Consider the following 60948-nt stretch of genomic DNA (forward strand, 5'->3'; position numbering starts at 1 on the left):
CTTTCTTTTCTTAGTTTCTTTCTTTTCCGTTAAAAGTCTCGGTTCTAAGTTAAGTGTTGCTGCAAAGTTTCGTTTTAACGTTTCAACTGCAAAACCAGCTTTCAACTTCAAAGACTTTCATTCATCCGCGCCAACACACCACGTGACTGGCTGTCCAAAGATCTATCCAGGCACACGAGAAGATCAGCCAACCAACGGACCGGGAAACCCCCTTTACGACAAAAAGGAGAATCCCCAAAGCAACGCAAAGGACAAGCAAGTAACGCCTCCAGACGTAACTGACCTGGTGCAATTTATATCAAATTGAATTACCCGCCTAAGAAACGATACAAGGGTGAAATTAATTGTTGATGGTTCGTTCAGGTCATGCATGTCTTTTAAGTGCATATAGAAACTTGGGATCTCACCATCTAACTCCTAAAACTCATTCTTCCTCGCTCTCTGTCTTTCTTCGACTTGTATGAATGCGTGTGCGTGTGTTTGTGTTAGATATTTGTTTTGTGTGTTAGTCATAGGCTTATAATCAATAAAGTATTGTTTGTATTTGAAAAGAGAAGCATTACTTGTGATATGTGCTTACCGATTTATTGTCTTGAACTTCGATCTAAGTTACCTATGCTTTGACCCTTGATTTATTTCTTAATTTAGCTGTTAGCTGGGAATTAGTCTTTCTTGGCCAAGAAGATATTATATTTCCTAGAATTAATAATTGTTTATGCTTTCCGTTCATTGGATGAACTGATAAACTGATCATACTATTGATTTTGCTACAGTAAATTCTGAAAATAATTCAATTATTAATTATTGATCATAATCCGTTATGAATAATAATTAATTATATTTATACGTGCGTACAATCGCTACACTACGGTTGCGCAGCTAAGGTGTCAGGTATCATGATGTAATGAGAGGTGTTCTCAGGTGTACTTGTTGGATGGGTAGTTACCATGTTTCCTATGGTAAGTGTAGCTAAGTTGTTAAGCTAGTTTCTGAAGTTAGTTTCTACCTGTGGGGAAAAACATATTTGTTGAATGTTTTGCACGGTAGAGGTGGTTAACTTCTGTATGTAAGTGGGTATGTTAGGGGTGTCGTGTAGTGCATGTATGTATGTATGTATGGTCAGATCTGTCTCAGTCTGTTTTGCTCCCCCCCTTTTGCTTGATGGCTTAGCTTTGATGAGCTTGTTGCATCTTTGCCTTGGAAAAGGGATCTTTTGTGACCTGCTGGGGGTCAATCCAGTAAGGCAGGAAGTTCTCTGGCAGACATTGGGAGGTAGTTTGGCACGGATGTGTGAAGATGTAGTGCGAAACTTTTCTCCGTTACTCCGGTCTCCGTTGTTGCATTCCTCCGATGGTGCCTTCTGGTTGTGACAGACTTTCTGACCTTCTGTGCTTACTGTTGTTGCTGTAGCACACACGTGGTTCTTGAGTTTGGAGCTCGTTTGGTGGTTTCTTTATGAGTGATGGGTAGCCAGGATGGTGTTTTCTGGTACCTCTGGATGTTTGTCAGTGGTTGACTGTGAGAGGCCACTTTGTTCTGTGTTGTTGTAGAGCACGTGGTCGTCAAGTTCGTTATGAAGGTGTATCAGATGAAACGGTGGTCTTCCGTTCCATCGCCATCCTGTTCGTCATCCATGTTTACCTCATTTCCGATGAAAACTTTCAGTTGCCTCATTAGTTGCTCCATGTCTTCTAAGGGGAAAACTGTCTGGTTCTTGGGCATACTCAGTGCTGTGTTTAACTTGGTGCCAAGGTTGGTTTCGTTGTTGAGTACCCACATGGAGTGCTTTTGGATGCCTTGGTTGATGGCCTTTGGATGTCCAGTTAGGTTTCCAGTGGTTTCCTTCTTGTGGGTTACTTGAGAAGCGTGGCTGGTCCCATGGCATTTCCATGCGGTTAGTGTGGTAGGTGTCATCGGCATGGGAGTCACGTTCTCTGTGCTCCTTACGAAGGACTGTGGTATTGTCATGCCACTGGGTGTCTTCCAGTGCAAGGCTTGTGTCTTGGCTGATGGAGTTTGAAACTGTGGATGTTTTCAAACCTTTCTTTGAGTTCATCTTTTGTTTGATGTAGGCCTTGTGTGTCAGGTCACGTAGCTGTTGAATTGTCATTGTGCCTGGGCAGGCCATGATGCCAAGATGATGACTCAATCCGGGGTGCAGGTTTCTCAGGAAGAGGGTTTTGAAGTTCACATCCTCTTCAAGTTCAGGTTTGTTATGTGCACCTAAGTAGGCTTGTCGAAAGCGGTGGTAGTAGGCTTGGGGAGTCTCTTGTCGACCTTGTTTGGTTTCCATAGCGATTAACACACCGTGTTCCGACTCTGGGCCTGTGAATTCTTTAATCAGTGTCTCACATAGCAGCTGGTAGTTTGACTTGACATGAGCAGGTTGTCTGTCTAGGAAGCTTCGTACCTCTGGACTGGATGTGGATCTGAGGAGGTAGAATCTGTCTCTGTCAGTCATATGTGGTCTCACCTCTAGGTGGAAGTTGATATCTCTGATGTAGGTCTGGATGTCGGGACCCTCTGTGGAGTTCGGGTTGAACTGAGTGATATTCTTCACCAGCTGGTTGAGATCTGTGCAGCTTTGGAGTCTGCCTGGGTGAGCTCTCTTCGTTTGTTAGCAGGGAAGAGTTCTGGGGTGAAGGCCTGTGACGTTTTTGGTTGTGGCCATTCACTTCTTTCACTGTATGCCAGTTCTTGGATGGAGGACTCTGTTCTGCTCAGCAGGGGTGATGCTGAGGGAGGTCTCTCCCTTCTTGGCTCTGGTTTCTGTTGGAAAATGTGCTGGAGTTCATCTCTGACCGCGTAGAGCTCGTCGTTGGCGTCATCTCGCTGTTGGGTCAGATGGTCCATTTCAGCACTGCACCTTTCCAGGTGGTCTTTCAGAGCATTAATTTCAGAGTTCTTATCTTTAATGTCAGCTTTGGCTTTCTCTAGCTGATGTTCAGCAGACTGGAGTTGGTTTACCAGGTGCTTTTGGACAGTCTTTAATTCTAGTTTGTCACGTTCAGTGACTGCAAGGGCTTCTTGGAGCTTATCAAGTTGTTTCTTTGTTTCTGGCTCCGCTTCGTCAGGCACTTTGAGTTTGTCTTGAGCTTTTGCTTTGAGCTGGTCTGTGCAGTGTTGAGTGTGCATCAGCTCTCTTAGGAACTCAGTGGTCTGACACTTGAAGTTGTCCTGGACTTTCACTTCCAGCTTGTCTATGCGGCTCTGTGCACATGTCAGCTCCTCTTGGAGGTGGGTGATGTGCTTGTCGCTTAGTTTCAGCTGGGCTGTGAAGGCATTGCTTAAGGAACAGGTTATTTTGGTTAGTTCCACGTGGTTGTGGTTCTGGCTTGAATCACTTGTCAGGAATCTTCTCAGAATTATGATTATTATTAAAAATAATAACAGTTCAATTGTCTTTGGTGTGAGGCAGTCTGTAATGCCTCTGAGCCAGGCGTCCACGTCGTCCCTTTGGGCACTGGGGTTCGTCGTCCACGACATGTTGGCACGCTGGGTGAAGAGACTGACACAGACCTGTGTGGAATGTAAGCCTATATGTGGTTGAACAGCTAAGTGTCGTTTCAGTGACGATACACTAATAGTGAAATGTTGTAATGTCTACGTGTTGGTCTCAGTGTAGACAGGTAGGCTAGTGATGGGGAAACTTCGTCACTCAACTGAGTGAGGGAAAGAGAGAGAAAAAGGTTAAAACAAATCTCAATTTGTAAAGGGTTTTTTTTTAAATGGGAGAAATATTTTTTATAAATATTTTCTATCAATGAAAAGCTGGTTTCAGCTCGTGATGTGAGGACTACGTCACTCAACTGAGTAAGGGAAAAGAGAGGAAGAGGTTAAAAACCAATTTAAAAAGAAAAACAAGAAAGAAAATTCTCAACTAGGAGAGATATTATTTTTCTCGTAAATGCTTCCTATTAAAGAGAATCTGTTTCCAGAAAGTTAAACAATATTATTGTTTACGTTTACAACGAAAAATAATACAATAATAATGCTGATACCTCTTTTCTGAGTTTGACAGGATTGACACCACACACCGTCAGTTGGGCCGCTTACAGCAGGGATGCTTTGAAGGCGACGGTTGCTCAACACTTGTCTCTGTTAATTGATCTTGGATGAGATGTCAAATTGTAAATTGCGTACACAGATGCAGGGAGAGTGAGGAGAACAGAGAGGGTTTGATTAAAAAAATCAAATACCTAATGATTTCTTTGGAAAGATTGTCTTTCTCTTTCTTTTGAATCGATTGATGGTTCTCTCAGGTGTGTTCCCTACAAGTGCGAAGAATGGGATGGAATAAAGCAGGACAGCACCGGAAAGATGTGAGAAGGGAAAGGAGGGAAGGAGATTGGATCCACAAATGGCTGGAGCCTTTGTCGAACTACGAGTATAGAATTGACAGTTGCCAAACAACTAAACATTCACAAATAAACTTTTGTAAGAGAGGGTTATCTCTGATTTATTTGAACTCGTAGTGAGATACCAATGTCTCCTTTTGAGGCTCAGGTGTGTCACTTCCAAGCAAAAAGGAAGAGGTAATGAAGATAAAAGAAAGTAATAATGATAGTGGACAAAATAAGAAAGGAAAATTAAATAAAGGGGTAAATGAATAAGTAGAATAGAATGGTTAAGTTTATAACCACAACTGAAATAAATGAGAAAAGGAGGATACAACGCACTAACAATAAGAAGCAAGTATGAGTCTAACAATATTTTGTAATAGGGAAAATGTTGGTGGAATAAGTTCTTAACTTTCAAAGTTTAAGACTTATTCGCCTGTGATTAGATCTAAAAGAGAAATTTAGAAATTATGAAATTAGATTTATTAAAAATAAATCGAGAAATCATTAGAAATTACCTGTTAAGAAAAATAGAATTTAAATTTTTTAATTCCCTAAAAAAAAAATCAAATTCGAATTTGACAATTAATAATCATAAACCAGTATTTTCTTTTGCAAGTAAAATGCAGGTAAAGGAATTAATAATTGCAAACGACTTCCTTTTCAAGGAAAATATGGGTTAAGTGAGATATGGGAAAGGTAAATAAGAAAGAAAAAAAAGACCAACAGGTGGAAAGTCAAGGTGTTTAAATGGTTAAATCACTTTAACGTTGTTCAAACAGACACTATTTAACCATTGAGGTTAATACTACTGATAACCGTAAATAATGCTAAGGGCGTTAGCATATAGGCCTCACTGTAAACAACTGCTTTGGTTAGCTTGGCAAAGGGCTAGCTAGCTTAGCCACCAAAAGGGTTTGTTTACACTGTGGCTCTGATCATGCGAGAGGTCAGAGTTCCCCCGGAAGCGTTGGTTAAGACTTCCGTGTCACGATCGTAACTATGGCAACGAAACGAACGCTAGTGGGTAAACATGTGAATTGCAACAGTTAGGAAACAGTTACGCATGTTACATGAAATGTCGGCGCATTTCAACAATGTTCATAGAATATGCATGTACAGTAACAGTCGATCATATTACGGGAAATGTCGGCGCATTTCAAACTGTACAAAAATACACCACTCGTAGCTTTAGCTGGTTTTACGACGTGGGGTTCACTCAGTTTGTTAAGAGTGATATTAACTTTAAGCAAGCGACAGCTTTGCGTTATAATAGATGGAACGATGGCGACCTCGGCGGATCGTCTCTGTGCAAGTTTATCTGAGCACACGAACAACAGGGTTCTTAACGTTAACTGTTGGTTAAGTTCCACGTCAAGCTTTACTTGAACACAATTTTAAAATGACTCTTATTCAATTACATTCGGACACACGCAGTGTTTACCCGAGAATTCATTGAACAGGCACAAACATACAAGCAAACATAGACAAACAGCTGTTTATTACTAGGATTGCAATGGAACACGCATTGACAATCAGATAAATATAATGCTTCTATTATGTTTATCACAGATCGCAGTGGAACACGCACTGTGAATCAGATAAATATAACGTTAGATGAGGAACACGCTCATCGCTCTGTGAGGAGAATATTCGTTCTTATATAGTTATTTTAATTACTGCAGTATAATTTTGTTAAGCTCTCTGGCTGATACACACACATGTATAGCTTTGACAGACGCTGGAACACGCAGACGTCAGTAAGCTATAGCCTAATCAAGGTATTTCAGAAATTGAGGAACACGCTCAATTCTCACCTTATTGTTGTGTGATATTTTATATCTTGGGTTATTTTACTGCAGTTGAAAAAATAACATATATGGAGGCAGAAAGACTAGATTAACAGCTTTCTCAGGGGTGCGTCTCTCAAGCAGCAGATTCATTCAAACAGGGCGCGCGCTGCGCGCTCTCCATCCGTCACACACAGACTTTCGCAGGTTCGGATCTCTCATCCGCACAATATGAAAAGATAAATTACTTGGTATATGCTTACAATTTAGGTTAAACTTCCCGCATTTTTCTCCACCATAAATAATGTAGCGATTATACGCACGTATAAATATAATTAATTATTATTCATAACGGATTATGATCAATAATTAATAATTGAATTATTTTCAGAATTTACTGTAGCAAAATCAATAGTATGATCAGTTTATCAGTTCATCCAATGAACGGAAAGCATAAACAATTATTAATTCTAGGAAATATAATATCTTCTTGGCCAAGAAAGACTAATTCCCAGCTAACAGCTAAATTAAGAAATAAATCAAGGGTCAAAGCATAGGTAACTTAGATCGAAGTTCAAGACAATAAATCGGTAAGCACATATCACAAGTAATGCTTCTCTTTTCAAATACAAACAATACTTTATTGATTATAAGCCTATGGCTAACACACAAAACAAATATCTAACACAAACACACGCACACGCATTCATACAAGTTGAAGAAAGACAGAGAGTGAGGAAGAATGAGTTTTAGGAGTTAGATGGTGAGATCCCAAGTTTCTATATGCACTTAAAAGACATGACCTGAACGAACCATCAATAATTAATTTCACCCTTTTATCGTTTCTTAGGCGGGTAATTCAATTTGATATTAAAATGCACCTGCAGTTTCAAGTCTGGAGGTACTTGCTTGTCCTTGCTTTGCTTTTGAGGATTCCCTTTTGTCGGTGTGAAGGCGTTCCCCGGTCCGTTGCTTGGCTGATCTTCTCGTGTGCCTGGATAGACTTTGGACAGCCAGTCACGTGGTGTGTTGGCGCGGATGAATGAAAGTCTTTGAAGTTGAAAGCTGGTTTTGCAGTTGAAACGTTAAAACGAAACTTTGCAGCAACACTTAACTTAGAACCGAGACTTTTAACGGAAAAGAAAGAAACTAAGAAAAGAAAGAAAAGTGAGACGAGATGGCTTCAATTAAATCTGTTTTAACCCATATCTTGATTTGGGTCATTTGTCTCTGCGTCTACATGGTTACTATAACCATCGTCGGGCATCACAAGAGAGAGTCACCAGAGAAAGATTCTGTGTTCGGGTCTAAGATTTTAAACTCAAAATGTTTGTCCCGCCTCCAGGAGGAATTTGGAGTTCGGACAATAAGATACTATATGGTTATTTGAAAAGGGGGTCTATTCTATCCCCCCCCCCCCCCTTCTCTCATCGTGAATCATGTGCTCTTTGTGGTCTGCTTACTCATCAGCTTGAACATAGGATTCAGTTTAGACATAATTTCCATTTTAAGAACATAAACATTTTTACACAGATTTCAATCAAGCCATCTTTTGAATTAAACACATACGAGCATAATGATAGGAAACACGACACTTTCATTCCAGTATCTCTAATATTTAAAACAATTACATGACTTAGATGTGATCTAAGCAGAATAGACACATACAGGGGTTGTAAACACAATATATAATTGTTATGTTACATGATTTTGATTCTGGGTCAGTCAAGAATTGTTCTGGGATGAGTTTTATTGGTATTGGAGAATTGGAGGAAAGTCCTTATGTGTGTGTGTGTGTGGGTATCCTTATGGTCAGCATTTGTGCATCCGTGGTGTGTACCACGTGAGGGTTTAGTTTCGCAAATGGCTGTCTTCAAGACAAAGGGTATTTTGTATGCAAGTCCACTTTTTCAGCCTTAAGGAGGTGTAATAATTGATGAGGGGAAAACTAGCTCGGGACGCTGAATGGTTCAGTCTGTTTAGTCGCAGGGGTCAGGTGACTCCTTGTTAGGGCCTCTTGTTTCACCATTTCTGAACAGATCTGTTCTTGCTAAATTATAAAACATTGACAACGTCCTTCCTTTAGTTAGGCAACAAAAGGTCTTCTTGGCTCATAGCCTCAGGGATAATTTGGAATATGCAGCCCCTTGTGTTTGATTATGTACGAACGCTTCCCTCGTGTGGGTTGCATTCTCGTTGTTGCTACAATATTTATACAATATAGATAGGTCTAAATATGAGTGATCACTTACATTAATGTTATACTGTATATCATCATATCGTCCAGCCCTAAAACTTGCATAGTTTTTTGTCAGTGTTTATTTAAAAATATCCAATTATGCAGAATATAGTCTGTTCTGTAGCTTTTTGCAGTCTGTAAAAATATACAGTACCTCAGATTTCTGGTCAAATCTAGTCTTTCCCGTTTTAGATGTATTTTGTGTGTTTTTCACGGCATTCACGCTGAAAACAAATGCTGCCGCTCAGTCTTTTTGCCACTTGTGGGCGTGACCGCATTCACTCCGGCCGACGGTGACGTCATGTGCATACCCTCTATTGCAGGAAGATCAACAATAGGCGTGGTGGCCGGTACACAAGTCTCTCCCTCCTCTCCTTCCTCTCTGCACGAAGTCCCTCAGCTTTTAAAGGGTGTCTCTCCGCCCACTCGTTACCTGATCACACCTGCACACAATAACAAATGGAAAAACATACTGCCAAGCAGCCAAACATTAGTAAAAGAAACAGGGGAACGTAACACACCCCCACACCAAAATGGTGACTCCAGTCTCCATAATCATAATATAAGTAACAAGACATAACATATAATGCCATACACAAACACCCCACCAATAGCGTATAGCAATTTCAAAACTAAAAAAAAAAACTGTCATTTAAATTACAAAACACACAAACAAACCATTTGAATTATGACAATACAGTTATCAGTAACTAAACATAGCAATACTAGACTAAGGTACTCTAGATAAGGCGTCTGCTAAGACGTTATCCGTACCACGGATATGCTTAACCTCAATGTTAAAAGGTTGTAAGATCAAACTCCACCGCATCAGACGCTGATTAGCATTTCTCATGCGGCTTAGGAACTTCAGAGGGTCATGATCACTATAAACGGTCGTTCTATCTGAAGCACCCAGATATACTTCAAAGTGTTGGACAGCAAGAACAAGGGCCAGAGTCTCCTTTTCGATGGTGGAATACCGCCGTTGATGATGATTAAACTTCTTGGAGAAGTAGCAAACGGGGTGATGGACATTCTCAAACCCATCTTGAAGGAGGACAGCGCCAGCACCTTGATCACTCGCGTCAACCATTAAGAAAAAAGGTGTCGCAAAGTCAGGTGCAGCCAACACAGGAGCTGAAATAAGTAATGCCTTTGCGTTCTCAAAAGCGCTCTGACACTGGTCAGACCACTGATATACCACTTTTGGACTGAGTAAATTAGTCAGTGGAACTACTACAGATGAAAAATTTCTGCAAAACCCACGGTAGTAGCCCACCATACCAAGGAATCTGCGTAATTCACGACGATCAGTAGGGGGAGGAAAACTACATATAGCAGACACTTTGGCATCCAAAGGACGCACCTGGCCACCTCCTACCACTCTACCCAAGTAAGTGACTGTTGCTTTGCCAATCTCACATTTAGCCAAATTGATGGTCAAATTGGCTGCAGACAGTCGACAAAATAGATCTCGGATCTGCTGAATATGTTCTGGCCATGACGCACTATAAAGGACCACATCGTCCAAATAGGCCTCACAGCCAGACATGCCAGACAACACTGTATTTATCAATCGCTGGAACGTGGCGGGAGCATTACGCATTCCAAAAGCCATAACGTGGTAATTCAGGAAGTCATCTGGGGTAACGAATGCAGATATTTCTCTTGCACGACTTGTGAGGGGAATCTGCCAATAGCCTTTCAGCAAGTCAAACTTACTAACAAAAATTGCAGAACCCACCTGATCAATACAATCATCCAACCTGGGCAACGGGTAACAGTCAGGTCTAGTAACTGCGTTAACACGCCGGTAATCAGTACAAAACCGAAACGTACCATCAGGTTTTGCCACCAAGAGACACGGAGAACTCCATGCACTCATACTAGGTTCCGCAATGTTATTTACAAGCATGTACTGTACTTCCTTCTTTAACACAGCACGTTTCAAAGGATTAACCCTGTATGGATGTTGTTTTATCGTTCCCTTTCAGTCGTTCACGTTCGACGTAGTCGACGTGTCGACTGATTGGGATCTCACTTAGAGAGCCTGACATCTTCGAGTACTATTAAAACGAGCCAATGAAATTGGCGTGCGTGAAGCATCACACACTCCGCCCCCACCCCGCGGGTATAAATACGGAAGTGGATCCACGCACTAGTGTCTTTCACTTCGGAGCCGATCGTCTTTGATGTCTCTGAAGAGTGCTGTTATTTACAACGAGCGAGTGTGTCGGTGTTCTTCTGGAAAACTCTCCCAGTGCTGGTGGTTTCTACAGCGCGAGTGCAGCGGTGATCGCGAGCTTTGATCTCTCAACTGCTGTCTTAACAGCAACACATTTCTAAAGGTTTGTGTGTGTTGACGGCTGGTTAGAGGGCAGAAAAGTGAGTGCTTCACTGTTTCAGTTCACTGTTCAGTGTTGCCGCGGTCATTCCCCTGTGTGCTCCGGCACTGGTGACGGGTCCTATTTCCTGAAAGAGCAACACGGGTGCGTTTGCGTCTTTTTCAAAAAAAAAAAAAAATTTTTTTTTTTTGGAAAGATGTCATTCCACCTGTGCGCTTCTGGATGCGGTCGTTCCCTTTTCCTCTCTGACGGTCACAATTGTTGCATCACGTGTTTGGGCTTACAGCACGCTGAAGCAGCTTTTGTGGGCGGTACATGTTCCCATTGCGGGAATATGACTGTCGCGGTGTTGAGATCGAGACTCGCCTTCGTCCGCGAAGCGCGAGTCCCCATTACCATGCCCCACCCCCGGGTGCCGTGTGGGATGGGTGAACGGAGAATAGTGATGGAGATCTCGCCCGGTAACCATTCCCTGTGGGCTCCTCACTCCTCCATCACACTGTAGCCGATGGAATTCCTGTTGAACGTGCTGGTCCCTCTGTAATGGACCGATCAGCCGTTTCAATTAGGGTTCCCTCAGAGGATAAGATGTCGATAGCAGCATCGGAGGGTGAGCTGGCCTCTGGAGATGACGACTCGACTGTGTTTTCTCCCTCTGGGAGTTTAACATTGCCCGAGCCAGATCCGGAATTGTCAGCTATGCTGAAACGGGCCGCCGAGGCTGTCAGGCTCGAGTGGAACCCTCCACCGTGTCCTGCTCAGTCTCGGTTGGATGATTGGTATCTCGGGGCGGACCGTGCTGGTTCTCAGCCCGTCGCCCCAGTACCCTTCTTTCCTGAAGTGCATGGAGAGCTTACTAGGTCGTGGACGGCACCTTTTACTGCTGAAAACTGCCTGAGTGGTTCTTCCCCCCCTCGCTACCCTTGACGGAGGAGCGGTGAAGGGTTATGAGGCTATCCCTCCAGTGGAGCGGTCTGTTGCGACACACCTGTGTCCAACGGCCGCTGCATCTTGGACGGGGGATCCTCGTCTCCCCTCGCAGGCCTGTGAGCTCGCGTCAGATTTGACGGTCAGAGCTCACAAAGCTGGCGGGCAAGCTGCTTCCTCTTTGCATGCCCTGGCGTTGTTGCAGGTCTACCAGACCAAGACACTCATGGACATGCACGAGGGTAGTCTAGATCGTGCGCTCATGAGTAAAAATGAGCTCCGCACTGCCACTGACCTCGCCCTCCGGGGCACGAGTGTCGCAGCGTGCGCGGTCGGTCTAGCGATGTCCACTTTAGTAGTCCAGGAGCGCCATCGTTGGCTCAGCCTGGTTGAGATGGCGGATGCGGACAAGGTTCGGTTCCTGGACTCCCCAATTTCCCAGGTTGGGCTGTTCGGCGACGCGGTGGAGAGCTGTACCCAACAGCTCTTCACAGCCCAAGAGCAGACGGAGGTTTTTCGACACACCCTGTCCTGGCGGCCTGCTGTTGCCTCCACCCCGCCGCCAGTGACAGTTCCTCCGCCTGCCCGTCGCCGAGGGCATCCCCCTGCCGCTGCCTCCGGTTCCACGGGGCCCCCGCAACAGCCTTCACTCAGGCCCCAGCGTAGAGCCAGCAGCAGGCAGGTCGCCCCGTCTGTCTCAGGCACTGCCCAGCCAGGGGGCGAGTGTCAGACGAAGCATCCCTGAGACAGGCCACCCAGGGTTGGGGGGACGAGCTCTTCAGATGGTTACTGTTCCACCACTGGCTCCCCGGAGTCCAGTGGTTCCCAAATTGTCAGAAGAGCGAATTCTTCCGTCCCTGGGTCCCAAGAGGGCGAGGTTGGCGGTGTGCGACCCTGTGGAACAGCCTTGCACCCCTCAGCCCCCTCTTGTTCGCCAGCCGGCAGCACGACGCGTTCGAGGACCCGGTCATCCGCCTTCTCACGCATCTCCTGCTGTCCCGTGGAGACAGGTAGGTGTTGCACTGCACACTCAGACCCCGCTTCGGGCCGCCCACGGGCCTTCCGAGCCGGGTCCCTGTCCTCCACCACGCTGCCGCACCTCGGGTACGTCTGTGGTCTCTGGGCCTTGGTATGGTGTGTGTAAGCCTGAAGTGCTTCCTACCGTTCCATTGGCCCTGAGTTACCAGCAGACTCGGCTTGCGATTCATTTTGCTTGGCTTCCGCCCTGGCTCAGTGATATTTTTCACACCTAGGTGTTGAGCTAATGCTCCTAGAATTAGTGATAAATTATCACACCTACGTGTTGAGCACTGCTCCTGGCCTGTGTGCGCACGTCACAGTCCTACTGGCGAAGGACGCGATGTAGCCTCTTCCTCAGCCGATATGAAGACCGGTTTCTTTAACCTGTTCTTTATTGTACCCTAGATATGTGGTGTGTCATGGCCACCTTGGACCTGTGTCAATTGAAACGGGCCCTTTTTTCGAAAGCCTCTGTTCAATTACTAACACAGAGATGCATTTTCAAATGCTCCGTCCCCAAGGATGGCCTGCGGCGTTCGACCTGAAGGACAGTACTTCAGATTTCTATCCTCCGCTCCACAGAACATTCTGTGTCTGGCGTCGAGGGTACGAAGTATCCGTACAAGTCCTACCCTTCGAGTGCTCCATAGCCAGTTGGGTCTTCAGGTCAACTGGGAGAGAGTAATCTCGCCCACGGGCTGAGTATCTCTTTTCAGTTCAGGAGAAGGACTCGGTCCAACACATGTCTTCAAAGAGTGTGTTAGGCTAGTGCTAGAAGTGAGAAAGGGTTCAACTGAAAGAATTTTCAGAGGCTCCTGGGGCATATGGCAGTCGCAGTCGCTTGGCTTCCTCCATATGAAGACCGCTTCAGCACTAGTTTTATGATCGAGTCCCGAGGTGACCGTGGCAGAGCGGCACGCCCTGTGTGATAAAAGATCACCCCGGCCTGCCGCCAAACTCTCAGCCCGTGTTCAGACCTTCAGGTTCACTAACACCGACTGAGGGGCCATGTACAAAGGGCATGCTTTAACGGAGGCCTGGGCGACCTCCGACTGCATTGGTATTTGTTACCTCGAGTTGGCAGTTCACCTCGCTTTGAGCAACCGCTGCTCAGCGAGCTGGTACTGGTCTGAAAGGATAACATCGCGACCGTTGCGCTAAGCTTCCCTCGCATGTCACAACTCGCCCGTCACCTCCTCCTTGGAGTCAGAAGCTTCTGAGGTCGCTTCATTCCACTATAAAATTCTTCCAGCCTGCTCAATCGTGCCGCCAACGAGCCTCACGACAGCTATGGCCAGGGAGAGTGGAGACTCCAATCCCCTGGCGGTCCAGCTGGGCAGGGACCACTTGCCAGCCCCTGAGCCACTGCAGGCAGGAGTTAAAAATTCTGTTTTTACAGTTCTCCTGCACGCATGGTCTCTTCTAGAGGGTAGGGACTTGCTCGCTTTCGGTCAACGACTTGTGCCTGGAATTCGGGCCGGCTAACTCTCACTAGCTGAGACCCCGGCCTGGATAGGTGCCCAAGGTTCCTACCTCTCCCTTAAAAGGACCAGGTGGTGAGCCTGCAAGCGCTGCCTGGAGGAGGCAGACCCAGCCCTGGCTTTCTCTGTCCGTCCGCTTCATTGCGGGGTTACGTGCACAGAACGCAAGCCATAGGACCTCAGATCAGCTCTTATCTGTTAAGGAAATCAGCAGAGAGGGAAGGCTGTTTCCAAGCGAGGTTGGCCCACGGATGTGGCTGCCTTCATCTTGGTAATCCCGAGATGCACATGTCCACTTAGGTGGTGAGCTCCTCTTAAATGAGTGTGTGCTCCCGCTTAGGCGTTGACACAGAGTGCTTCGCTGACAGATATTCTAGAGTTGAGGGCTGGGCGACACCTTAGTCGAACCGCTGCTTCCCGTGGGCTCCCTTCACTTGAAGCCAGTTTCACTGTAAGCCCGGTTCGTTGTGTCGGCTTGCTGCGCCATTCCCCTCCTATGGACTGGATACGTGCGCAATTCTTGCTCCAGTTGAGTTCCCCTTTTTAGCCGAACCCTGTTGAGTTCCTCCATACCCTTCGGCAACGGACATGGCGGAATGTCCGAAGCCAGGCCTATCACTCGTATGCACTGGTGGAACCTGTGTTAGGCTGGGTCCATATGCTGTGATCCCTACGGCGATCCCATATGTGTATTCTTCCACGGTACGGCTCCCTGCGGCTAGCCCGTGTCTTCCCTTGGCAGAGCCTGCTCTGCCGTCACTGTTCGGTTGAGTCTCCCCCTGTTAGGCTGGAGCCACCCCAGTGACATTCCATATGTTGTACTGCCCGGTCATCCGCCCAGTTCATATTTGTATTCTCCACATGTTACCTCCCTTCGGGCAGGATGTGGCTTCCGCAGCGTCCCTTCCTTCCATGTTCAGGGAACGCTTTCCCAGTGGTCCTGTAGGAACAGCAGTGACTTCCCTGGCCTAAGCCCTGTCCCTTCCCCGCCTATTGCGGGGGGATCTGGAGGCTTTTGTCTAGGCGCTGGAAGGTGGCAGCACTAGATGGCGTTTTTATTGGGATCCCAATCAGTCGACACGTCGACTACGTCGAACGTGAACGACTGAAAGGGAACGTCTCGGTTACGTATGTAACCCTCGTTACCTGAAGGAGGGAACGGAGACGTAGTCCCGTAGCCACTATTGCTGGACCACCGCTGACTCCGAGTTACGCTCGGCTCCTCAGTGAAAAACACTAGTGCGTGGATCCACTTCCGTATTTATACCCGCGGGGCGGGGGCGGAGTGTGTGATGCTTCACGCACGCCAATTTCATTGGCTCGTTTTAATAGTACTCGAAGATGTCAGGCTCTCTAAGTGAGATCCCAATCAGTCGACACGTCGACTACGTCTCCGTTCCCTCCTTCAGGGAACGAGGGTTACATACGTAACCGAGACGGTTTTGTTGTTCCAACATCAATATCGTGCTCGATGACATGAGTTTGTTTTGGGACATCACTAAACAACTCAGGAAATTGATGGACAACGTCCAAAATGTCAACCTTCTCAGAGTCTGTGAGGTGTGGGAGGTGGTCAGATAAAACTGAAAACATTTCAGTATTATTAAGACGACCCTCAATTAAAGCACGAGATGGATTATTTTCAGTTTCATCACTCTCTTCCACCACAACAGACAACAGCATAGATTTATCACTCGTCAACCTCGAATCCGACTCCAGCTCAGCTGGAAATGAACCTAGGCAAGTGGAAGGAGAAGCACGCTCAAAATAAGGCTTCAACATATTAATGTGACAAAGACGCTTCTGCTGCCGTCGGTCTGGAGTGGCGATTACATAATCGCGGTCGGAAACTTTATGCACTACCACATATGGGCCACTAAAACGGGCTTGTAGAGCAGATCCAGGGATGGGAAGTAACATAAGTACTTTATTACCCACTTCAAAGTGCCGATCTGTGGTTTTACGGTCATACCAATTTTTCATCTTGTCTTGTGCTCTCTCAAGATTTTCATGGGCTAACTCACGGGCTCTGTGTAAACGAGAACGAAAATTTGACACAAAACTCAAGATGTCTTTTGCAGGGAACTCACTGAAAAACTGATCTTTCAATACAGCCAATGGACCTCGTGGAGTGTGTGCAAAAACAAGATCAGCAGGACTAAACCCAAGTGACTCCTGTCTCACCTCTCTACAGGCGAACAGCAGCCAGGGAATTGCATCTGCCCAATCCTTACCAGTCTCAAGGCAATATGCACGCAACATGCCCTTCAGCGTTTGATGATAACGTTCCAGTGCTCCCTGACTTTCAGGATGATAAGCACTGGAAACGTTATGTTGTATGCTAAGCTGTTTCAAAACACGAGTGAACACACGAGACATGAAATTCGATCCCCGATCTGTCTGGATGATTTTAGGCAGACCAAACACAGAGAAAAATTTTAGCAACTCCTTTAACACCACTTTGGTAGAAATTCCTCGCAGAGGGATAGCCTCCGGAAAACGAGTAGCTGCACACATCATTGTTAGAAGATACTGATATCCACTCGTAGAGCGTACAAGTGGACCAACAATATCAACAATGACATGATCAAATGGCGGGGCCACCACAGGAATGGGATACAAAGGAGCAGGAGGAATTTTCTGGTTGGGTTTACCAACCAGCTGACAGACCTTACAGGTTTTACAGAAACTAACTACATCCCGCTTCAACCTTGGCCAGTAGAAGTGTTGACTAACACGGTTTAAGGTTTTAGCCACCCCCATATGACCAGCTACACAGTCATGTGCTACACTCAAAATGTTATCTCTGTATTCGACAGGCATCACAATCTGATGAACAAAGTGCAACAGAGTAAACTCAGTAACGCTTGTTGTCAGTCCGCGCGCGTCGTTCTCAGAATCTCTCGCTGGTCTCGATGGATTGTGGATTAAACACATAAATGGCCGCGAGTGTTATTAGATTTGGTAGGCATTGTGCTAAATTGACATCTGTAGACATGTTTTCTGAATCATAGATGAAATCAAATCCAGTGAGTGACAGGTTTAGGTGTGGACAGGTGTTCCTTTCGTTTTGCTCTTCTTCGTGTGTTTTACAGGAGGGTTTGGAACAGCTGAACAGTGTCACACCGACACCTACTGCACTGGAGCGGGATATTATACCACATATATCTCTAAATCCTGTTTAAAACCTCTTAAATACACATTTCAACTTGCATCTGCTATATTCCCTGTTTCTGGACTATTATCTAAGATGCTGGATATTGTAAATGACTGACATACTGAGGTTTGTATTTATTATACATTCAATCCTTTTGTTTTGTATTAGGACACAAATGATTCATGATTCAAAAATAGAGCTGGGCGATATGGCCAAAAATGTTAAGAAAAATATGGATTTTGAAAACAAAGAAAAATGTCATGAGGTTCTAAATTAAAAGTTTGTCATGTCTATTTTAAAGTCAGTCCAAAAAGAAATAGAAAAATGTGCAATACAAAAAAATAAATGTTTAATATCTTCAAATGATGCGTTACAAAAAGTGAATGACGTTTAAGACATTTTGATTTACATGGAGGATTGGATCCGACATTAAAGGAATTTCTTATACAATTGTTATTAAAACGTTTATCAAAAAAAATGAGAGACCATTTACAAAAAGTTGAGAATTTGGTAAGGTTGTATTATTAATATTTATTTACATTTGAGAATTTGGTTAAGATTATTACTTTGTTAAATTCTGTTTCATTTACAAGAAAAAAATATATACATATTTTAAAATAAAATTAGTGTAGGCTGTGTGTATAATTGCCCATTCTTGTCAACAGATTTACAATTAAAATGTGCCAAACCCATTCTCCATGTACAATGACATCTTATTATGAATGATATTACCATTGTTGCATATAAAACCCCTGCGGAGAAGTTGAGTTTTGAAGTTGTTTATGTTTTAGGAATTAATCTATTATCCGCTGGACTTCTCCAAAAACTGGATCAATACAATAATTGTGTTTGTTTCTCTAAATTGTAATTTAGACACAATGAGCTTCATGTTCGCTGTGATTTCCAGATCTTCACCATATCCAACTTCCTGAAGCAGCTTCTCAAGGAAAGTGAGAAGACGGCCGTTCTCACGGTCTTCCATCAGAAATATCCTGTGATAATGTTCTGACAGTGTCATAAATCCAGCATGATCATCTCACATCAGCTGTGTACCAATGTGAAGGCTGTGTCCTTCGAAGGACGCTCCGAGTCTAGCCTTCGTAGGGTTTGTAATTGTGCCACCAGGTGTTCCCCATTATGCTGTCGCCTAGCAACGCTGTGGCCGGAGAGCTGCCGTCCCACACGGCATTACTTGGAGCAAGTAATAAAATGGAGCAAGAACTTTTTATCTTTTCTGTTTTATTGGAGGAGATGGGGATGTTTCATGTGATGTATCTCCGGCTTGGTCTAGACCGTGGCCAGGTAAGCTCATCTGGTTTGCTGCATCCCAATTCAGAAGTTGCGTCCTTAATTGCTGCAGTTCACTTTAAAATGTACATAAGTATTGGGTGTACTTGAGTAATGTAATGATACTTATGAAAATACAAAATACACATAAAGCTGTTCAAATGTTCATTTATAGCCTACCTTACGAAGATGCGATTTTTATGGAGTTTTATTCTCTTGATCATGGTGATCTTATTTAGGCATGTTTCCAGCGTGTTTTGTTTTAACCCAGTTGAAGCATTAAAACACAAAACAATAAATAAATAAAGTGAAATATACCTATTTTTTCTAAACAATCCTGCAACGGTACTCCAGCTCGCCTTCGGATGCAGCCTTTGATATGGGACGCATCTGTAGTTCGCAACAATTCCTTAATATTGTGAAAATAAATCATTTTAAAGATAAGCTGTGGTTGACTGTAAGTACATTCGTTAAGTATTCACGTACAAATGTGAAGTAATGAGGGTTTTTTCTCTCACACAGGACAGCAACACTACAAAAACATCGTCTTTTACAATATGATGCATTGTTGTATAGTAAACTACTCAACAGTAAAGTACTTTAAATATAACACCCTTCAACATATTCAGAATTAAAATGCAACACACACATAGAGCAGCAGTAATATTAATGCATCAACATCATATCTAAAAACCCTGACAAGGAGGGTTTTTTATGCAGAATACATACATTTACTCTTGATATCTTAAGTACATTAAGATAACACTTGTACATAAGTAAGGTTTTAAATATAACTAGTAATATTTCCCCAATGTGCCATTAATAGCCTACTTACTAAAAGTAGTTTCCTCAAACTCTTTTGTTAGTTTCCCTAAACCCGCCCAGACCCCAGTCCTGCAGGATAAAGCTGAGCGTGCCCGTGCTGGACAGGTTTAATGACTGTGACACACGGCCTGATTTTCGGCTGAGCAGGGAGGCCCTGAGAGCGCTGCTGGACCTGTTGAGGACTGAACGCCAACACGGATGGGCTTCCACAATAGAGACCCTGGTATTTCTTTTCTGGCTGGCGTGTGGTCCATCATACAGGGTCGTCTCCGGAGTGTTTGACGTGCCTCGTTCCACAGTCCACCGCATTGTCCACGAGTCGCTGAGGAGGTGTTGGCCATTCGCCACCAAGTCATTCGATTCCCCAAAACCCCAGAAGACCTGGAGGCAGTTTGCCGTGGGGTTGCAGGGCTGGCCAGACACAGGGCTTTCTTGAAAGCTGCAGGAGCAATCGACGTCTGCCATGTCTGCATCAAGCCTCCAAGCGGCCCTGATGGTCAGCGCTACAGGAACAGGGAACTGTTCCCGTCCATCATCCTGCAGGCTGTTTGTGCCCATCATGGCCGCTTCATTGACACCTACGTGGGCTGGCCCTCGTCAGTGCATGATGCACGAGTGCTGCGGTACAGCCCACTGTACAGGAGGTCAGTGTCCCCTCCTCCAGAGCACTTCATCCTCACAGACGGAGGGTACCCATGTCTCCAACACCCACTCCCCCTCATCACTCCCTACAAGAGGCCAGGACGAGGTGTGGGAGCCCAGCGCTTTAATCTTCATCATTCCAGGCCATGCTCCATTATAGAGCGTGCTTTTGGGATGATGAAGACCAGGTTCAGGGCCGTCTTCCTGAAAGCGCTGGAGGTGCACCACACCTTTGTACCTCATGTAAGTCAATTGAAAATACATTTGCAAAAAAACATAAAAACAATTAACTTCTTTTTTCCAGACCATATCATTTTTTGTTTTGTTTTTTCATTCCAGGTCATCACAGCCTGTGCCGTCCTCCACAACATCTGCCTTGGGGTCGGTGCCATCATGGCCCGGAGAATGAGCACGAGGAGGATGATGCAGAGGATGAAGGGGAGCATGGTTTGGAGACAGTCAGCGGTGCGCCCTGGCGAGACCAGCTGACTGCAGAGGTGTCTGCCCTGGAGGAGCTTCCCATCGACCACGACTACTTGTAACAGGCAAGTCAGAGAACTTAAATAAAGTGAAATATACCTATTTTTTCTAAACAATCCTGCAACGGTACTCCCGCTCGCCTTCGGATCCAGCCTTTGATATGGGACGCATCTGTAGTTCGCAACAATTCCTTAATATTGTGAAAATAAATCATTTTAAAGATAAGCTGTGGTTGACTGTAAGTACATTCGTTAAGTATTCACGTACAAATGTGAAGTAATGAGGGTTTTTTCTCTCACACAGGACAGCAACACTACAAAAACATCGTCTTTTACAATATGATGCATTGTTGTATAGTAAACTACTCAACAGTAAAGTACTTTAAATATAACACCCTTCAACATATTCAGAATTAAAATGCAACACACACATAGAGCAGCAGTAATATTAATGCATCAACATCATATCTAAAAACCCTGACAAGGAGGGTTTTTTATGCAGAATACATACATTTACTCTTGATATCTTAAGTACATTAAGATAACACTTGTACATAAGTAAGGTTTTAAATATAACTAGTAATATTTCCCCAATGTGCCATTAATAGCCTACTTACTAAAAGTAGTTTCCTCAAACTCTTTTGTTAGTTTCCCTAAACCCGCCCAGACCCCAGTCCTGCAGGATAAAGCTGAGCGTGCCCGTGCTGGACAGGTTTAATGACTGTGACACACGGCCTGATTTTCGGCTGAGCAGGGAGGCCCTGAGAGCGCTGCTGGACCTGTTGAGGACTGAACGCCAACACGGATGGGCTTCCACAATAGAGACCCTGGTATTTCTTTTCTGGCTGGCGTGTGGTCCATCATACAGGGTTGTCTCCGGAGTGTTTGACGTGCCTCGTTCCACAGTCTACCGCATTGTCCACGAGTCGCTGAGGAGGTGTTGGCCATTCGCCACCAAGTCATTCGATTCCCCAAAACCCCAGAAGACCTGGAGGCAGTTTGCCGTGGGGTTGCAGGGCTGGCCAGACACAGGGCTTTCTTGAAAGCTGCAGGAGCAATCGACGTCTGCCATGTCTGCATCAAGCCTCCAAGCGGCCCTGATGGTCAGCGCTACAGGAACAGGGAACTGTTCCCGTCCATCATCCTGCAGGCTGTTTGTGCCCATCATGGCCGCTTCATTGACACCTACGTGGGCTGGCCCTCGTCAGTGCATGATGCACGAGTGCTGCGGTACAGCCCACTGTACAGGAGGTCAGTGTCCCCTCCTCCAGAGCACTTCATCCTCACAGACGGAGGGTACCCATGTCTCCAACACCCACTCCCCCTCATCACTCCCTACAAGAGGCCAGGACGAGGTGTGGGAGCCCAGCGCTTTAATCTTCATCATTCCAGGCCATGCTCCATTATAGAGCGTGCTTTTGGGATGATGAAGACCAGGTTCAGGGCCGTCTTCCTGAAAGCGCTGGAGGTGCACCACACCTTTGTACCTCATGTAAGTCAATTGAAAATACATTTGCAAAAAAACATAAAAACAATTAACTTCTTTTTTCCAGACCATATCATTTTTTGTTTTGTTTTTTCATTCCAGGTCATCACAGCCTGTGCCGTCCTCCACAACATCTGCCTTGGGGTGGGTGCCATCATGGCCCGGAGGATGAGCACGAGGAGGATGATGCAGAGGATGAAGGGGAGCATGGTTTGGAGACAGTCAGCGGTGCGCCCTGGCGAGACCAGCTGACTGCAGAGGTGTCTGCCCTGGAGGAGCTTCCCATCGACCACGACTACTTGTAACAGGCAAGTCAGAGAACTGTGAAGCTATAATGCCCAAGACCAAAAATGAATGTCCATAGAATGGGTTTACATGTTGAAATATTTTACGCTTTGATTTGAGGATGCGAGTTCATTTCTTTTATTCTTCTTTTTAAAATGATCTCAGTGAGATGGCAGCCGTCGATTAAGTCAGCCCTGCAAACCTGTTGGTAGACAATGCAGTGGACAGTGGAAATATGCAGTCAAACACTCTGGAGACCATCCTAGATGATGTCCCACCGGCAGAGAGGTCTCACCAGCGCCTGTGGAGCCCACCCAGGTCCCGCAGCACCACCAGGGGCTCCCGGCTCAGCTCAATCTTGGTTTATGTGCTATATAAGTTATGTTGTAAATAGTGTTAAAACCTTATTTATCTATATAATTATTTATTTTCATTTTCAAATGTTATGAAAAATTGTATTGAAGTGTTTTTTTTTTCAAATCGCACCTGTCATTAAAAGAATAAGCAATTTCCAGACCTATTTCTTTTTATTTTGTAAAGTCCGGCTCGATTGGTCCAAATTCGGCATCCAATCAGCGGTAGAAGTTTACTCTGCGTATTACTTGCCTTTCCTTTCACGCAACACAACAAGATTAAATGCAATATATTTTCTCATGTATTATCTCGTTATTATCTGACTCCATAAATGAAAAGGTTTTAATGATATCCGTGCTTCATTAAACGTTAGCGAAGGTTTGTTTATTCTTTAAACTCTGATTATATTTTATCCGCTCAGATCAGGAAACTATATCACTTCGAGTTCCTCACCAGGTCTCCGGCACAATCTCGTCAGTTTCCGATTATCAAAACAGAGGTAATTGGCTGAATGTCTGGGATTTGCCGTAATTCACACGTACAAAATCGAAGACATATACACAGCCCCCTTGAATGCCACCTCAGGAACTTAATTCAATAATTTACTTTAGTAGCGTGCACTTATCTAAAGTAACATTAAATTAGAACAGAGGTATTTAGACGTACCCAAATCTAGATCAAACAGCATTAGCTGATTCTAGACGGAAACTACCCGTCTCCTCATTCAAGTACACTTGAATCTGATATCAGATATTAGTCGTCACTAAACTCTGACGCAAACTTGTGGAAATATACGAATCCGATAATCTACTCGGGGGAAAACAATTCTCAGAGTCGGTTAGAATAAAATCAAACGTTTACAATTTATTGATCAGGTAATGATGTAATCATTTCAAATCCAATTCAGAGGATAAAATCATCAGTTAAGCATATCAATTCAGAAATCACAGAATTTGTAGAAATTATTACCTGTCAACAAAATTACACACAGCGGTTGTGTGGGCAGTCAACCTACAGACTCCCCGAACATTTCTGCTGCTTTTCCTTATAAACCCAGATAATTCAATTGTTACCAAATGGTGATGTCTGTCATTATAATTAGATTTTGGTTGTTTATTCGGGGGCTCACACTGTGAGGTCTGCCTGATTTTACATACAGGAGGTAGTCTGAATGAGGCTATTATGGGACACATCACTTTTCTCACATTTCATAACTTCTTTTAGCTTTTCATCATAGTTGGGGGAATGAGACCATGTCACCAGGCGCATTGTGATACATCAAAAGACACCAAACATGAGTAGTTACATTTTTGTACACACATAACATTGCATAAGGTTTCAGTGTATTTCAGGTGAGGAGGAGGGGGATGTGGGGAAGATAGTGTGGGTGAAGTGTGAGCTGCACTGCGTGCTGCTTCTCCAAAGTTCCTGTTACATATGCAAGAGGGAGTTACATATTCAAGGGATAGTTCAAGTGTTAATTCCCCGGAGGGCCTTTTGTCACATTGAGGGGTCGATCAGACATACCGGCACCAGCCTTACAATTTCATATCCCAGCACATCAAGTTAATTGTTAAAAATAAGCAATGCACAGAAATGGAGCAAAAAATAAAATTTATCATCTCATTTAAATAAACTGTACACAACTTAGTTTTCTCATTTAAAAATAAATAAAATCAGGCCATATTTGCTATGTCATGTGTGGGTCACTTTAGGTTCACATTCAGATTCACAGTGATTACTGTCCCTCATCTTTGCCAAAACTGACCCAGATATGTTTTAAGATAACTGGGCCTCATTTGCTGCAACACATGTGGGCCATATTTGGTTTACACCCAGATTAGTCATTGTTTATTGTGCCACATTTTTGCCATAGGTGGCCCACATTTGGTTTGTGATATTTGGGCCATATTCATTATTTATCATATGGGCCACTTTAGGCCCACATTCAGATTACACATTGCCATGAGTGCCGCATCTTTGCCTAAAAAGGCCCACATTTAAAATATTTGGGCCATATTTGCCATTTTACACGTGGGCCACTTCAGGCTCACATACATTTTGTCGGGGCCATAAGAAGGCCTGCAGTGCCGCATCATCGCCTGAAGTGGCCCACATCCGTCTGCTATCTGAGGAGCGAGTGAAACACACACAAATGCTGTTAACTGGGGGAAATGTTTAGTCGGTGTGTAGAGGAGAAGAGACTTCAACCACAGAACAGAGACAATATACTGTACATCTGTGCATCAGAAACACACACACACACACACACACACACAACTAACTTCATATACAATAAAACAATAACAATAAACATATTCTGTGTATAAAATGTTAGAGAGATAATGTAAATGTTTAAAAGTTACATGTAAACTTTATATCTTTTGAAACATTTATGTGCTATACTTGACAATCACGTTCATGATTAGAAATATTTTAATCATTATGGATGAGTTTAGTCTAAACATTATTATATTTGCAGGCCTGATAGTGAAGATTTCTGCTGACACTCATCTGAGCTTCTTCCTCTGTTCCACCTTTAATTACAACTAAACCATCATTTGGCTGAATAATAAACCAACATTAATCATTCAATATCACATGTTTCTAATACGCATGCTAACACACACTCTGCTTTATTTAATAGTGAAGTCTGAGTCTCTTCCACCTGTATGAAACACATTTACACATGTATTTCTCCTCATAGACAGCAGTGAGACTCTTCTGTGGATCACCTGATGGTTTCTGCTCCGCTCATCTCCGTTTCACAGATTTAAACCTTGATGTAAATCCACTGACGTTTGGTGACTGATCTTAATCTACACTGTAAAGTGGAACAGAAGAGAAAACAATCAGTGTTCAGTGGAACAAAGTGCAAATTATTATATTTCAATTACTGTTTTTTGAGTAAAAATAAGTTAAATTGAATTCCTGTAATCAGATTAATTACTGACTTTACATGATCTTGCATAAATATTTGTGTTTTTAAATATAATAGATTTAAACCTGAATCATGTTCACATGTGTGTCTGTGTGTGTCGGTGCGACTCCTGTTGAGTCTCTGTAAAGGAGAAACTAATGAGTGTACGGCGTATGGAAAAAACCACAGGGAGCAAATACTAATGTTATTTTGAGTTAAACACAAACCTTTAGTTAAAGCCGTTTGTCCTCTAGTTTAAACATGTTTGTAGGCTCTTAGTAAATAACTGAGAGTAAAGTAAGTGTAGAGTAGTGTGACGTGTTGCTTGTCACAGTAAAACACACTAGAGACAGAGACATTGCTCATGTGAGCTGGACGCTGTGAGCTGAAGCTGGAACTGCACTGATTTTAGCAGGAGTGCAGCGTTTCCTACAATCTGACCAAGTCTGTTTTCACACTGAAATGATTCACTTCTACTGACACAGTTCATAAAGCAGGTGTTGATGTATAAAGCTGTGACAGTGAGCTTTTCTTCTCTTTCCTCCTTTGTGTTGAACATTTCAATAACTTCACATTTTGTTCTCACACAAACCCTTTGTTGCAATAAAGCTTAATGATAATTTCCTTTCACGAATTTTTGAAAGGTTTGTTCACATATCAGAGGTAAATGAAGATCTCTTTAATATCTCAGTGATGTTTCCTCACCTCAGGTCACAGTTTGAGTCTCGTAGCTCGTCTCTGAGCCGCTGCTTTGAGTCTCCTATCTCATTGAGTCTCAGATTAAGCTCTTTTAAAAACTGCAGTGCTTTTGAGTTAGTCAAAGACTGAGTTAAAGAAGAAACATCTGTAATGCCACAGTCATATAGTCTAGAGAGACACAAACAGAGGAAGAGAGATTATCTTACAAACAAATCATGAATGTGAAGAATTTTACACAGATATAATGTGAACTCAGACTCACTGTCATATATTGAGTATAAAGTGTTTTAGTTTAAAAAACCCAGAAAGTGAAATATATAAACTAAATATAAACCTATAAAAGCTGTGTTTTTAATTGTGATTAATCAAGTTAATTTTTTTAATCGATTGACAGCACTGAAAAAAAACACATAAAAATGTGAGCAATAGGGAAACCCAGAAAGTGCACTGCTATAACCAATGAAACATAAGCCCTGCTGTCTTCAAATAAATAAAATTCAGTCACACTGTAATTGCTGTACAGTATAATGACACTAACTGTAGTTTCTCCAGCTTGAATTGTGGGTTCATCAGTAGATCACTGAGGTTTTTCACTCCAGAGTCTCCTAGTTTATTCCCGCTCAGGTCCAGCTCTCTCAGGTGTGACGGGTTTGATTTCAGAGCTGAAGTCACATCAGAACAACCTTTATCTGTCATATAACACCAGCTTAACCTACATTAGCAGAGAGAGAGAGAGAGAGAGAGAGAGAGAGAGAATGAAGAAAATAAGAGACTCTTTATTCTGTAAAGTCACATCATCTTCATCAGCAAATAAATCAGACAGAGGAAGAGAGATATTTATCTTTATTTCATCAGATCACAAAATACTAAGGTGAAAATGTTTGTACAAATATAATGTTAATGTGTTCTAGTTGAAACAGTTGAAGTGATTTAAAGCATTTTGATTATTGTATGTGAATGTGACTGACCTCAGTCTCTCCAGTTTACAGTGTGAATCCTTCAGTACGGCACATAAGTGCTTCACTCCTGAGTTTCCTAGATTATTCCCGCTCAGGTCCAGCTCTCTCAGGTGTGACGGGTTTGATTTCAGAGCTGAAGTCAGGATGAGACTCTGTTTCTCTTTAATACTGCAATAACTCAGACTGAAGACAGAGAAATAACAATAGTTCACATCTATGATGATCATCTTATTGAAGAGCTACAGCAGCATTTAGTTTCCAATAGTCTGTTTTAAAACCCAGTCACACTAGTTCTGTGCGCTGGAAGACACTGTTTCTTCTCTTTCATTTTTAACTATTTATTTGACGTCTCTCTTCTTTATCGGTCATTGTCAGACACGTGGGTTTGTTGTGTGTGTCATTTTTGAGGTATCGCGGCTGACTGAGAATTAAAGAGATTACAGGAGTAGAAGTAAGAAAGATAACAATAAGATAACTATCTAGATAATAAGTAAATATAACTCGCAAACCTGGAGAAGCAAAATAAAAATTGAGAAAAGGCCGTACCGAGATAAACTCGATAAAGATCCCAGAAACCGTTATTTGGAGAAATTGTCATCCATTCAGAACACAGATCCATTTGAGCTGACTGCAGTAAGTTGCAGTGCTGACCCCGCATTGCTTCCTCCATCCTCATACTTAGACATTGCCAATTATCTTGTTTATGGTATAAACGCATATACCAGTCAACAATTCAAAAACTATACATCTCTGGAAGCCCACGGACATTTCACCAATGGCTGGGTACAGGATTTATTCACATTCCGACCGAAGGACTGCGACAACACAGTAGTAACAGCAAAGGTATGTTTGCTGTAATGATGATGATGATGATGATGATGATAATAATGTCATGTTAATATCATCACTGCCTGATTAAGGATGGTTTGTTTAGTTTGAACGTGTCAAATACATTATAATACTACCCTCTTTTCATGCATTTTTTTCTTTATTGTATTAATTACACAAACAATACCTAACACAATAAAACAGAACAAGAACGCACCATTTTATCGCATTTATGAACAACACTCCCAACAGAACTGTCTATGAACAGAACACACCAGCATTGATAACTTACAAATGGCGGCAACGCCCATAATGCAATTCGTGTTGCAAGAGTGTGACGTCACCTGACAAAGACCGATTCTCTGTTGAAAAGGCAGATTTCTGCATGTACACAATCAGTACATTGTATCAGATGTTGGGAATTAAACAATTACTAACTACACTCTACTAACTAAATACAAAAACTAGGGCTGTCAACGTTAACGCATGCGATTCATTTTTGTCCAGTTTAACGTTAAAATATTTAACGCAGCATCCATTAATTTGTGTCATCCTTTGGCTAGTTTTACATTATATGATGCCGCTCTTATTCTTACAAATGCTTTTAAACCATTCAAGTTTAATGACCTGCCTGTGAATGACCTGTCTATGTGACACACACACACACACACACACGGTGCACAGAAAGACGCGCGCCAGTATCGTGCGCACAGACAGCGCGCCAGAATATAGTTCTCTTTCGCGCTTAAATTAACAATAACACACACAATTATGCCAAATGTCCGTTTTGTCGAGTTTCCTCATAACATAAGAACAGTCTGAAATGAGTTGAATAAAGTCTTAAATGAACGTAAAGAGTTGTGAGAGAATGAGGCGCGCGTGAAATCCGCGTCTCTATCAGCAGCGGCTGGTCTTAAAGTGACAGTAGCCAATAATCATGTCTGTCAGTAAAACTAATCAAAGAACAAAGGTAACAGAGAACATTACTCACTGCTCTTGAGTAAAGAACTTTTGTAGCTTTGATAAGGATTAGTCTATATTTAATCTATAATGTATGCATTGCAGACTGTTTGATAACTTTATTCAATTTCTGTATATTGTTCTGTATATGTTAGACAGGTAGGAAGGGCACAGGTAAATATGACATTAATTAAGGTTTATGTGAGGATTGTTTAAAGTTCACTTAAATTTTAAGTTATATTTTTGAAGCCTAATAAATGTTAAAAAAATTGGTAGCTTTCAATTACACTGTAATGTTGAATGGCTATAATTAATTGTTTAAAATGGGGGGGGGGGGGGGGGGGGTCACTTTCATGGAGACATAGAGCTGTATTAGCTGTATTATAATGTCATGACATAGAGCTGTATTAGCTGTATTATAATTTCATGACATAGAGCTGTATTAGCTGTATTATAATTTCATGGCATAAAGCTGAATTAGCTGTATTATAATTTCATGACATAGAGCTGTATTAGCTGTATTATAATTTCATGACATAGAGCTGTATTAGCTGTATTATAATGTCATGACATGGAGCTGTATTAGCTGTATTATAATGTCATGACATAGAGCTGTATTAGCTGTATTATAATTTCATGACATAGAGCTGTATTAGCTGTATTATAATGTCATGACATAGAGCTGTATTAGCTGTATTATAATGTCATGACATAGAGCTGTATTAGTATCAGTGATACTGACAAATAAAGAAGTGTGAAGTCCGCACACTAAAAATGACTGCTCCAAAAGTATTTATTAAAAGGCAACGTTTCGACCCTCAGGTCTTCATCAGGCACTCAGTTGTCCTGCACTTGAGCCCAGTTTGGGTGTTTGGGATGTGCACACCATTTTTGTATTTTTTGACTTATCAGTGATACTGACCTTCATTCATAAAAAGATGCCATTAAACAAGTATTTAAAATATACTGTCTTTATGTTGTCTCTACATTAATTTGGAGATTAACTGTGAAATGATTACATTATACAATATATAAACTAAATATAAACCTATAAAAGCTGTGTTTTTAATTGTGATTAATCGAGTAAATTTTTTTAATCGATTGACAGCACTGAAAAAAAACACACAAAAATGTGAGCAATAGGGAAACCCAGAAAGTGCACTGCTATAACCAATGAAACATAAGCCCTGCTGTCTTCAAATAAATAAACTTCAGTCACACTGTAATTGCTGTACAGTATAATGACACTAACTGTAGTTCTTCCAGCTTGAATTGTGGGTTCATCAGTAGATCACTGAGGTTTTTCACTCCAGAGTCTCCTAGTTTATTCCCGCTCAGGTCCAGCTCTCTCAGGTGTGACGGGTTTGATTTCAGAGCTGAAGTCACATCAGAACAACCTTCATCTGTCATATCACAGCAGCTTAACCTACATTAGCAGAGAGAGAGATAGAGAATGAAGAAAATAAGAGACTCTTTATTCTGTAAAGTCACATCATCTTCATCAGCAAATAAAACAGACAGAGGAAGAAAGATCTTCATCTTTATTTCACCAGATCACAAAATACTACGGTGAAATTGTTTGTACAAATATAATGTTAATGTGTTCTAGTTTAAACAGTTGAAGTGATTTTAAGCATTTTGATTCTTGTATGTGAATGTGACTGACCTCAATCTCTCCAGTTTACAGTGTGAATCCTTCAGTACGGCACATAAGTGCTTCACTCCTGTGTCTCCTAGTTTATTCACGCTCAGGTCCAGCTCTCTCAGGTGTGACAGGTTTGATTTCAGAGCTGAAGTCAGGATGAGACTCTGTTCCTCTGTAATACTGCATTCACTCAGACTGAAGACAGAGAAATAACAATAGTTCACATCTATGATGATCATCTTATTGAAGAGCTACAGCAGCATTTAGTTTCCAATAGTCTGTTTTAAAACCCAGTCACACTAGTTCTGTGCGCTGGAAGACACTGTTTCTTCTCTTTCATTTTTAACTATTTATTTGACGTCTCTCTATTTTATTCTCTGTTGAAAAGGCAGATTTCTGCATGTACACAATCAGTACATTGTATCAGATGTTGGGAATTAAACAATCACTAACTACACTCTACTAACTAGATACAAAAACTAGGGCTGTCAACGTTAACGCATGCGATTATTTTTTGTCCAGTTTAACGTTAAAATATTTAACGCAGCATCCATTAATTTTTGTCATCCTTTGGCTAGCTTTACATTATATGATGCCGCTCTTATTCTTACAAATGCTTTTAAACCATTCAAGTTTAATGACCTGCCTGTGAATGACCTGTCTATGTGACACACACACACACACGATGCACAGAAAGACGCGCGCCAGTATCGTGCGCACAGACAGCGCGCCAGAATATAGTTCTCTTTCGCGCTTAAATGAACAGTACACACAATTATGCCAAATGTCCGTTTTGTCGAGTTTCCTCATAACATAAGAACAGTCTGAAATGAGTTGAATAAAGTCTTAAATGAACGTAAAGAGTTGTGAGAGAATGAGACGCGTGTGAGATCCGCGTCTCTATCAGCAGCGGCTGGTCTTAAAGTGACAGTAGCCAATAATCATGTCTGTCAGTAAAGTTAATCAAAGAACAAAGGTAACAGAGAACATTACTCACTGCTCTTGAGTAAAGAACTTTTGTGGCTTTGATAAGGATTAGTCTATATTTAATCTATAATGTATGTGTCACGGTGTTGTGCGGGTAGAAGAAGATGGCTGAGTCAAAAGCTCCAAATCAAACAGTTTTACTGATCAAACTCACAGGTACAGACAGGCAGGCAGAATGACGGGCAGAAACACACACTAAACACATCCATATAACTTTAACAACCGACCAGGACAGACTGAACAGAAGCAAACTAAATACAAGCATGAATCAAACATAACAAGGTGAAAACAGGTGACACTGATGATGATAACGAGGGACAGGCTGGTAAGTGAGGGAGTGAGTTCAGGTGTGGAGACAAGAAGGATTCTGGGAAGTGTAGTGAAGATGACTAAGACAGACAGATGCAGACGAAGACTGTGACAGAACGCCCCCCTTCAACAAGGCGCGACCTCGCGCCGTAGAACATCAATGGGGTGGGGGGGCGGGCGCCCTGAAGGCTGGCCAGGGCGTGGCCAAACTGAGACGGGAAGCCTCCAGGGCGGATCAGGAAGTGCAGGCGGCCAGGGCGGAGCAGGACGTGAAGGCGGCCAGGGCGGAGCAGGACGTGGCCAGGGCGGAGCAGGACATGGGCGTGGCCAGGGCCGTGGGGACCCTTCGGGCGGCCATGGCGGTGCGGACCCTTCGGGCGGCCATGGCGGTGCGGACCCCTCGGGCGGCCATGGCGGTGCGGACCCTTCGGGCGGCCATGGCGGTGCGGACCCTTCAGGCGGCCATGGCGGTGAGGACCCTTCGGGCGGCCATGGCGGTGAGGACCCTTCGGGCGGCCATGGCGGTGAGGACCCTTCGGGCGGCCATGGCGGTGAGGACCCTTCGGGCGGCCATGGCGGTGAGGACCCTTCGGGCGGCCATGGCGGTGAGGACCCTTCGGGCGGCCATGGCGGAGCCCTATGGCCCCCCCCCCCAAAAAATTAATGGGGAGAGTGACAGAGTCACTACTAGTCTCTGGGCTGGACGGAACCAGCGGTGAAGGGGTCTCTGGGCTGGACGGAACCAGCGGTGAAGGGGTCTCTGGGCTGGACGGAACCAGCGGTGAAGGGGTCCGTGGGCTGGACGGAACCAGCGGTGAAGGGGTATCTGGGCTGGACGGAACCAGCGGTGAAGGGGTATCTGGGCTGGACGGCCCCAGCGGTGAAGGGGTCTCTGGGCTGGACGGAACCAGCGGTGAAGGGGTCTCTGGGCTGGACGGAACAAGCGGACTGGACGGGACGTGAACAGGCTCCGGCTGGACGGTCTCTGGCTGGACGGTCTCTGGCTGGACGGTCTCTGGCTGGACGGTCTCTGGCTGGACGGTCTCTGGCTGGACGGTCTCTGCCTGGACGGTCTCTGCCTGGACGGTCTCTGGCTGGACGGTCTCTGGCTGGACGGTCTCTGGCTGGACGGTCTCTGGCTGGACGGTCTCTGGCTGGACGGTCTCTGGCTGGACGGTCTCTGGCTGGGCAGACGGGATCAGTGGTGGAAGCTCTGCCTGCTTGAATCCAACCGTAGGATTCAGGCTGGGCACTGGGGTTGGAGTGGGGCTGGTGACGTCATCGACAGTGAAGGAAGATCCGCAGGATACCAGCACCCACTCCACAAATTGGGCAAAGCTTCCTTGAGGAGGTTCCCCAGACAACTGCGCTCGAGTGGTGTTGTTCAGTCACACACGTAGAAACGTGCAAAGGCAGTCATCTGGGAAACTGGTTTGAGGTACCAGATCCAGGAAGACTTCTAGGTGTTCCTCAAGAGAGCTGTTTCCTTGCTCAAGGCACAGCAGTCTTACTGCAGGGAAATCCATGTCTTGGTCGGTTGGTCTGTCACGGTGTTGTGCGGGTAGAAGAAGATGGCTGAGTCAAAAGCTCCAAATCAAACAGTTTTACTGATCAAACTCACAGGTACAGGCAGGCAGAATGACGGGCAGAAACACACACTAAACACATCCATATAACTTTAACAACCGACCAGGACAGACTGAACAGAAGCAAACTAAATACAAGCATGAATCAAACATAACAAGGTGAAAACAGGTGACACTGATGATGATAACGAGGGACAGGCTGGTAAGTGAGGGAGTGAGTTCAGGTGTGGAGACAAGAAGGATTCTGGGAAGTGTAGTGAAGATGACTAAGACAGACAGGTGCAGACGAAGACTGTGACAGTATGCATTGCAGACTGTTTGATAACTTTATTCAATTTCTGTATATTGTTCTGTATATGTTAGACAGGTAGGAAGGGCACAGGTAAATATGACATTAATTAAGGTTTATGTGAGGATTGTTTAAAGTTCACTTAAATTTTAAGTTATATTTTTGAAGCCTAATAAATGTTAAAAAAATTGGTAGCTTTCAATTACACTGTAATGTTGAATGGCTATAATTAATTGTTTAAAATGAGGGGGGGGGGGGTCATTTTCATGGAGACATAGAGCTGTATTAGCTGTACTATAATGTCATGACATAGAGCTGTATTAGCTGTATTATAATGTCATGACATAGAGCTGTATTAGCTGTATTATAATTTCATGACATAGAGCTGTATTAGCTGTCATGACATAGAGCTGTATTAGCTGTATTATAATGTCATGACATAGAGCTGTATTAGCTGTATTATAATTTCATGACATAGAGCTGTATTAGCTGTATTATAATGTCATGACATAGAGCTGTATTAGCTGTATTATAATGTCATGACATAGAGCTGTATTAGCTGTATTATAATGTCATGACATAGAGCTGTATTAGCTGTATTATAATTTCATGACATAGAGCTGTATTAGCTGTATTATAAAGTCATGACATAGAGCTGTATTAGCTGTATTATAATGTCATGACATAGAGCTGTATTAGCTGTATTATAATGTCATGACATAGAGCTGTATTAGCTGTATTATAATGTCATGACATAGAGCTGTATTAGCTGTATTATAATGTCATGACATAGAGCTGTATTAGCTGTATTATAATTTCATGACATAGAGCTGTATTAGCTGTATTATAAAGTCATGACATAGAGCTGTATTAGCTGTATTATAATGTCATGACATAGAGCTGTATTAGCTGTATTATAATGTCATGACATAGAGCTGTATTAGCTGTATTATAATGTCATGACATAGAGCTGTTCTAGCTGTATTATAATGTCATGACATAGAGCTGTATTAGCTGTATTATAATTTCATGACATAGAGCTGTATTAGCTGTATTATAATGTCATGACATAGAGCTGTATTAGCTGTATTATAATTTCATGACATAGAGCTGTATTAGCTGTATTATAATTTCATGACATAGAGCTGTATTAGCTGTATTATAATTTCATGACATAGAGCTGTATTAGCTGTATTATAATTTCATGACATAGAGCTGTATTAGCTGTATTATAATGTCATGACATAGAGCTGTATTAGCTGTATTATAATTTCATGACATAGAGCTGTATTAGCTGTATTATAATGTCATGACATAGAGCTGTATTAGTATCAGTGATACTGACAAATAAAGAAGTGTGAAGTCCGCACAATAAAAATGACTGCTCCAAAAGTATTTATTAAAAGGCAACGTTTCGACCCTCAGGTCTTCATCAGGCACTCAGTTGTCCTGCACCTGAGCCCAGTTTGGGTGTTTGGGATGTGCACACCATTTTTGTATTTTTTGACTTATCAGTGATACTGACCTTCATTCATAAAAAGATGCCATTAAACAAGTATTTAAAATATACTGTCTTTATGTTGTCTCTACATTAATTTGGAGATTAACTGTGAAATGATTACATTCTAAAATATATAAACTAAATATAAACCTATAAAAGCTGTGTTTTTAATTGTGATTAATCGAGTTAATTTTTTTAATCGATTGACAGCACTGAAAAAACACACAAAAATGTGAGCAATAGGGAAACCCAGAAAGTGCACTGCTATAACCAATGAAACATATAAGCCCTGCTGTCTTCAAATAAATAAACTTCAGTCACACTGTAATTGCTGTACAGTATAATGACACTAACTGTAGTTTCTCCTGCTTGAATTGTGGGTTCATCAGTAGATCACTGAGGTTTTTCACTCCAGAGTCTCCTAGTTTATTCCCGCTCAGGTCCAGCTCTCTCAGGTGTGACGGGTTTGATTCCAGAGCTGAAGTCACATCAGAACAACCTTCATCTGTCATATCACAGCAGCTTAACCTACATTAGCAGAGAGAGAGAGAGAGAGAGAGAGAGAGAGAGAGAGAGAGAGAGAATGAAGAAAATAAGAGACTCTTTATTCTGTAAAGTCACATCATCTTCGTAAGCATTATTTGACCACATCACAAAATACTACGGTGAAAATGTTTGCAGAAATATAATGTGAATTTAGACTCATTGTGAGATATTGAGTATAAAGTGTTTTAGTTTAAACTTTTGATTCTTGTATGTATGTATGTATCAGTGATGGGCCGTGCATTTCACACCTAGGCCTTCAGTGATGTCCAAACTGAATTAATAACTTTTAATAGTGTAGCTAGCAGCGCACATACTCTCTATAATTGTTGTGAAATTGCTGTTTTTATTTTGCACCGGCAGTTATTGGGTTAATGCGGAGAGTTCGGGAAAGGCCGAGAGAAACGAGCGAGTGAGTTCGGCTTGTGCGTTTGTGTTCAGTGGTTCTTGCGTTCTGATTATAAGTTCAGAAACGGAGCCTCCCTTGTCTTGTCCTTCAAGGGTTACAATAGTCCCTTGCTAGACATTACAATAGTATAACAACAGTAGAATGAAAAAAGAAGAAGTTTCCATCATAAATTTACAAGAAAAATGAAGAAAATCATATTCACCACGGAAAAAACGGGGGCAAAAAATGCATTATACTCACCAAAACTACTGATTATTTTATACACAAAATCCATCCTAATTTCTTTCCTCAAAAAGACTTCAATTACTTGGTTGTGCATGTTAACTGTGCATTTCAGTCCCAACAACCTTTTCTATTGCCATCGAGGCTAATGCTGAAAGTGGAGTGTTGTAACGGTGGCGGGCCCCAAACGAAATGAAAATCATCAAGTGAAAGATGTATGTATAAAAAAAAACAATTCGTTCGGGCGCCAGACAAGCTTAATCTTGTCAAATGTTTTTCCTCGGAATAGCTCTTTAAGCCACCGGTTACGAATAAACATGAATCAGAATCACACAAATGAAGTTCAGTTTCACAGTTATATTTTCATAATTTTCAAAGAAATCAGACCAAAATCTCAGTTTTACCATAAAAAGGAATAAAAAAAACCTCAAACACACACCAAATAACTTTGGTTCAAGTTCAAAATCCTACAGTCTTTACACCACTGTTTTTTGAATTGGTAAAATAAGTTTAAAAAAAAATTAAATCAAACTAACAATGAAACCAACCGTTTAAACGAAACACTTCACTGTATTATACAGATATGAAATACGTGGTGAAAGTGGTTGCGTGAATGTTTGGTTGGCTTGAAGACAGTGCATGCGGGCGTGTGTGTGTGTGTGTGTGTGTGTGTGTGTGTGAAAGAGCGTTTGGCCGATAATGGCAGGAAGGAAAGTTTTCGACGTGAGGGTAAAAACGGAATAACCTGGAGAACTTGCTCACTCGTCAGCCTCAAAGTCGACAAGCTTCGCAGTGCAGCCGGTGTCCAGAGGTGCAGCGCACCTTCAGTGCCAATCGCTAGGCAACTCGCGCTCACTCTAGATCCACGCACAGCCCAAACACAGCGTCTCGTGTCTCACTGACTGTGGATTTGTCTCAGGTAACCCGTTCCTTTTTTCCCTTCCCCTTCCTCTCTTACAACTCCACCTTATATACTCGTTTCCTCACTTCCGGATAATTGATTTCCCTCCTCCCTCCAGTCACGCAACTTACGTTTTTTTCCGCACCGCCACAGTGTGTCCGTCGTATTTCTGGCATAAGTTTGAATTGGCTTTAGTGCTGAGAGTGTCTGCTCGACAGAAGCAGTAAGCAGGGACAGTCTCCGCGACACATGCCGATGTGTACAGCTGACCCATGCTCTCACACCGATGTTTGAAGGAAATCAATGAGATCAGCGGGACGTTTGCCTTCATAATCAGTCATGGCATACATTACAGTCAGTTAATTCTGTTCTTATCCGGGACAGATCGAATAGTGTTCCGTGACTCTGCGTTAAAGGTGCAATGTGTAACATTTTTGAGTATCTATTAACAGAAATGCAATATGACATCCATAACTATGTGTTCAGTGGTGTATAAAGAACTTACTTAATAAACCGTAATGTTTTTATTACCTTAGAATGAGGCATTTATATCTACATAGGCGCGGGAATCCCCTTCTATGAAGGACGCCATATTGTGACGTCATGTTTCTACCGTAGCCGACAGCGAACAAACAGCGCTACAGAGCGCGTTTCGTCACTACATTGAAAGAGAAGCCGCAGGAAGCTAGAAGAAGCTAGTCATAAACACCGTGAGTAGTGACTTTTCCCTTGTCAGTGGTGTAAATATGTAGTTGGATTGTTTCATGTAACTTAATTCTTCTCCCTCGCTGTGTTATGGCTTTGCTATGTGGGGATAAATGTGCAGGTTAAGTTCGTGAGACAGCTGATTAGTAGGCTACTCTTGTCATTGACCGTAAAACAGTTACAGGAATCACCAACCCGTCGATCTTGGAAGCATTTTAAGTCGATCGAGTTTCCAAAATCAGAGAAAAAAAGCCTATTGTGTGTAGTAAGTGGTGTCTAGGGGATGCGGAGGCGCGCGTGTAACACTTCCCAGTGTGCAAGGAATAATTCACAAAGGGGGTTGCACATTTAAAGTGTATCTATTCAGCAAAACAGGAATAAATCGCGTTTAGTTACAGCTCTCGTGGTTATCACACACCATCACTCTCGAAGTCTCGCTCTCAAAACTCACGCGAGGCTTAACACGTTTTAAACATTACATTGTAAACATGCAAATATTACATTGTAAACATGCAAATATTCTCATAGTTCAGCACGAACTAATTAACAATATATCTGCTATATTCTCTATAAACAACACCCGTATAAATGACCATGTGAACTCGTATTAACACACGTGCAAACTCACTAATCAACGCATAGCACGGTTAATATAACATATATATGATTCACACTCTATGCAAACACTTCGGGAATATACACAAACATTAATACACAAATCTCACAAACTTTCCACCAGCTTACCTGCAAAACAGGAATAAATCGCGTTTAGTTACAGCTCTCGTGGTTATCACACACCATCACTCACGGGGAAGTCTCGCTCTCAAAACTCACGCGAGGCTTAACACGTGAGCTCGGTTCCATAACCAACACCACGCAACATCGCCGCCACCTACTGGTGCGCTATAAGACTGTAACATTTATCACTATTTTTATATTGAACATCACACATTATACATGACTTATACATGACATTCTTGGAGTGCAATACTCAGTCATTGCGCTACACTCTCCCCTACTAATTTTAAAATGTTTACTACATTTAGGATTTGACTATAATTGATAATCAATTACTTTCGCAGCAAACACCTTATAATAGTAGTGATGACTTAAATTTCAAACACTTGAAATACCCTCTACATTAGGTCAAATTAACCGTTGGATGCATTGTCCATTGTCGCACAATGATATTATATTTCCAGCAACAGTAAACACTTCTCGCTTATACACCATCTTTTGTAATAGAATCCCCATTTCGGCCAGACAATTCTTTAGTCTACTACCCATCTTAGTTTACTTTGTAGAGTAAGTCAACAATGTCCTTAGTTGCCTATGTTCAGTAGTTGAAACAGATCAGTTTTTTTCCTTTCCACATCTATCATTGTCCATGAAAACATTCGTTTCCACACCAGTCCTGATCAAGTGTGGCCAATCAATGTAAGTTTAGCTGGTAACCAACATTGTCCATGGTTGCCACAGTCCTTGGACAGCAGCCTCTCTACTCACATTTAGTCTATCCATTGCAACTTCCACCACAGATGGCTGACCCAATGAGTCTTAAGTCAGAGTCTTTGGACGACGGCGTTCTCTCCTTGGATAAGAATTGAAAGGTGTAGAGTCATCATCTTCGCTCTCAACTGATGCTTGTTCTTCCGACTGTTCCGCAGGCATTCCAAGATACTCTTCCATCCGCTCCTCTGGCCCATCCTCAGCTATCTCCTCCTCTATTCTCTGTGACTCTTGCTCCCAGTGCTGTTCCACATTTGGCGTGAACGGTTCTACATCCGGATTGAGACGAACAGACTTCCGGCACTGCCTCAAGGAAGTAGGAAACTGTAGCACTAGCTCACCATCTTGAAAATCCTCGTTCTCTGACATATCACTCTGACCTTCTTCCAAGCATTTTCTGTCTTTTCTGCTTACTTTTGTCTCTCTCACTGTCTCTGGTTGTGGTGTTGCTTCGGAGTTCTCCAATGGCAAACTATCACAAGGGAGAAGTAGATTCCGATGTAACACTCTCATTTTACCTCCTCCTTCCGGTACGACTTCATACACCGGACTCTCATCACTCCTTCTTTTTACAATCACGTACACTCTGTTTTCCCAGTACGATCTGAGCTTACCAGGTCCTCCTCGCTCAGATAGATTTCGGACCAGCACTCGTCCCCCCGGCTGAAGGTCAATTCCATGAATTCTTCTGTCATACCCCTGCTTACTCCTTGAGGTTTCCCTGTTAGCTGTTCTGGAGGCAATCTCATAAGCTTGATGCATCCTCGTTTGCCAGCTCTTCACATACTCAGCATAATTCTCATTCCCTTCTGCTGGCCGTAGGTTGAAGAGCAGATCGATTGGCAGATGTGGGGAACGACCATAAAGCAAAAACTATCTTCTCCAGTGACTTTCTCCATTGAGTTTTATCTGCATCTGTAAGGGTGCGCAGCATAGACAGTAATGTTCTGTTGAAGCACTCTACCTGTCCATTTCCTTGTGGATGATAACAGGTAGTATGAGACGCTCGCACATCACAGCACTTCTGCAGTTGGTACATCAACTGGTTCTCGAATTCCCTACCCATATCATGGTGAATCTTTTCTGGGAATCCGAAACGTAAAACAAAATCATTAAAGATCTTGTCCACCACCATCTTGGCTGATTTGTTTTTAGTGGCATAAGCTTGTGCAAAACGAGTATAATGATCTATGACAACCAGAATGTACTCGTACCCTCCCTTAGAGGTTTCCAGATGTAAAAAGTCTATAGACACTAGCTCAAACGGTCGTGTAGTGACGATTGAGACAAGAGGAGCTCTTGTGGCCTTATGTGGTTTCTTCCGCATTAAACACTCACATACATTGGCAATGAAATGCTCTGTGTCACTATGCATACGAACCCAGTAAAACCGATCACGAATCAAATTCACTGTCCTCTCTACTCCTAAGTGTCCCATTTCTTTATGAAGCTCATTGAATACAGTCTGGTGATATTCTTTTGGCAAAACAAGCTGGTCTCTTCCACCGGCTTTTCTGTAAAGTATGCCATGCTCATTGATGTACAATTTTTGCCACTGTCTCAGAAGCATTTTCACATCTGTCGGTTCCGTTTTGATTACTTGTCTTGATGGTCTCTGATCATTAACTTTATACTGCAGAACTCGACCGATTACAGAATCTTTCCTTTGACTTTCTAAGATCTGCTTCAGTGTGAACGGTTTGTCTGACGTAGACATAGCAGTATCACTCACCATCTGGAGGATTTGTACTTGAGTTGCAGTAACCCAGGCAAGCGGGGTGTCTACCCCCACCAACACTCCCTGAATAGACGCACTGATGACTTCTTGACTCACTCTTCCAGTGCACTGCTCCATGAATTGATCAATGGCTACTGGCATCCGGGACAGACCCTCAGCGTCCGCGTTGCTCTTGCCAGGACGGTACTTTATGGAGAAGTTGAAATCTGCCAGCTGAGCCACCCATCTATGGCCTGTGGAGTTGAGCTTGGCGGTGGAGAGAACATAAGTCAAAGGATTATTATCAGTATAGACTGTAAAATGGGGAGCATGGTACAGGTAGTCCCTAAAACGTTCACATATCGCCCATTTTAATGCTAAGAATTCTAACTTCCCTGAGTGAAGGTGGTAATTCTTCTCAGGTGTAGTTAGCGTTCTGGAAGCATAACCAATCACCACCAATTTACTGTTCTGCCTCTGGTACAACACGGCACCCAGCCCCTCTTGTGATGCATCACAGTGCAGAATGAACGGTTGGGTGAGATCTGGATAGCCCAATACTGGTGGGGTGGTTAGTTTGTCAATGAGAAAGTTCAATATCTCCTGATGGCTTTGAGTCCACTGTATCGGTGTGTTTGATGGAAGACCACCTTTGTGTCGTCTGCTGATACATTTTCCTCTTACTCTTTTCTCCACAGGTGATGTTTCCTCAGGGGATGATGACAATAGCTGATACAGGGGTTTCGCCAGTCTGGAAAAATCAGGTATGTATGCACGGTAATATGAGATAAATCCAAGCAGCTTTCTCAAATCACCTACAGTGGCAGGAACTCTATCTTTTAAGGCCTGCACAGCAGCCACTTCAGCAGGATCCATTGTATATCCCTCTTCTGACACCAGGCGTCCAAGGAATCTCACCTTCCTCTGAAAGATCTCACATTTACGAGGGCTGAGCTTTACACCATGCTGCTGATATCTCTGTAAAACAGCTCTGAGGTGACTGACATGGTCTTCAAAACTAGAGCTATGGACAAGATTATCGTCAAGGTAGGGTTGACACACAACATCTTTAAGACCTACCAGACACTCCTCCATACTCCGTTGGAATTCGGCTGGTGCTGAACTGAGGCCGAAAGGTATCCTCACCCAATGGTATAGTCCCCAGGGAGTTATGAAGGCAGTCAAGGGTCTGCTCTTCTCCTCCAGGAACCCCTGGTGATAAGCTTTTCCCTGATCCAACACTGAAAACCAGGAACTACCAATTAAAGAGTCCAGCATGTCCTGTATTCTTGGAATTGGATGTCGATCAGGTACTGATTTTCTGTTCAGTTCTCTGTAATCACAGCACAATCTCAATGTCCCATCTTTCTTTCTCACACAGACCATCGGTGATGCATAGGGTGACCTGGACTTTTCAATCCACCCACGATTCAGTAAGTCTTGTAAGTACTCTTTCACTTCCTGATGTAACGGTTTTGGAACTGACACGTATGTTTTCTTCACCGGTGAGGTATCGTGAAGTGTAATATGCAGGCTCAATGACGGAATACAGCCGATGTCATCCTCATCAAAGCCGAAAGCATGACACTCCTCCCTCAACACTCGTCTCACTATCTCCTTCTGTGTTCCACTCAGATGATCCAGGGAGACAGGAGGATCCCATTGGCTAGGTTTTTGTCTCTGTGAATCACCTTTACTCACATTTTCCTTACTGTTACTGTCATCAATTTTGTCCTGATCTTTGCTGGCCGTGGACTCGCCCCTGTTTGTTTGTTCTGTAGCCACAGATAAAGCAGATTTTATTACTTGAAGATCACCCAGGACTGTTCGACGATCTAAGGCAACAGCATAGTTATTTGTGTTAGCAATCGGCACTGGTACAACTGCAAATCTGTCAGCGGGAACAGTAACTACTCCTTCTTCAATAACAACCCCTTCTGGCAGTGCAGGCTGTTTGCTTGGGACTAATAGTAGACTTTGACATTTAAACTGAGACCCTGTATTGATCTTAACCAATGCAGTTGTGACTTGGTTAGCTGGTAAATTAATTAGTCTCCTTCCCGTCTGCACAATACCTGCTTCACTTCCAGAATCTGTAGACTGAATTAACTTGAGCACCAACTTTGCTGTTTTGAATGGCACACAGAACGCTTTACTCACTTCGCAGATTGTATCTTTTTCTGACTTATAGCCCCTCTTTTGACTGAGAACTGCTTCAATTACGTTGAACCCAATGATAGGCTGTTCAGCTACCTGTGGGTCAGTGGATACTAATATTGGAACCAGTAACGGCGGAGTAGCACTTGAGTCTGTGCCTAAACTGAATTCAGCTTCAATCCAGCCCAGGAACGGTATTACAGTCTGATTTGCAGCTAACCCCACCAGGGTACCGGACTCCAGCAGTTCATCGAGAGGTCTTACTGTTCGATGAGGTACGTTCTCTTTTCTCCATTCCTCATTGATAACACTTGCCTGTGCACCCGTGTCCCACAAAACTTCCACGGGTTCTCCCTCCAGCAAACATTGAACCAGACATTTTCTGCCAATGAGGTTTATCAGTTTCCCATTCTGGTAAAGAGGAATGTCATTAACAGTTTTTTTCAATTCATTCAGCTTCACTGTCTGCTTGGAGTAATCGAGGGGGGACTTTGTCTCAAGGGCTACTGAGGGTCCCGACGCAGCAGCCCTCTCCCATTTCCCTGCTGTTCTCTGGGTCGCCGACAACCTCTGGAAAGATGGCCCTCCTGTCCACAACGAAAGCAATGTTTGCACTGCTCACCGACTCGAGCTTCCTGACAGGCTCTGCAACCTCGCAGTCTGCTGACATTTACAGGTGTTGATCGTTCCGTTCGGCCACGCAGCTTAGCTGTCTCCATCGTCTCATTCACCACCTTTTGCATTTCTAGGACTTCTGCTCTGAGCTGTTCAATCAGTTGGCTGGTGTTTGCATCTGCCTCCTCCCGCTTGACTTGACTCCTTCTGCTGTTGGTGGCTGAATCAGCTTTAACTGCAGGTACTCTGTCATCTCTCTTGGGTTCCATGCAACCTTGAGAATGTAGCTGGGACTCAAACGGACATATGTTGGTTTGTATTTCACTCAGTCTTGGCGACTTACTCATTACCGTCTTTTTCAGTTTTTGTTGTCGCTCTTGTTCTAGATTTGCAGCTTCATTCACTCGCTCTATCAGCTCATCATCTTTGATTCTGGGGTTGCTAAGGTAGGGCTTAAGTTGCAGCTTCACCCCTTCACTTAGTAGTCCGGTCTCTATGGAGCGTAGAAATTTCCTTTGAATTAATTCTGGGCTAAACTGCTCACCTTCATCTTCCTCACTCAGCTTCCACAGCAACTTTTCTCTGAGCTCAATTCCTCTGAACAGAAAGTTCTGGACTGATTCTTTTGGGTCTTGTGACATGTTCATTAACTTTTGTAACAGATCAGATGGTGGATCAACTTTGAAATGTCCTCTCAGGATTGTCTTCAAGTCGGAAGAGTGAGATCTCGTTTTATTTCAAGCATATCTCTTAAATGGAGGCCTGGGCTCACCGCGCGTGTCACAGCTTCAATGATTTCTGTCTCTAAATGACCCTTTCTCAGTGCGGACTCAATCTGGTTCATGAGGCTGGTGTAGGACAGTTTCTCTCGCTGTCCTGCCTCCCCAATTTGTCCACAGATCCGGAACTCTCTCCTTAGAGTCACTTCAGACAGCGCAGGTGGTGTCACTGTGACAGCTCTAGTTTCCTCCCTCAGTCTTTGCTCCATTGCGACAATCTCCTCTTCAAATATTTGACGGGCTTGAGCTTGTTCCATCTGCAATCTGGAATATTTCTCTTTCAGCATATCTAACTCATTTGGCTCATCTGGTGTAATGTTCGATGCAGCTTTAGTTGGCTGTATCTGAGTGTCTATTTGCAACAACAGATCCTCCAGACACCGAAGAAATACCTCATCATCCTCTATCTCTTCTATGTCATCCAGCGTTTTCTCCACCAGTCTGATGAGGCCACGTCGTGTTTTGCTTTCAAACCCTCCGACAGGCTCATCACATTTTAGGCGTTAACACACTGGAACAAGATCAGAGCTGTTCAGCTTCAGTATTGCTCGGCTGACCTGATCACGCAGCTCATCCATGCTTGCCATTTTACACTGCTTCACTGTCTAGATTCGTCTCTGGAGCTCACTCGTTGTAACTTGCAGCTCCTGGCTGGTTGGCTCGCCAAAATATGTAACACTTCCCAGTGTGCAAGGAATAATTCACAAAGGGGGTTGCACATTTAAAGTGTATTTATTCTGCAAAACAGGAATAAATCGCGTTTAGTTACAGCTCTCGTGGTTATCACACACCATCACTCACGGGGAAGTCTCGCTCTCAAAACTCACGCGAGGCTTAACACGTTTTAAACATTACATTGTAAACATGCAAATATTACATTGTAAACATGCAAATATTCTCATAGTTCAGCACGAACTAATTAACAATATATCTGCTATATTCTCTATAAACAACACCCGTATAAATGACCAAGTGAACTCGTATTAACACACGTGCAAACTCACTAATCAACGCATAGCACGGTTAATATAACATATATATGATTCACACTCTATGCAAACACTTCGGGAATATACACAAACATTAATACACAAATCTCACAAACTTTCCACCAGCTTACCTGCAAAACAGGAATAAATCGCGTTTAGTTACAGCTCTCGTGGTTATCACACACCATCACTCACGGGGAAGTCTCGCTCTCAAAACTCACGCGAGGCTTAACACGTGAGCTTGGTTCCATAACCAACACCACGCAACATCGCCGCCACCTACTGGTGCGCTATAAGACTGTAACATTTATCACTATTTTTATATTGAACATCACACATTATACATGACTTATACATGACATTCTTGGAGTGCAATACTCAGTCATTGCGCTACACGCGCGCTGTCACAATCACGTTATTTTTGCCGCACGCACCTTTGGGCTCATGCGGACACGTCGAGTTTAAACAAGGCTTAACGCTTTAACCAGCTCAGCCACAGTAACAGCTCATATTAGCCAGCTAAACTTTTACTACCCTGTTAGAAAAAATATATAGTTGCATAGTTTCATGTGGTTCTTCTCCCTCGCTGTATTATGGGTTTGCTTTGTGGGGAGAATGTGCTGGTTACGTTCGTGAGACAATCAGCTGATTACTATTATTATATTATGTAAGGTGCATTGTGTAATATTTCTGAGGATCTATTGACAGAGATGCAATATAAAATCCATAACTATGTTTTCAGTGGTGTATAAAGACCTTACTTAATGAACCGTTAAGTTTTTATTACCTTAGAATGAGACATTTATATCTACATAGGCGCGGGAATCCCCTTCTATGAAGGTCTGAAGGTATGTTTCTACCGTAGCCGAAAGCGAAAAAAACAAGGCTAAAGAAACCTCATTGCTTGACTTACTACTCTCTGCTGCTGACTCAGACGACGACATATTTTGTCTTACGTCGGCCACCGTAGCTTCTCATTCGAGTTTGAAAACCGAGGGATAGGCCGCGAGTGACTTGCTGTTTGCAATTTGCAAGTTTCACCACTAGATGCCGCTAAAAATCCCACACTGCACCTTTAAGCTGGATAAGGCTGATCAAGGGATTTTTTCTATTAAATCTACAGGAATATATTTTAGTTTATGCAGTTCGCTACAGATGCGGTTAGCTAGCTCTGACCATAGGCTCTGACTAATAGTAATAGTACACGCTCTGACCATCCAATCAAAGGACGTGAAAATGCAGACGTTATTGTACGCCTGCTAGATGGCCCCGCTGCAGTCAAATCGAAATCTGATTGGCTGATTAAATCTGACTGATTATCTGATTGGTTAAAGCAACAGTTTCATTGCCATTCATTTAAGCTACAGGCGCCCGCTCTATTGATTCTGAAGGCCTCAAGGCAGATTTCTTTGTCCATGACAACACATGATGGCTGAAATATGATTGGATAAAAGCTCTAACATAAACATACACTACTGGAAGCAGTGCAACCAAGAGAAAAGCTATGAAATTAAGAGAATGGACTATTGGGAATCATTTAATACTCATTCATGGAAAAAATATATTAAAGTGCAAGTCAGTGATTCTGATAGTGTTTAGGCCAGCAGAGAAGGCCTTGCTGACCCTGACGGCCCACCACTGGTATATATATATATATACGGTATCTGAGGTAGAAGCGTGCTTTCGGAGCGTGTGATTGGCTGAATGTGAGGTAGAAGCGTGCTTTCGGAGCGTGTGATTGGCTGAATGTGAGGTAGAAGTGTGCTTTCGGAGCGTGTGATTGGCTGAATGTGAGGTAGAAGTGTGCTTTCGGAGCGTGTGATTGGCTGAATGTGAGGTAGAAGTGTGCTTTCGGAGCGTGTGATTTGCTGAATGTGAGGTAGAAGTGTGCTTTCGGAGCGTGTGATTGGCTGAATGTGAGGTAGAAGCGTGCTTTCGGAACGTGTGATTCGTCAATGAAATTAACACTGGTCTCAACAAATGTCAGTAGAGCGGGAAGATTTTAAAATGAGCCGTTCATTCATAAATACGCAAGATCACTGTGAAAATGCAGACCGGAACTCAAAAGACAACGAGCGCAGCTGAAAAGGGGCTGTACTGTATATGGTCTATATAATGAAGGTTGTGAAATAATTGCCTAATATTAACTCTACTTTGGTGCTGTAATGATATTGCACATCACACGATAAACGACCTCATCTGAGCTGCTTCAGCGGACTAACAACACTCGTCAATGTCAACAATAAAACATAAATAATAAAAACATAATAAAACAAGAAAGTGCATAAATTTCTTCAAATAAATAAACTTAAGTCACACTGTAATTGCTGTACAGTATAATGACACTAACTGTAGTTTCTCCAGCTTGAATTGTGGGTTCATCAGTAGATCACTGAGGCTTTTCACTCCAGAGTCTCCTAGTTTATTCCTGCTCAGGTCCAGCTCTCTCAGGTGTGACGGGTTTGATTTCAGAGCTGAAGTCACATCAGAACAACCTTCATCTGTCAGATCACAGTGGCTTAACCTACATTAGCAGAGAAAGAGAGAGAGAATGAAGAAAATAAGAGACTCTTTATTCTGTAAAGTCACATCATCTTCATCAGCAAATAAAACAGACAGAGGAAGAAAGATCTTTATCTTTATTTCACCAGATCACAAAATACTAAGGTGAAAATGTTTGTACAAATATAATGTTAATGTGTTCTAGTCTAAACAGTTGAAGTGATTTTAAGCATTTTGATTCTTGTATGTGAATGTGACTGACCTCAATCTCTCCAGTTTACAGTGTGGATCCTTCAGTACGGCACATAAGTGCTTCACTCCTGTGTTTCCTAGTTTATTCCTGCTCAGGTCCAGCTCTCTCAGGTGTGACGGGTTTGATTTCAGAGCTGAAGTCAGGATGAGACTCTGTTTCTCTGTAATACTGCAATCACTCAGACTGAAGACAGAGAAATAACAATAGTTCACATCTATGATGATCATCTTATTGAAGAGCTACAGCAGCATTTAGTTTCCAATAGTCTGTTTTAAAACCCAGTCACACTAGTTCTGTGCGCTGGAAGACACTGTTTCTTCTCTTTCATTTTTAACTATTTATTTGACGTCTCTCTTCTTTATTCTCTGTTGAAAAGGCAGATTTCTGCATGTACACAATCAGTACATTGTATCAAATGTTGGGAATTAAACAATTACTATCTAGATAAAAAAAAAAACACATAAAAATGTGAGCAATAGGGAAACCCAGAAAGTGCACTGCTATAACCAATGAAACATAAGCCCTGCTGTCTTCAAATAAATAAACTTCAGTCACACTGTAATTGCTGTACAGTATAATGACACTAACTGTAGTTTCTCCAGCTTGAATTGAGGGTTCATCAGTAGATCACTGAGGTTTTTCACTCCAGAGTCTCCTAGTTTATTCCCGCTCAGGTCCAGCTCTCTCAGGTGTGACGGGTTTGATTTCAGAGCTGAAGTCACATCAGAACAACCTTCATCTGTCATATCACAGCAGCTTAACCTACATTAGCAGAGAGAGAGAGAGAATGAAGAAAATAAGAGACTCTTTATTCTGTAAAGTCACATCATCTTCATCAGCAAATAAAACAGACAGAGGAAGAGAGATCTTCATCTTTATTTCATCAGATCACAAAATACTATGGTGAAAATGTTTGTACAAATATAATGTTAATGTGTTCTAGTTTAAACCGTTGAAGTGATTTTAAGCATTTTGATTCTTGTATGTGAATGTGACTGACCTCAATCTCTCCAGTTTACAGTGTGAATCCTTCAGTACGGCACATAAGTGCTTCACTCCTGAGTCTCCTAGATTATTCACGCTCAGGTTCAGCTCTCTCAGGTGTGACGGGTTTGATTTCAGAGCTGAAGTCAGGATGAGACTCTGTTTCTCTGTAATACTGCATCCACTCAGACTGAAGACAGAGAAATAACAATAGTTCACATCTATGATGATCATCTTATTGAAGAGCTACAGCAGCATTTAGTTACCAATAGTCTGTTTTAAAACCCAGTCACACTAGTTCTGTGCGCTGGAAGACACTGTTTCTTCTCTTTCATTTTTAACTATTCATTTGACGTCTCTCTTCTTTATTCTCTGTTGAAAAGGCAGATTTCTGCATGTACACAATCAGTACATTGTATCAGATGCTGGGAATTAAACAATTACTAACTACACTCTACTAACTAGATACAAAAACTAGGGCTGTCAACGTTAACGCATGCGATTATTTTTTGTCCAGTTTAACGTTAAAATATTTAACGCAGCATCCATAAATTTTTGTCATCCTTTGGCTAGCTTTACATTATATGATGCCGCTCTTATTCTTACAAATGCTTTTAAACCATTCAAGTTTAATGACCTGCCTGTGAATGACCTGTCTATGTGACACACACACACACACACACACGATGCACAGAAAGACGCGCGCCAGTATCGTGCGCACAGACAGCGCGCCAGAATATAGTTCTCTTTCACGCTTGAATGAACAGTAACACACAATTATGACAAATGTCCGTTTTGTCGAGTATCCTCATAACATAAGAACAGTCTGAAATGAGTTGAATAAAGTCTTAAATGAACGTAAAGAGTTGTGAGAGAATGAGACGCGTGTGAGATCCGCGTCTCTATCAGCAGCGGCTGGTCTTAAAGTGACAGTAGCCAATAATCATGTCTGTCAGTAAAACTAATCAAAGAACAAAGGTAACAGAGAACATTACTCACTGCTCTTGAGTAAAGAACTTTTGTAGCTTTGATAAGGATTAGTCTATATTTAATCTATAATGTATGCATTGCAGACTGTTTGATAACTTTATTCAATTTCTGTATATTGTTCTGTATATGTTAGACAGGTAGGAAGGGCACAGGTAAATATGACATTAATTAAGGTTTATGTGAGGATTGTTTAAAGTTCACTTAAATTTTAAGTTATATTTTTGAAGCCTAATAAATGTTAAAAAAAAATTGGTTGCTTTCAATTACACTGTAATGTTGAATGGCTATAATTAATTGTTTAAAATGGGGGGGGGGGTAATTTTCATGGAGACATAGAGCTGTATTAGCTGTATTATAATGTCATGACATAGAGCTGTATTAGCTGTATTATAATTTCATGACATAGAGCTGTATTAGCTGTATTATAATGTCATGACATAGAGCTGTTTTAGCTGTATTATAATGTCATGACATAGAGCTGTATTAGCTGTATTATAATGTCATGACATAGAGCTGTATTAGCTGTATTATAATGTCATGACATAGAGCTGTATTAGCTGTATTATAATGTCATGACATAGAGCTGTATTAGCTGTATTATAATTTCATGACATAGAGCTGTATTAGCTGTATTATAATTTCATGACATAAGCTGTATTAGCTGTATTATAATGTCATGACATAGAGCTGTTTTAGCTGTATTATAATGTCATGACATAGAGCTGTATTAGCTGTATTATAATGTCATGACATAGAGCTGTATTAGCTGTATTATAATGTCATGACATAGAGCTGTATTAGCTGTATTAAAATGTCATGACATAGAGCTGTATTAGCTGTATTATAATGTCATGACATAGAGCTGTATTAGCTGTATTATAATTTCATGACATAGAGCTGTATTAGCTGTATTATAATGTCATGACATAGAGCTGTTTTAGCTGTATTATAATTTCATGACATAGAGCTGTATTAGCTGTATTATAATGTCATGACATAGAGCTGTATTAGCTGTATTATAATGTCATGACATAGAGCTGTATTAGTATCAGTGATACTGACAAATAAAGAAGTGTGAAGTCCGCACACTAAAAATGACTGCTCCAAAAGTATTTATTAAAAGGCAACTTTTCGACCCTCAGGTCTTCATCAGGCACTCAGTTGTCCTGCACTTGAGCCCAGTTTGGGTGTTTGGGATGTGCACACCATTTTTGTATTTTTTGACTTATCAGTGATACTGACCTTCATTCATAAAAAGATGCCATTAAACAAGTATTTAAAATATACTGTCTTTATGTTGTCTCTACATTAATTTGGAGATTAACTGTGAAATGATTACATTATAAAATATATAAACTAAATATAAACCTATAAAAGCTGTGTTTTTAATTGTGATTAATCGAGTTATTTTTTTTAATCGATTGACAGCACTGAAAAAAAACACACAAAAATGTGAGCAATAGGGAAACCCAGAAAGTGCACTGCTATAACCAATGAAACATAAGCCCTGCTGTCTTCAAATAAATAAACTTCAGTCACACTGTAATTGCTGTACAGTATAATGACACTAACTGTAGTTTCTCCAGCTTGAATTGTGGGTTCATCAGTAGATCACTGAGGTTTTTCACTCCAGAGTCTCCTAGTTTATTCCCGCTCAGGTCCAGCTCTCTCAGGTGTGACGGGTTTGATTTCAGAGCTGAAGTCACATCAGAACAACCTTCATCTGTCATATCACAGCAGCTTAACCTACATTAGCAGAGAGAGAGAGAGAGAGAGAGAGAGAGAGAGAGAGAGAGAGAGAGAGAGAGAGAGAGAGAGAGAGAGAGAGAGAGAGAGAGAGAGAGAGAGAGAGAAAGAGAGAATGAAGAAAATAAGAGACTCTTTATTCTGTAAAGTCACATCATCTTCGTAAGCATTATTTGACCACATCACAAAATACTACGGTGAAAATGTTTGCAGAAATATAATGTGAATTTAGACTCATTGTGAGATATTGAGTATAAAGTGTTTTAGTTTAAACTTTTGATTCTTGTATGTATGTATATATATATATATACAGTATATACGGTATCTGAGGTAGAAGCGTGCTTTCGGAGCGTGTGATTGGCTGAATGTGAGGTAGAAGTGTGCTTTCGGAGCGTGTGATTGGCTGAATGTGAGGTAGAAGTGTGCTTTCGGAGCGTGTGATTGGCTGAATGTGAGGTAGAAGGATCCATCCATATGTCTGCTCTTCTCTTTCTCCCAGACGTTTACATTTTTTAACGTTTTATGAGATATCAAGCGCATGCCAACTTGTATCCCGCTGGGTAGATCAGCACGTTACAACTCAAACTGTGCGCATCTACACAAACGCCAGTCAGTTCTGACTGGATCTCTTCACAAATCGTCTCTCCCTATCTTGTTTTCGTCTGTGAAAAAATTTACTAAGCCACAGAATATTTACACAGAGTTGGAAGACACTGTTTCTTCTTTTCATTTTTAACTATTTATTTGACGTCTCTCTTCTTCATTCTCTGTTGAAAAGGCAGATTTCTGCATGTACACAATCAGTACATTGTATCAGATGCTGGGAATTAAACAATTACTATCTAGATAAAAAAACACATAAAAATGTGAGCAATAGGGAAACCCAGAAAGTGCACTGCTATAACCAATGAAACATAAGCCCTGCTGTCTTCAAATAAATAAACTTCAGTCACACTGTAATTGCTGTACAGTATAATGACACTAACTGTAGTTTCTCCAGCTTGAATTGTGGGTTCATCAGTAGATCACTGAGGTTTTTCACTCCAGGGTCTCCTAGTTTATTCCCGCTCAGGTCCAGCTCTCTCAGGTGTGACGGGTTTGATTTCAGAGCTGAAGTCACATCAGAACAACCTTCATCTGTCATATAACAGCAGCTTAACCTACATTAGCAGAGAGAGAGAGAGAAGAGAGATCTTCATCTTTATTTATGTTTTACGGTAGAAGTTTTAGCCTCGATCACACCAAAGGCGTTTTTCAGGTTCGAAAACGCGAGGTGCAAAGCAGAACTAGTTCACACAGAACAGCAGTGCGCTGCGTTTTTTATGTTGCTAGGCAACCACCGAAACAGCTGTCCTGTCAATCAAGTAAACCTCAAATCAGTTAACCAGCGCCCCTATTTTTGAGAATTTTCTGAAAACGACATACTCAAATACAAATGTCTGTAGCTCTTAAACCATATGGTCCACATTCATAACTCTGATATTTATTTAAACTAGACACTTGAAACTTTGTTACCCAAGAGTCATAATAACTCAAAGTAGCATAGGAACAGAGTAAATCAAGGTAAAATTTACATGAAAGTGACTCACGATTTCTTTGAATGAACTTCATTTAAGGAAAAATTTATCAGACTTTTATTTTAAAGGCCTGAAAATACAATAAAGATAAAACTGAATGTCTGACCATGTTTTGATCCAAATTTGAAGATGTTACTCCCAAAAATGTAGTTTCTGTAAGCTTTTATTCAAGAAAAGTCTAGGCGTCCTTTCCAAAAGGCCATTTGGAGACTCCACCTGGTAACCAAATGCCATAAGGAGAAAACACTACATACTACACACATGTATATCAATTCAGAACTGTTCTGCCCATAAAACCACACAAGAAAAACCGATTTCAGCACAACATTTTAACTTTAACAAAAAATACTTTATTTTGAATAATTCTAATAGCAAAAACAGTGAAACCAAAATACTCACATTACAAAAATGATTGTTTTACAACTAATTGATAAATTATATAAAAATAATAAAATAACATTTGTAATTGCAACAGTGGTTTTTACTCAAATAAATTACAATAAACTGATAAATTATAATGAATATCCAATTACTAAAAATAAAGCAATTACAGTATTTACAGTCTAGGAAGACATGTTGATCAAGGCAGTCACTACCAAGGTTTGTTCTCTAACCAACTGGAAACTAAAGCCACTGAAAGACAGGAAAGATAAAGTGTGTAAGCAGAACAAATAAAATTGCAACACTGTGTATGCATGTGTGAGTACATCTCCTCATCTGCCGAATCGACGCTCGACACCGTGCACTGATGCATCTCTCAGCGTCTTTCTGCTGCTCTTCATCGCTGCTCCTCATCACCTCCTCCAAAACACTCTCAACACCACAAAAACTCTTCTTTAGTCGACGATCCATGATGTAGATGATCAAATATGACGTTGGAGAAAATCCGTGCGTTGAAACAAGCTCCGTGTTGCAAAGCAATGACGAATCTGTGCGCGCTGTGTGTAAAATGACGAAAGCGCACGAGGGCACGCACTTGTGTTTGACAAATCTGCTTACGTAATCTAAGCAAACTGTCAATCACTCTAATCGTGTTTTGGTTGGTTAACCCTCCGGGGTCGGCGGTCGCGATACCAGCTCGCTTTTTTTCTTATCAGTGCAAAATAGACTCAAAATACTCTGTTGATTTTGATCTTACAAATAAGTGTTAAACATCATTCAACTGTTAAATGTCTTCTTTTATTTGTGTACACTCATAATAAAAACAAAATGTTGTGTTTTTCGTAAAATAAAGAAAATTAACATGATGCGCGTTCTGCCGTCTCTCTCAATGTGAAGTTCATTCTGAAATGCGACAGAAGATGATCTGTAACTCGGCGAATGTTTGTCACACAGACTTGAAACGAATGTCTTTACAACGCTTGGAGTCTCTATTTTTAAATGATGTAAATTATATAAAAAACAAATATTCTATGTTTAAGTTATCCGTATGAAAGCAGCGACATGAACAGTTTCTCAAACGCGTCCTAATTAACTCTAATGTGACCACACCCACGCGAGCCTCACTGAGCCACGCCTCAGTCTTTCTTAATTGGGGACAATTAATATACATATAAAAAATACATGATGCCGAGTGCCTGCATACACTCTGCATCACAGGCTAATTTGAGTTACAAATTGCCACAAGCCTTCTTCAGCATCTCCCTAAATACTCAGACCAAGGCAGAAACCTCTTTTCAAATGTAAACATGAGTTCACAGTGGGAATTTGCATTAATCACCGTCCCAGACTTACTGGGGACAGACGTTGATTTACATGGGGGCAGACACACAGCAGTTAACAAGATATCTCTAAACTCTCCACACCTTATTACCTTTTTGGTTTACTTCTGTGGGAATGAGACCTTTGTACCATTTGAGACATTTCAAATGATACCAAACATGTATATTTTACCATCAAAGTGCATCCATCCATGATAAAAGTGCTGCACACGGCTCTGGGGGGTTAATAAAAGCCTTCTGAAGTGAAGCGATGTGTTCGTGTAAGAAAAATATCCTTATTTAAAGGTGGGGTATGTGATTTGCAAAACGGCCGGCAGATTTTGAAAATACACAACTCAAAAGGTCCTACCTTCTTTCCTCCAACGCTGGCCCTGACTCCACCCATTCGAAGAACATGGACGCGCAATCATGCATCTGCAAAACTCAGATGCGCAAGATTGCACTTACTCTCTCTCTCTCTATACCGGGGCGACTGGCATGTGACTGGGTGACGAGCTTTGAGTATGCGCACGAAGGGGACACGCGCGCAATGGGGATGGGGGAGGGGGGTATGGTACGACCGTTTGATTGACGAACTTACTGTCCAATGATTCTAGGTGGTCTTGGAAATGATTGGCTGGAGTTTTTCGAGTCCTGCCTGTTCCACAGATGATTAAATTGCTTAATTTTCATTTCAGTGCTTCTAACTCAGTGGCTGTAAGTGGGTTAGGAATAGGATTTCAAGTGATTTTGAAAAAAAGGTCAGAAAACAAAATCACATACCCCACCTTTAAAACTTTATCGACTAAAATAACTAGCTTCCGGCCTTTATTAAACCCCCAGAGCCATGAGGAGCACTTATTTTACAAGAAAAGATATTTGCCAATGACCCTCAGGATCTGTAGCTCTTATTCTGATATGTAATGTTAGATCTTTCCTTTTCTTGGAACAAAATGAATGCTTAATGTCACTTCAATATTTCTAGATGAAAAAACACAACAAAAATAAAATAGCACAATGACAGGATTGATATGGTATACCCACGTTGTAACAAATAAATAAAAGATCTTTGAATTTTTCACAAAAGTTCTCTTGTGCTTTTGCCTCCGGCATCGTCCTGTCAGTCATCGCACCTCACTCTAGTCATGTGACTCCTGTGGCTCAACTTACCTCAGTATCTCCAATTTACACTTTATATTCTTCAGTCCAGTGCAGATCAGCTTCACTCCTGAATCCTGCAGATTATTATTGTTCATGTTCAGCTCTTTCAGATTGGTATCTGATCCAAGAACTGCAGCCAGAGCTGAACAGCTTTTGTCTGTTAAGTTACAATCATTTAACCTACAATAAAGTCACAACGCAGAATTAGATGGAACACAAACAATACATTTTCTATATTCAAATATTAAATACATTTTACATTTATTTTTTACATAAACAGCATATACAGCAAAGATGCTGAGTTAAAATAACATTTATCTTCAAAAACTACTATTTACTGTACATTAGTGTTTTTTTTATTCAGTGACAAATTTCCTACATAAAATGAAGCACGTTTGAACAAATATTTGTGTAAAGCTGTTATAGCTATAGGATGTTTTCTCTATTTATGTCACCTGATGGAGTTTAGGTTCTTGCTTAGTTGGGGACACTTAATATTCAACAATATTATTGACTTGACAGCACCGACACCATTATATGAGACAGTTCACACTTTATGGCAAGTTAAAGGCCTTTCACTATAATTCTATAACTGCCTCCATTCACATGTACATGTCTTTTTGACATAACATATTTAATGATTTAAGTAAAGCTAAGATTACTTAAACCTAAGAACCTAATAAATTGTATTTGTTTTTAATATTTCAAGATTGAGGTCAACCAAAGGCTGATGCCAATATATTAGAGAGCAGGGTGGCCAATGGGTGATATATCATTAATTTACAGATATTAAAGAAGCATCCATGACAATTGCTGAAATTAAATTTATAGTTATTTTACTTAATTACTAAATTAGAAAAAATATATTTTTAAAAAATATATGAAAAAAAGATATTTTGACCGATAAAAAATGTAAACATTTTTTTGTAGAAAAACCATCTGACGTGTACATCAATTATGATACAACAGGCTTTTGATAAATGTTTATTTGTAAATCTCTCTATCTACATATTGCATTACATTATTATTACATTAAACTACAGAATTACTCATATAAATAAGCATTTAAATATCTAATTACTGGGAGAAACAGAGGGACAACTAATATATGATGTGGTAATATATATGTATTTTATTTAAGTAGCCTGTTTTATAAAAATCTCAATGTTTTATACTATAACCTTTCAGAATTTCATTTTACTTTTTGGCAATATAAATAACATCTGTACCAAATTACATTATTTCCCCCCAGTTTGGGTATATGAGTAAAATATGTCTTTTTTTTCTTCCTCAAGTATGATTATGTGATAATATATATAATTCTATATAAGTCATACAAGTCTGGTGTATCATATGACACAAAACAAACATGCAACATTTTTTACATGGTATTTTATATTTTGTCTTAAGTTGTGATAAACTGTCTCCACACACACACAAAAGCTTTACATGTATAGAGTAATGTAGATAAATGCATTTTTCAGATGAGAGCTAAACATGACAAAATATATTAAAAGACTTACAGGGCTGTTTTGGAGGCTTTAATGACTGCCGATAATCTAATGAGGCACTCGTCTGATTTCTTGAATTTCTGAAGCTCAAACTCCTCCAGCTCTTCCTCTGATGTCAACAACACAAAGGCTAAAGCAGACCACTGGGCAGGTGAAAGGTCACCAGATGAGAGACTTCCTTTGCTAAGGTGGGTCTGAATCTCGTTCACCAGAGTTTGGTCGTTCAGTTCATTCAGACAGTAGAACAGATTGATGGATCTCTCTGCAGGAAGATTATCTTCTAGTTTCTGCTTGATGTACTGAACTATTTCCTTGTTGATCTGGTCAGTGCCGTCTCGCTGTGTCAACAAACCTCGTAAGAGTCGTCGAACTATCCTCTTGTTGCTCCGGTCAGTGCCGTCTCGCTGTGTCAACAGACCTCGTAAGAGTCGTCGATTGGACTGGAGTGACAGACCGAGGAGGAAGCGAAGGAAAAGGTCCAGGTGTCCATTGTCACTCTCCAGCGCCTTGTCCACTGCAGTCTTGAGAAAATCCATCATGGTTTCATTTCTGTTTTCCTGTTCTGTAGACTCATGATCAAACACACTTGTCTTGTTGATGTCTAGAAACAGATGTGCATAAAGGGCTGCAATAAACTCTTGAATGCTCAAGTGAACAAAGCAGTACATGGTACCAAGAACGATCCCTGTTTCCTCCTTAAAGATCTGGGTACACATGCCTGAGTACACTGATGCCTTATAGACGTCAAGACCACAGGCTTCCAGGTCTGTGTCATAGAAGATCAGGTTGTTTCTTTCCAGCTGATGAAATGCCAGTTTCCCCAGTGAAAGGATGGCGTCTTTATCCCAGGAAACATCTGGTGTGTATTCTCCATCATATTTCCGGCGGCTCTGCTGGATCTGAAAGCGGAGAAAGTGTGTGTACATTTGTGTCAGAGTCTTGGGAGTGTCTTCAGTGTTTGATTCCTGCAGTGTTTTAGAGATCTCATCAGCCTGAGTGTTTTTCACATCATTATTTCTCTTCTCCTCCAGAATGTTCTGGAGAACAGTGGCTGAAATCCAGCAGAAGACTGGGATGTGGCACATGATAAAGAGACTCTTTGATTGTTTAACATGATCTATGATTGTGTTGGCTTGAATTTCATCCTTGAATCTTTTTTTGAAGTACTCTTGCTTTTGTGCGTCGCTGAATCCTCGTATCTCTGTCAGCCGGTCGATACAGTCAGGAGGAATCTTACTGGCAGCTGCTGGTCTGCTGGTGATCCAGACGAGAGCAGAAGGAAGCAGATTTCCCTTCATGAGGTTCGTTAGGAGAACATCCAGAGAGGCTGGTGACGATACATCACGCCACGTCTCATTACAATCAAACTTCAGAGGAAGGCGACATTCGTCCAATCCATCAAGGATGAACAGCACTTTGAACTGATTCCTTCTTGTAAGGTTCAGTCCTTTTGTCTCTGGGAAAAATTGAGTTATAAGGTCCATCACACTTAGTTTTTCTTTCTCCTTTAAGTTCATCTCTCTGAATGGAAGAGGAAATATGAAGCTGATATCTTGATTTTCTTTTCCTTCAGCCCAGTCCAGAACAAACTTTTGCACAGAGACTGATTTCCCGATGCCAGCGACTCCTTTTGTCAGTACAGTTCGGATCTCCTCGTCTTGTTCAGGCGCTTCAAACAAATGTGTGCATTCAACCTGTATCTCTTGTGCTTCATGACGTCTGGAAGCAACTTCAATCTGTCTCACCTCATGTTCAGTATTGACCTGTTCACTGCCACCCTGAGTGATGTAGAGATCTGTGTAGATGTTATTCAGGAGTGTGGAGTCACCTTGCTTCGCCATTCCTTCAAACACACATTGATACTTCTTCTTTAGGCCACATTTCAGCTGAGGAATGAAGAACAGCTCATCTAAACACAGGAACAGAAAATAGATAGTTTTAGTCTTCATTTTCTCTCCTACATTTATAAGAGACAATCAGACAGATGATCACGAGTCTCTTGCCTTCTAGAGCATCAGCAGCTTCATCTTGCTTCATCTCTCTCAGGTAATGTAGTGTGAGATCAAGAGCTGCTGATTTGATACTGGATCTGTTCTCATTAAAGTCCTTCACAAAGTGTTGTGTGTTCTCATGTTGTAATATTTTCTTTAACTTCTCCAGCTCATTCTTCAGAAATGTGATTATTTTGGTCTCAAGATCCTACAAACAAAAGTAAGAGAAAAGACAGAATAACACAATTTAAGCCAAATTGTACATCTACATTTGGCCGACACTATTTATTCAATAATTTTAATACATGTACATAAAAAAATCCAGTTAAAAGACTAACATGCTAACCAAGTTGTGCTAAAATGTGTTTAAAAGGAATTTTTTTATATTAAATTTCTTTGTTCAATAACATATTTGTTTGTTTTTATTTTATAAAAAAGTTTTCCTACCTGGAAGATCCCAAGAAGATTGTCTTTGAAATTCTCGTGGTTCCTGTAATCACATTAGTAAAATAAAATACTAAATTAGATTTTACAGAAAGAGAAATTAGCATTAGCTGTGAATACTCTGACAAATATTTGATCTAAACATGTTTCATGATTGGTATTCACGGATACAACTTTTAAACACAGTCAACGCGTGACAAAAA

General features: G+C 41.8%; 2 protein-coding genes across 2 annotated transcripts; both read right to left on the reverse strand.

The window, feature by feature from the left end:
• Positions 1–30223: 30223 nt before the first annotated feature.
• On the reverse strand, positions 30224–52389 carry LOC130100557 (ribonuclease inhibitor-like). The gene is made up of 3 exons (XM_056266041.1): positions 52188–52389; positions 30690–30863; positions 30224–30449 (listed from the first exon to the last, which is right to left on the reverse strand). The coding sequence occupies exons 1-3, from the start codon at positions 52343–52345 to the stop codon at positions 30239–30241; spliced, it is 543 nt and encodes a 180-aa protein (XP_056122016.1). The 5' UTR covers positions 52346–52389; the 3' UTR covers positions 30224–30238.
• An 894-nt stretch (positions 52390–53283) lies between these two features.
• LOC130100628 (NLR family CARD domain-containing protein 3-like) lies at positions 53284–60274 on the reverse strand. The gene is made up of 4 exons (XM_056266154.1): positions 58729–60274; positions 58323–58662; positions 56809–56979; positions 53284–53521 (listed from the first exon to the last, which is right to left on the reverse strand). Exons 1-4 carry the CDS (start codon positions 60257–60259, stop codon positions 53311–53313), a joined length of 2253 nt encoding a protein of 750 aa, XP_056122129.1. The 5' UTR covers positions 60260–60274; the 3' UTR covers positions 53284–53310.
• Between the last annotated feature and the right edge of the window lie 674 nt (positions 60275–60948).

Source organism: Rhinichthys klamathensis, unplaced genomic scaffold, assembly GCF_029890125.1.
Source record: "Rhinichthys klamathensis goyatoka isolate OS25496 unplaced genomic scaffold, OSU_Roscu_1.1 h1tg000011l_1, whole genome shotgun sequence".
Taxonomy (NCBI): Eukaryota; Metazoa; Chordata; class Actinopteri; order Cypriniformes; family Leuciscidae; genus Rhinichthys; species Rhinichthys klamathensis.

Bases quoted from the DNA above. Each gene is read 5' to 3' on its own strand.
- LOC130100557 (XM_056266041.1), bottom strand. From the start codon at position 52,345: ATGACAGATGAAGGTTGTTCTGATGTGACTTCAGCTCTGAAATCAAAC. The intron at 30,864-52,187 runs GTTAGTGTCATT...CTCTGTCTTCAG, and splicing joins TTCAAGCTGGAGAAACTACA to TCTGAGTGAATGCAGTATTA. The intron at 30,450-30,689 runs GTCAGTCACATT...CTGCTAATGTAG, and splicing joins TGTAAACTGGAGAGATTGAG to GTTAAGCTGCTGTGATATGA.
- LOC130100628 (XM_056266154.1), bottom strand. From the start codon at position 60,259: ATGAAGACTAAAACTATCTATTTTCTGTTCCTGTGTTTAGATGAGCTG. The intron at 58,663-58,728 runs GTCTGTTGACAC...GACTCTTACGAG, and splicing joins CAATCGACGACTCTTACGAG to GTTTGTTGACACAGCGAGAC. The intron at 56,980-58,322 runs GTAAGTCTTTTA...ACTTTATTGTAG, and splicing joins AAAGCCTCCAAAACAGCCCT to GTTAAATGATTGTAACTTAA.